Raw genomic sequence first — 60,948 nt, 5'->3', positions numbered from 1 at the left:
GGATCTTTATTTTAAAACATCCATAATCATAATATTTTGCAGTCTTCTGATGTAGAAATCTTTTGGATTTGAGATCATTAGCAGCTCAGCAATTGCAGCACTTGAGTTGAAATGTAACATCTACCTGGCATTACAGGTGCAAATGGCATGCACAATGCAGATTTAAGGATAGAAAACGATTATTCTGTTGAAGACAACCAACAGATTACTTACAATCAAGAGGAAAACTAGATCATTTCCTACAGTACCAAAGCACTCTGGATCACAGCATCAAAATGTCTGAAATTTCAAACAAACAGTGTGTTTCAGATCTGTTTTGTAGGTAGTGAGATACTCAAAGTGCTTCCACACTCACAGGCTGAATAGAGGAGATGAGTGTCAAGAAAATTAAAAAAATGAATAAATAAATACAAATTTTAAAAAAATAAAAAGAAGAGGGAGGGAAAAAAATGAGGAAAAGGGAGCAAAATTGGCTAAGTTTCAATAGAAATAACATTTTTATATAATTCAGAACTATATGGTTATAAGTTAGGGTCTGTGTAAAAATATGGTCATTTGCCTAGAGTAAAGAACCAGCTTTCTGTTTCATTCATGGTACAGAATATATCCATTTTGGCAGGAAATGGTTCAAAATACTTAATTTCTATGAACGTTCATCATAATTTGTCTAATTTGGCTTTATAATGTTAGCCACTGCAAAATAGCACTCAAAACACAAATTAAAATGTTTAATTGAAGCTGCAATAGTCATTTTGGAAAGTGCAACATTAAAGTGTTCAAAATGTCAAGGAAATCCAAGACACTTAAATGAGAATGAGAAGCTGGTTGAGGGAAGGAATGTCCTGTTCTACTCTTGAGGTGCAAGCCTCACCTCAAGTACTGTGTGTGGTTTTGGGCACCACAGTATAAGAAGGACATAAAACTATTACAGAGCATCCGAAGGAGGGCTAGGAAGGTGGTGAAGAGTCTAGAGGACAAGACATATGAGTGGCTGAGGTGACTGGGTTTGATCAGCCCAGAGCAGAGCAGGCTGAGGGGAGGCCTCATGGCGGCCTGCAGCTCCCTCACGAGGGGAGCGGAGGGGCAGGCGCTGAGCTCTGCTCACTGGGGACAGCGACAGGAGCCGAGGGAATGGCATGGAGCTGGGACAGGGGAGGGTCAGGCTGGGGGTTAGGGAAATGTTCTGCACACAGAGGGTGGTCGGGTAGTGGGACAGGCTCCCCAGGACAGCGGTCATGGCCCCGAGCCTGCTGGAGTTCAAGAAGCATTTGGACAATGCTCTCAGGTATAGGGTCTGTTTTTTGGGTGGTCCTGTGTGGACCCAGGAGTTGGACTTCATGAGCCTTGTGGGTCCCTTCAAACTCAGGATATTCTATGATTCTTCTATAAGTTTTCAGAGCAAGTATTAAATTATCATTGTCCTTGTAGGCGACTTGTCTGATGTCATGGTCATGACCTACTGACCAGGCAAGGCTCACTGAAGGCACAGGTGAGAGAAGTGCCCAGTCTTCAGCATTTTGCACTCTGCCACAACCAGTCCCAGTAAATACTAAAATCTGTTCTGAAATGATGCAATCTGTCACTTTTTCATCACCGTTATCTTTGGTCAATGAAATACACTCATAGTGTGTTTTGATTTTTAACTCAATTTCATAATCTTTATTGTAGTCTCAGGTGTCAATTTAACGTCATAAAAAATATATATATCAAAGCTTATCCTGAAAGTGTTGGGTATTACCTTTTTTTTTTTTTTTTTTTTGAGGTACCAGGTAATAAATACTGTTTTATTTAACAGGTTTATGGTAATATATAATAAATTGACAAGTGAATCGGAGTCCTGCTTCTGGCCTGCTACTAAACACAGGCACATCACTTTGTACACCTGACATTTTAAGTAGACACAGTTTTCTCTCCAGCAAGCCAGTGCCATTAGCTGCCAAGGGTATGATCTACTATTGCTACTTTTGGTTTTATCTGTACATTAGAGTTGTCTTCTGTCTGAGTTGTCAGACAGGATAAATCATCCTCCAATTCGCAGACGCCACCCGCTCTGCTGCAAAAGAGTGTCATTTGATGATTCTTTAATTTTCCGGCAGAAGGTGAGGTGTTTGTTGTGGCCCCACTTCCCGCTGTCTGTTCTCCTGAGGCCTTTCCTCCAGGACTGACGGCTGCTTCTTTCCCACTGCTGAAGCGGTGATCTGCAAACTGATCCGCAAACTGGGATTAACCCATCTTCCTTAAAAATTGATTTGAATTTTTTGTTTGTTTCCAACTTAAACAAGTCCTTGTGATCATGTCCTATATGTTCTTCTGTGAGTCTCCCATAACTGTATGTTTTGCTAAAAGCCACTACTTCTGTTTGTATATTATCTTGCAAAGTTTTATCTGGAAAACATGACCCACACGTGTCCATTATGTTCCAGTGCCAGGAGGTAGGAAAAAGAACTGTGAAGGTCATATTTTTTTCTTCATTTAATTATTTTAAATTGAAATTAATAATTCATGGAAGAGGAGATCTGACTGAAGACTTCTGAAAGTTTGGGGTTGGCAGAATCGGGCCTGGAACAAGGTGTGCTTGGGTTGGCACGTGAGTAGTGTTACCTGCTAAAGGAGGGGCAGAAAGCCTCTAGGCCAGCAGAATGCTGCCATGCCAAGGTTTTCCTGCCTTCAGAAAGGGTTGGTGGAGGACTTCTTGATGTTATCCTCATTCTGTAAGCTGATTTAATAATGAAAATATTGAATCCCATTCCCTAGAGCCTTAGTCAGTATTTCATGCAAATTTATCTTAAAGATGTAATTATTAGTGTGGACCAGTCATGGTTGGACATTGTGATTTTTTATGGATTCCTGTACTGTCTTGGATGAATACTGTTACAAGGCCCTACCTGCATAGTTTTGTATTCGTTGACGAGTTCCACATCCTGCTCCTTGTGCTCTTCCAGTCTGAATGTTGCCCAACTGCCCCAGCTCTGTATCCTTGACATTCTTTTTCCCCACTTAGGTCAGAGTAATTACTATTGATAGTCTGAGCAGCTCACAGGCTAAAATTTATGGACATTTTGCAATTAAGCATTTCTTAATGTTATCTTTAGTAAGTGTGTAAGAAATAATATGAAGTGTAATGCTTCCATTGTGCTTACTCCTATCTGTCTTGCCTTTTGTGTCTTTTTTTTTTTTTTTTTTGGGGGGGGGGAGGGGTGGTTTGGTTTGGTTGGTTGATTTTGGTTATTTTTCTGCAACGATGCTCTCTGAAAACCTTACTATGTCAGTTACAAACAATGAAGTACTTCAGAGACGCAGATTTTAGGTAAGGTACAAAAATGTTTGCAACTTACTTCACTAGTATAGCTATAGACTCAATATCAGCTGACTTAATATATGGTTTTAATTGTAGCAGTTGAGAGACACTGTGGACTGCAGAGCACAGATATTTTTATTTTTAAATACAACTTCACAAACCAAGGAAAAGCATGGAGAAGCTGTCCTGAAGTGGATCTCACGCTCTTGTGTTTCTCCATTACACCCGTTAACAACTATGCTAGAAACAAGCAGCAGATTTTTTTTCCACTTGGTGAGTAATTGTCTGCACAGCAGTGACAGATGTGCAATATAGCAGCTTCTTCAGGAAAAAATTAACAGTTTGTCCAGCATGTCAGCTCGCTCTTTTTAGTGCTTCGGAGGTCTTGGCCCCATTATGGATGATTTAGAAATTGAGGCAAGCTAAGACCAGCTGCCTGGGTTGAAAGCCTTAGTTAGTAGCCCTCATCTGCATTCCAGTATTCACTTACATCTAGAAATTGGTAGGGCCCCTCTGGCCACAAGATGAGTATGGGCTGACAATGCCTTGATTTGTTGAGAGAGAGAATAAATGGGTTTTTCAGAAGATGAGGAAATATCACCATTACTGGCCAATTTACAGCATTTTATCTGTTCTTCAAACATGTCACTTTTGTTATTGTTGCATGGTAATTACATAGTGAAACGGAAAGAAAACAAATTCTGGTTACATATTCAGATGGATTGCAAAATCATATAATCCTGATAAATGCCCATTTATGATACACACGGATGAAAGGTTCATTTTAATTTTGAATAGCTAGCACAGCCATAAATAGGATATAGGATTAGATCCCACAGAATCCGATTACCTAAAAGCAAATAGTATTTTTCTTCACTTTTTTCATAACCAGGAAATTCGGTGTGTGCAGGGTATTTAAATAAGTAGGTTTTCCATAAAAATATATGAAGTAAATATAGTTCAATAGTTTTTATGTTTTAAATATAATCATTTAGGACTATTCAGCTAGGTCTTTTCTAAAACATTTATAAAAAGACATCAACCCATCAATATTGCTGAAAAAGATATCTCACAGATATAGCCTATGCAAGGTATACATATAGAAGAATTGGAAATCTAGTATAGCAACAACAACAAAAGATAGTATTGCTTATATATTATGAACTGCAACTCTTAAACCTTCTTAACAGCTTTCAAGAAAGTTTTAGGGTAAACGTTGCATTTAGAAGCAAATTTTGACACCACCCTAAGTAGCTGCAATTCTGACAACAGTTTTCATGCCAGAATCACTCTATAACATACGGGAAGCTCCATTTTCTTCAATGGGAGCACATGAGGAAAGGAGCTGTGTGACAATACATGCATGTGTTAGCAGAAATGCGTACAAGTGATTCCTGATTTTTCACGAAGATGGGAAAAAAAATGCTTTGTGTGTAAAGCCATCTGCTTCATAATCCTTGGTTTCCAAATTATCTTTATAAGACCTTTAAGGAGAGTTTGACATTCAATCAAGAAAAGCAGGGAAAATAGACCCACTCAGTCTTCATTGAGTCCCCTCCACTCTCTCTCCATGAGCCAACATCTCTGTCCCTGGAGGGAAGCCAAATGCCCACAGTCCTGTGTGACATGGCAAAAGCTGCCTCAGCTGCAGTAAAAAGCTTGGTGGCAGAGCTGGCCACCTACAGCATGTGCTTCCAAGGGAAGAAAAAGTTGAAAGCTTTAGTGGCAAAAGCTTTGCATATGTCCAAGCATGGTGCCATGCTGTGCTTGGTCAGGCTTCATGTTAGATGTTGTATTTTGGAACGGAGAGCTAATGAAGATGGCTAATTAAAATTCTCTCAGAAAGGAATACAGTTAGGTTCTTACTAAATGTTTACAAGCAGCAAAGTCTAGCCTGACTTTTTTCAGCTGTTTTTATTCAAATGCATTATAAACATGAGTAGGTACCAGCAATCTGAGCAACCAGCCTTTGGTTAAATCTGGCCTCAGATGATTAAATTGTATCTGCCTGAATTTGTCCACCTTGTAATCTTTTAAAGATTTGCAGGTTTAGGTCAGTTATTACAGTTCAGTTTATGGGTACATAAACCTGATGGTATTGCAGGTAAATATTACATAAATTACTGGTATCATTCTCTTCCTTAACCCTACACTGTATTTTTAATAATTTAATATTTCTCCTCCTCTTTTGGCAAGTTCTGAATCTATATACAGCTATTGGTAAGATCAATGAAAGATTTCAAAACAGCTTTTCAGTGGGTCAGGCTTCCTGGTCGCAGGGAGATGGGATATATTAAAAAAGGTAATCTGTGGGAGGCAGTGACAGAAGCTCTCCTGCTTAGGACTTCTGAATATGGGCTGTCAGTTGGTTAGAGATCCCTGGACAGGGGTGGCCAGTGCACTCCAGGCAGGGCTATGGGTGGAGGAGTCATTGTTTGAGGTTTCAGAGGAAAGGAAATGATGTGATCTGAATTATATTATTTTGTGTTTCTACAGCAGGTATACTGGTAAAGAGTCTAAAATGCCCTTTCCATGTTATTGTCATTTCCACAGTTCTCTGCTCTTAACTGAGTTTTATTATCATCTTAGCATTGACTAACATTAAAAAAAAAAAAAAAAAAAAAAAAAAAAAAAGTATTTCATATGCTTCAGGGTAAAGTAGGGGCAAGTGTGCAGAATGGCTACACAAAGTATATCTTGGGAGATTATCTGTAAGATAAATTTATGCAGCCAGCTGAAGACATTCAGATACAGTAAGTGCATTTGCTACAGTTCTGAATGCTCAGTTTTATCTCAGAGTATTAAGTATGTTCTATTTTTGTTAATTTACCTTCTAAATCCCTTTTGTGGATTGTGATGCACTGTCCCTCCTTAACAGACTTCGCTATGTGACTCAGCAACAAAACAGTTGTCCCAGTTGTTGTCTTGAAATGATTTGGGGGATGTTCCAAAAATAGACATGCTATATTTTCTGAGTGTGCATGTGTGTGTGCTGAAAAAGCAGAATTTTAACTTGAATAACATTTAGAAGAGTTTTTCAGTTTCACAGTATGACAATACATACACACTCAGAAGAAAACTAGTGTGTAACAAAGAGAAGATTTCAGCTTCAGTGAATCAGGGCTGTGTCTTTTCCCCTCCCATTCAGACTGAAGCTTTCCTGCTGCTTTACATAAAGCGGAGTATTAGATGTAGCTATATGCTGCTCTAGCCTGACTTTAAACAAGCATCCCAAGTGGCTGTTGGAATATGAATAATACTTGGTCATCACCTTTAGAAAGGCCATAGTTTTGCCATGAGAGAAATTATGAAGTCCTCCTTTAATTATTATTATCATCCTGAATTTTTTAGTGGCACTGAACCTTCCATTATATGTTGCCACCTGGTACAGTTGCATCCAAATACAGCCTCGTGTTTGATTGCAGGGTCTGCAACATCAGGCTGTAGGATTGTGCTGCTGAAACATCTTCCCGTAGTCTCTGGTGCTGCACATATGTAGGATGTTGCAGTTGACTCAAAAGCCCCAATTTCTTCTGGTAGATATATCGATCACAGGTGGTACTGTGCAGGCGATACCCCAAGAAGGCAAGGAGGAAGCTGTAGCAAATTCCAATACAGCTGAAATCATAGCAAGGTTGTGGATGTACTTCATACTTCCTTGTATAATTAGGATGAAATGCAGTTATCTCAAGGGTCCTTAAAATCACTTGTTGGTTAACAAAATATACTCCCACACAGGGTACTTCTATAAGGTCACTTAAACAGAGCTTAGGAACAAAAATTAAAACTACGCAATTTCCATGCTAGTAACAGAATAGGCAGGCAGTAGCTTCCCCACTGTTGCCAGTCCCAGCAGAACAGAGTGGAGGCCGTCAGCAAACAGCACAAGGCTGCTCCTCAGCCTCTGCTGCAGGACAGGGCTGCCGCTGTGCTCCCCAGCCCTCTTCTTGCAGCAGCGTGTTCGGATCAGGGATACTGGGAGCTGTTGATATCTATGAGTAGATGGCACTTACCTGCAGAATAGTTTCTCACTCTGTAATACAAGGAGTAGTGAAGTTCAGAGCACATGAAGGTCTTGGTCCATATTCTCAAGATCACCGTATTTTTGCACAGGTAGCATTGCGTTTAAGTGGCAATTTTGGAGATTTATTTAGAGGTGACACCAGGCATTCATGAGGACCTTAGTAAACTCCTTCACCCTCTGTGACTCAGTTCTCTCAGACATTGTTGCTATGCCCTAGTTGTGCGCACATCCCTTTGTGTCTTGTTTTCTCTGACAGCTTCAAGATGTAACATCAATCCAGCCCAAATATAAGACCAGTCAAAGGCTTTACATCAGTCCCAGTTACCGTTCTCCTTTTACTACTTTCTTTACATTCGCCTGCATCCAGATGCTTAAGAGAAGCTGTAACAGGTATCTTTGTGAAAATCAAGGCATATGGGAGCATGGTGGTCTAAAGTAATCGGACACATTGATCCAGCTCAAACAATTAAAATGCTAATCTAGAAGCTGCTGCTCATTTTGTTTGGAATCTGTGACTTCAATCTGAAAACTCACTCATTATTTCCTCTGGTATTTTATTTTTGCAGCGAGTGAATATGGCAGACTCAAGGCAAAGCCATGTCCATAAATTGGTTTTAATCCAGAATGTAACATATAAAATATGCATCTAAAGTACAAAACAGACCAAAGAAATAGCAGTCTTATTACAATACACTTGGATCAAAGTGCTGCCTAATTTCAAAGTCCTGTTTACCTTGTACCAAGTTGCAGCCACCTGACAAGTACCGCCTTCGTCTTTGAGTAGAGAGGAGACAGCTGTATTTTCTCCCCAGGTGTGGACTTCACATCCATAACCTGGATTAGTTTAACCTGCATCCTACTCTTGTTTCTCATGTGGCACCTTTTGGTTAACGTGACAACCTGGTTCATATGAAACCTGAGATTATTCAGAACCAGCAGGCAACGATAAAATAAACCCGCAGGTGTCCCATACTTGCCAGGTGGTCTCATCAGCATGCATTGGTGACAAGAAGCACACAACAGGCCTGGGGCTCTGTATTCACCCATGGGCTAGGACAGGCTGTGGATTTCTCTTTCCCATGCTGTGAGGGACATCCTCATGGGACATGCCAGCAGAGCTCATGGTGAAAGACCCCCCAGTGAAGCGGGTGCTTCTGGTGGGGGCATTAGGCCATCCAGCCTGAGCACTCACTGATGGAGGAAAGATGGGGGAAACATCCTGGTCTGGCACATGATTTGGCGACATCACTTCATCATCACAGAACAGATTCTGCAGGCTCAAGTGAAAAGGTATGTGGCGGCTGGAAGGACCTGCTTCTCTTCCCACAGCGGGCATCACTGCTGGTGATAGATCACAACAAAACTGAATAAAAGCAGTAGCTATTTTTCACACTGTCCTCTGCCATTTCCTCCCGTAAAGAGCAGATTTTTGTATGTTAATGTTTTTATTGTTTTAATATTCTTGTTTTCCTCATTCATATTCTAAGGTATTATTGGTAGTGCCAACTCATTTGATTTATTATTTAGAGAAAGCACTTGTTCAAAAAGTCTGCACTGGATATTAAATGATGATTGCTTGCAATGAATTTCTTCTTAACATCTGCAAAGACAATTTTGTCTTTTCTTCTTCCACTTAACTCTAAATGAGAGATCTTAAGCATAGTTAAATAGGATTCATAATATCGTGCTGACTGAAAATCATCTTGAAATGGGGAATATGAAGGCAAAAATAGTTATCACATACAAAGCCCTCTTCCCTCTGAATTTCAAAAAGAGGGAAGGGGAGGATGTTGTCTCTGGGTGCACATTAGTATTCGTGATTGTGTGTGTGGTGGAAAGAAAGAAAATGCCAGGGTCAGAGCCACAGGTTTAGTGGAGGTGTGGATCCCACACACTCACTTCCTCTCCCTTCTCCTGGCTTTTAAGCTGTTAAAACTAATACTTTAGTGTGTGATTAGCATTCTAAAAAAAAAAATAAAGTATATAAACTGGTCTGTTGGTTTTTTTTTCCTGTTGTTTTGTTCTGGTTTGTTTGTTTTCATATATTTTACTGTGCTACCCTAAAATGCACTCCAAAGCCAATTCCAAAAAAATTTTCCCTGACTTGAGTAAGCGCCGTGTCAGGTACATCTTCACTCACAAATATCTTGCCATTGTTTTTGTGGGTTTTTTTTGTTTGTTTGTTTGTTTTTTGGCCAAGCAAGTAGCTTCTCAGTAACTGTTTCATTAGCATCCCAGTAGAAAGATAATGCCTCCATGTTAATTACCAGTTTTACACAGCTGCTTTAAGAACACTTGTGCAAGTGGGGCTGCTGAAGGCACTTCACCTCGCCATCCTTGAGAAACAAACATGAAAGTGGCTGTAAATTAAGGTGCAATTTAGGTGTTCATTGCCACTAGCCAGGTTACAAAGGTGGACAAAATGAGCAAAAAGATAATTAAATTGCAGATTTAATTAAAGATAATTATCAAGAAGGCTGGTAAAACAAACGCGTATATTATTTCATGAATTTCATAACATGAAGTCTATGACGAGGCTGAGCTTTTTAGCATTGCTTTGGTGATTCTTGTTTGTAATACAACTTTATTTTCTATGAATAGGAAAAAGCCATGGGTAGCAACTGAGTACGTTAATGTTTAAAATAGTTGGCTTCTTTAAAAAGTACAGCTGTACTGAAACACTGAAGCATAAAACAGTTTCTGGCATAGTATGCGATGTTGTATTTCTGAATATATTATTATGAGGCTAATTGTCACAGAATTATGTTTGAATTCTATGACACATCCTAACAACAGTGACATGAGCTGCAGAGCAGGGATTGCTCACATAATTATTTGCCCTCTTTCCCCTATAGATTGTGGCAAACAGTAGGAGTGACTCCAGCTGCCCTACACTTGGAAACCACAAATTGATTGCTCTTGCTTTAAGCCTCACAGCCTGCACACCTCTCTGCTAGATCTTATGCATCTGCTAGAGAAAAGGGAAACATCATAACCCAAATTATGGGACATTTGGTGATTACAATGGAATTGGAGAAGGCCATGATAATAGATCTTTAGCTTTTTTTTTTTTTTTTTTCTCCTTTTTTCATAGAATGTAGCTGTTTTATTATCTGTAAGTATACATGGTGGCGTGATGTGACCTGAAGTTTTCTTCAGCTTTTGTTAGAAATGGTTTTCTTACTAAGAAGAGAATTCAGACTTAAACCTGCCAAATATGTCTTCTATTTTGTATCATTATATATTCCATGTATGCCAAACAGGTTGCAAAATATTATTTTGTGAGCAAATTATTCTATTGCAGTGGCTTTTTTCTTTCTGTCCTTTCTTTTTTTTGCCCACGTCTCTTCATCCTCCAGCTTGCCTTATTTCCTAAAGACCATATTGTGCTTTTCAAAGGAGATGAAATTGGTAAATAAGGATATTTCAGACATCTGTGTAATTACTTTGGAATGGGTAATTTCTAAGAACATATTTAAACATGTACACAGACATAATTCTTTTTATTCTTGTTTTAGATAAATTTTTAAATGGAGAGAAAGACGGTAGCAAGCACTTGTTTAAATCTCAGTGACTTCAGATGAAATGTATACTCAATTTACGCAAGAATCCTTACCTGAGCTAGGACCTGAAGGGGGAAATGAAGCTTAAGAAGACACAGGCAGGTAAAGACCCTCACGTGTTTATGTGGCTGCATGCTTGTGACTCGTTTGAGCATTATTTATTGGCCCAAGGTGGGCAGCAGCTGAGCAGTGGTGCAAAGATGCAGACAGCTCCCTGTGCTGCCTCAGGCTCTGCCTGAGGAATGACCAGCAGCTGGAAAGTCTGGGTGAGGTTTCCAGCCATGCACAGGAGCAAAATGTGAGGCTCCAGAGCACCTCCAGGACTACACGTTGATGTGGGACAAGGGTGCCTAGTGGCACCCAGGGGATGTCTCACTTATGTAGGGGGCAGGTTATGCTGGGATGATTATTGATTCAATAGACTGTATTAGCTCTCTTTGAGCCCGTAGAGGTCTGTTGTGTAGCTTTGTGTTTAGGGACTCTTAAATATACCTTGTGAATGACCTGACAGACCGTAACTGCTTCAAAAGTGATGTTACCGGGGGTGCTGTAAATCCTTCGTAGTTCTTGAGTAGCTGAGCATCACCTCAGAGGCAGCCTGATGTGCACACCCTGCCCAGGAGCTGAAAATGTTGGTAGTAATGCTGGGATTTGTGATTTCCTTAGCTCATTGCATTGTTGTCTGCAGGTTTTAAAGCTCTTTCATATGGTCATCTGATAGTAACCAAATCAAACCGGATAGAGATGAGGGAAAAAATGGTCCTGAAACCACTAAGCTGTTTTATTGTGTCCTCTAACTTAGCGCTTCTGTATAAATTAGTGGTGGTATTTTTTTTCCTTTCCTGTTTTTCTCATTTTTTTCCCTGAAGTGCTCCTGGGTTTTGTCTTTGCATGCAAAATTTCAGCCTAGAGCTAGTTGTTACTGTTGATGAATCACAAACTGCTTAAAGATAGGGTTATAAAGGAAATTCTGACACACGCTTAAGTACAGTAGCATGAGCTTGCTTCCCAGGCACCAAAATAAACCAGATTTTCCCTCTGCAATGAGTTCTATTAAGTCATCCACAGCTTTCAAAATCTCATGTATTTCTTTCCTGATTCCCTGTTTGGATTTATCTGTGTTGTTTTGAAAAGGATAGGCTCAAGCCTGAGCCTGTACTCCCAAGTCCTGCTGTTTGTTGCCTAAGGAGCATACAAAGGTTTAGATTGCATCTTTTCAATGCATTATGGCACCGCAGCCTAAAGCCAATACTTGTTTTTTAACTGGCAACCTGCCTGTACGAATGGAGGAAGCAGATTGCCTCTTTGCTGAACACTTAGACAAGGTACTGATTTAACAACAGTGGACAAGCAGCTGGGAGCTGGGCTGTCAGCCTGTCACACACTGACAAATCTGTTGTTCATATTCAGGCAGGATGTTCCAGTTAGATTGCCATCAGTATCATCCATCTACCACAGGCATGCGAGGCGTACCCATGTTGCCTGCATACCCATAGACAAAATGCTGTTGATACAGCTTTCTGAAGGAATCTTAAGAAAACAGCTAATTTGCCTTTTTTTTTTTTTTTCTTTTGGTGGTCTTCTGCAATGAGATCACTACAGCAGCACATTCAATTTTTGTCTCTCTCTTTGTTTCCCATTCGGTATGCTGGAATTATGTGTGCAAATTGGTGGTTACTCTAATTTCATGTCTTAAGCATGAAAGGAAACCTCTGAATGGAGCCTTACCACTTTTTATCAAGCCATAAAGGCTTTTTCAAAATCCAATTCAACAAAATATAGTCTGACTAAAACAGAAGTAATAAAAGCAAAAATGGTGATGAATAAATACACACAGAAATTACATTGTTCTCGCCTCCAGACTCATTTCAAACATATTTTCATATACCCACAAGATTTGTAACGCTGAAATAATGCACTCCAGAATTATTTCATCCACATGGCAAAGCTCAGTCTGTGAGGGACCGCTCAGCTAAAACCTGTCTGTCTGTGTTCATGGTAATCAGCTGGAGTCGATCTATACTGGGTTTGTGTATAGGAGTGGGTGTGGGGAGGTGGCATTTGTCAAAGCTGTAGAACATGTGCTGTAATTATTTTATTCCAGTTGTACTCTTGCCTATTTCTTTTTCTTTTTCTTTTTTTTTAATTTGGAAAAGCTGCTTTTGAATACTCTGATTATATATTCAACAGATTATAGTTTTATATGATCCATCCTTATGTCATAGTTATCCAATTTGCAGCCCCGTGTGCCCTTTATCATCTTCTGTTCCAGCTGCAAATCTGTAATACCAAAGCCCACAAAATGAACTCCTGAATTTAGCTCAGAAAAAATGAAAAAGGTGCATCTGTAGTTTCACCTGAATTTTCCATCTGATTTTGCTGCTGCCTGTTCATCACCTCTGTGTAATAGGAATAACCCACAGCTTTCTCAAGGAGGAATGAGTCTAGTCAACTTACTACTAATTCTCCTAGTGGTATACACTTTTTTTACATTTATAGACAGGCATAGGCGTAATTTAGAACAGTAATGACTCTGAAAAGTGGTCAGCTAGTCAAATTCTTACTATTAATCTATATCCTTTCACATTTTAACCTAATACTGCAAAAATCATAATGTGACATACATTTCCATAGTGTGTAATTTAATCAGCTAATATCTTCAAATGCTCTCCCCAGCCTCTTCAATGTAATACCTTTTCTGGTCAAGAAAGCCATTTACCTTTGCTATATTTTTCACAGTAAGTTCAAGATCTTCTGGAAAACACCAAGATTCATGCAGGTTAGTTAAGTTACACATCTAAAAGGAAAAGAAGAACCTTGTAATTTTAAAGTTTTGGTTTTTGTACATCCGTTGATAAGAAAGCTCATAAGTAGAAAATAGGGCGGTACAGGTTGCAGCAAATTCCCACACAGTGCTGGGAGCCATATAAAAGGTCAGGAAAAACATGCATAAAGAAGGTGGGCAGATATCTACAGGGGTGCTTTTTGGTAAAGTCTGCAGCCACAGCCTAGTGCTTGGTCTGTTAAAATAGCCCTACAAATGCATCAGATGTCAAATGCAGGCTGTAGACTTAGAAGGTGGGGGAATTCCTACGTTCTTGTTAAAAATATAAACGAGGTCTGAGGGAATCAGGCTGCTTTTGTGGTTGATTATGAATAAAAATAAACATGCTTTAAAGTCTTTTATACCTGGTCACATGTCAAGGCTTAGCTCTAACTTTTGTACACAGCAATATCAGTTCCTTATCTTTATAAAATCTCTGGGTGTTCTTTGCTCTGCTCTGAAACCTCAGTGATTTTTGATTGACAGAAAGATTACCTAATAAACCTTCACCACAAACTAATTAATCACTGTGAATACAACGCTAAATTGGCAGGCATAAAAAAGCAAATGAGATGGGTGTCGAAGACCGTTTTCAAATGACCTTAGTTAAAAGCCAAGTACAGAGTGTTGAGAGCATCAATAATATTGCACTGCTAGTAAACTTACTCCTTTACTAGAGCTGGTGGCTTCAGCATCGTGTGAGGGCAAGACACGAAGTCCTGTCCTCCCCTCCTGCACAGCCACTAGCCCCCTTTAGCAGGTGGGAATGCACAGTGGGAGTGGGGCAGTGTTCAGCTCTGGGGTCACCAGGACAGCGGAGCAGAGCTGAAGGAGCTCGGGACATGGGCAGAACTGGGATCTGCTTTATAGTTCCTCTGTCCTCTTTTTGCAGTTAATAATTGCTAATACTTTTCTCAAACAAAATGCACTTTTACAGTTGTTATCTTGATGCCGAAATTCCATTGCAGCAGTGAGGCACGGTTTTATTTTATTTTCCTACAGGAGGGCTGCTTTGCTGCAAAGCAGCCAGAGTGCTCCTGCCGGTCACACAGCCCCTGCGAGCTGTGAGATTGCTTCTTCCCCACGCACAAGTTTAGCAAAGATAAAGTCACCACAAAGTGATATTCCTCACAAGTTTATCTAAGTCTGAGGCTTAGGTCAATATAAGATCTTAGTTCTCCATTTTCTTTCTTCTTTTCCGATGACTGAATACCATGCACAGCCTTATTTATGGCTCAGGTATAGGGTACTCCAGCATCACCGCAGGAAATACAGTTGTCAATTCCTTAAGCCTTGAAATTAAAGACAGGAGAAAGCTCTGATGGTTTTTATCCTACTTGGATTGTTCCCCCATTCAGGGAGGCTAATATCAGGGATTTTGCTCAGGCAGCCCTGGGGGAATGCATTGCTGTCAGCAGGGCAGCTGCCTCCTCCTGGGCAGAGCCACCCCGGACCTCGCTGGGCTCCCTGCTCTGCTGGTGGGGCTGGGATGAAGGCAGCAACTGGGAGCAATGGAGCAGGTCACGCAGCCTCCTGCCACGTGGAGGTGTGGGGAACAGAGCGCATAAATTAAAAAAATAGATAAATATATATATACCACAGCAGTAAACCAAACCAATGCGAATACAGCATTTTTTTTTTTCAGCAGATGTAGAAATTGAGAGAGTCGTGTTTCTGTCTGTAATTACAGCCTGGTAAAGCCTGCTTCTGTGTCCTTTCAGCTGTGTTCTGTGGTGAATCCTGGCTTAATATCAGCACTGTGTTTCATTAACATGCTGTTTTACCCATTCATCTTAGGAGTGGAAAAACATAGGCTTTCTTCCCTGCAGTTTTCAAACAGGTACCTACTTTCCATCTCAGTGCCTTGCTAACTATTTGTTTCTGATCTTTTGCTTTTTTTCCCCTGGAAAGAAGTACTCCTGTGTAAACCAGCAGATACTGCTACCCTGCCCCACGTGTCTGTGAGCAGATAGGTGCAGTGATTAACCTGATTCCAGCTGGTGCCTCTGCTTTCCTATCCATCCACTTAACATTTGGATAGTACTTAAAATAATAATATAAATTATGTGGGCTTTGACATATATATTTTTTCTTGCTGAGGCTCTGGTTCATGATCTGATTATTTATAAAAAAATTTATTTTGTTAATTATGCTCAAATCCTGGAGGGCTGGGACAGGGAGCAGACACCCATGGTCCCTTCCAGCTGATGACAGCTGAACATGCCTCGACCCCTCCGACCTGCAGTCTTCCAGCACCTTGTTTGTCAGCAAGGCAGTTTGTGTGGCCAGCCCCAAGCACCGCTTCACCTCCATAGCTACAGAGCAAAGCAGAGCTACAGGTGTCCTCTCCAGCTCTCTTTTCACCTTTTGTGCTCTCTCAGCTGTTCCCATTGCCTATGTTTGAGCCCACAGATCACTTCTGTCCCCTGGTCCTGGCGGCTGCTTCCAGCCTCTCTCCCAACAGCATGGCCTGGCCAGCACGAGCTGTCTGCTCGGCTCCGAACACGGACGTCGCCTCTCACAACAAGCGGCCGCTGCTTCCAGAGAATTTAATGAATTGGCTGCTATTCTCCCAACCACTTATTTGCCTCCTGCAGCCCCCCCCCCCTTCCCTGCCGGTCCCTTCCCCTCCCCGCTCCCATCCTGGCTGCTCAGAGGCAGCCGAGAGAGGGAGAGAGGAATTATTTATTGTGTGCCTGTTGAAAATGAAAGGCTTTTACATTTTAATGAGCACTAAATAGGAGCGAGGAAATATTGTTCATTAGCTGTAATCTGTGGAATTGCTTGAGTGAACTTCCTTTGGAGGCCGCTTTAAACGGTTCACTCAAGTAAAGCAGTTTGTATGGTAATTAAGGGAGCATTTTTCTGTCAACATCTGTGCTGCTATTTATAACGCTGAAGGTATCTTATTACTCCACCAGAGAAACATTAAAAGAGGGTGGGCAGAGGGGAGGTTGTATTTTATATATATATGTAAAAATATATGCATATATATATAAGAAATTACTATTTTTTCTTCAAAACATTTCCTTTTTCTGTGTCCCTTTTTGCTTTATTATTCTCTTCCTACCACCCCCCCACCCCCCTCCCCAATTTGCAAAGAATAAAAAAAAATCCCCATCCAGTGTTTCCTGATAGTAAGGATTATCATCCTGACATCTTTTCATTAATCATACCCTTTGCTCAGCAGCCAGGCAGGGAGACTCAAGCTGCCTGGCAAAAAATGAGAGGCCCATATCTTTGGAAACTGTTCCTTGTCCCTCTCCTGTCCATGGTAATACAGATGCCTTCTTTCAGCCGCATTGTCATAGTGTCCCCAGTGGGGTCACACCACACCGCCTAGTTCTCAGCACATGGCGGTGGTAGTGCTGCTGCTCAAAACCCAGCCATGCTTCTGGTGGTTTGTGGTGAGGGGGCAAGGAGTGGTAGGGGGGGAAAACCTTCAGTGCATTCAGTCTCGTTATGTTATTTAAAAATCAAGGTTGGTATTTCAACGTTGGTGCTCTAAGGCTTCTTGGGAAAAGTTTGGATGTTATGAATGAACCTGTTTTGTTTTTTTTTACATACAAAAAAAAAATTGTTTGCCTTAATTTGGTAACACCCATCATTTTAACCCTGACCAGCTGTACCACACCACCCTGATAAGGATCCATTATCAGATATAGCTTTACTCTTATGTATTCCCTCTTTGCTTTTCCTTGGACTCATAACTTTGAAGTTTGTGTCTTGAATGCAGGTCATCACTTAGGGATATGGGAAATCTTGTCCTGAAAAGCCATTTCCTTTTCTGGACGTATGCAAGTCCCACTTTCCCAACTCTAAGCATCTTCCTTCTTCCCTTTCTCATGTTCTGCATGCTTCATTTATGCCTCTGCTGCTTTACTTCTCCTTTTGAACCCTCTGACATCAACTTCTTCCTTCCCCCAAATCCGTGCATTTTAGATGGTTATTTCCTCGGTGTTCTGCATACTTTTTGAGAAGGCTGCAGAGAAGAGTGGGGAACATTCATCCAGTGCTGAGAAGGTTTTACCTGGGGCAATAAAGAAGCTCCCAATGTATGTGGAAAAATGCAAGAAGTAGAGCTAAAGATTGCAGGAGTGCACCAAAAACATAGCTCTATAGAAATTAAATATGCTGTGCCAGAGCCAATAACTTTTATAGATTTTTCTCTACCTGTAATGAAGGAAAAACATAAATGACTATCATAAAAAGTAAACATTAGAGATAGAAAATCCCTTTTACAGCATTCAGTCCATCTTTCTGCCAATAACAAGTTGTTCCCTGTAGTATATTTTTTTAGTGATTCCTCCAGCCTAGTGTTAAACATTTCAGGTGATGGGCCTTGCTGTTCCCTTGAGAGATGGTCTGTAATCTTAGTGCATTTCAATGTCAGGAAGTTTTTCTTGGCAACTTTCATTTTTCTCTGTCTGTATTTCGTCCTATTGGTCTTGGGATATTACTCATGTTCATTTGAATTTTCTTCTGGTGCTCTTACAGAGGTAGGTGCAGCATAATTCTGTATCACCATTTCACTGCTCTGCAGCAAAAATTCCCAATACACATTTCTTTCCATTCTTGGCTTCATTTAATTCCCAGGCACAGGTAGCATTTCCTTAATGTCTGCATCCTATTTATAGCAGAAAAACTTATCATATCACCAGACTCAATACCACCGCTCTTTTATTTTCATGATGTGAACCAAATCACAAGACCTTGACATCTGCTATTTTTGGTAAGGGGCCAGCACTGGTTTCAGAAACGGGAAAAGTGCTTCCAAAGAGAAAAAATACAAGCAGACAGAGAACAAATACTGGAGAGCAAAACTGGCCAACAAGTAAGAGAGGCCCGAAAACAAAGGGGGAACATTTTTCAGAAGAAAGCAAACAAGTGAAGGTGTCTGGTACAGAAATGGGATTTTTTTTCTGAAGCTAGAGAGCACTTCTGGTCAAGGATAAATAGGAAGTGGCCTGAATCAGCAGTACAAATATGTGGACCCCTTCTGGAAGAGCTGTCTCACACTTAGCATACACCAAAGGAGATGAGCGATGTTGCCAGCACGTAGGCTCTTCTGCATTAGCTGAAGAGGACAGAGGAACCCTTAGGATACCCAGGTGTACACCCACTTACAAACTGGGCAACCACAAAGGACCGAGGGCCATCTCATGGGTCTGAGGAATTTGCTCATGGAAATTCATTTTGCTCATGCTTTCTGTGAAATTTCTGGCAGTTACGGAGGAGAGGATCCTTTAGATCTGCATCTCCTGGTTATGGAGGAAAGGGGAAATGCAGTCCTGCTTGTGACATATCGGTGTGTCTGAAAAATTAAAACTTGGTCTGGGTTTCAGTATGTCTATCTAACTGTAGGATAAATGCCAGAAGATGGACCTGGAAACTTTGTCTGTGTACTCTTATTTAATATTTAGAGTCTAATTGTGATAGATATTTTGCAAGCTATTAATTGTGATTGGAAAATCATCTCTCTCATAGCATCTGAAAACACAACAGATGGTGATATTCCAAGTAGCACTGAGAAAGGGCTAAGTTTACTAAAACACCTTTCAAGGCCCAGAGTACTAAATATCTGAAAACAGACTGAACTCCTCCTCACTTGTATGATTCAGACACTAGAGCAGAAGGCAGAAGGACATCTGTCTAATATTGTTAGCATTGTTAGTAGCAAAGCAACACAGGTCATGTCTTTGCTGTACTGGAAGAAAAAGAAATTACTTATTAATCAGGAAGTTAGTCCTTTGCCAGAAGACAACATTAGATTATTATGTCCAACCTTCTGTGTATCACAGAACTTCAAATTTCCCCTGGATTTCTTGTGATGAACTTAGCTTGACTAAAGAAAAGCTTCCAAAAGTTACCCACTCTTGATTTGTTTAATTTCCTTTACTATTTAAACCTTTTGGGTACTTTTCAGCTAAGTTTACAGCCCTGGAGGACAATTTCAGAAGAAATATTAGGACCTCCATTTTGGTGGAATGTTGTAATTGTATAAACTGATGGTAAAGGACTAAAACACTCAAACAGAAGCCTGTCTAATAAATAGTAATTTGTATCTTTCATATTAACTCCTGTAAGGCACCGTTTTTAAGTAGGTATTGACTTGAATTCAGTTAATACTATATATATTTTTTTTTGAAGTGGTTTACCAGTGAAATGAAGAGCCACAAAAGGCAGGAGAGGAGGAAGAACATAAATCTTTACATTAATTGTTGTTTTTCTCTTCCATTATATTATTGTCAAAACTTGAGATGCAGAATGTAGAAACAACTTTTAAGCATATCAAATACTCCTCTGTTAAGGTCAGTAAACTATATTTTAAAAATATCTACCTTTTTTTCTTTCCTTCCTTCCTTTCTAAATTGTGACAAAATTATTTTTCCTATCACTTTAATGGCATCATGTAAAAGGCAGCTTTACAGACTGCTCTGGTTCTGCATCATTGGTGCATCTCCTTTCAGCAAAGAGCTTACACGTGAGCTTATCTTTAGGTATTTGTAATTTCCACTTGAGCTCAATGGAATTTAAGATCATGAAGAAACTTTAATGCTTTGCTGAGTGGGAATACATTTTAGTATATGCTTAAGTATTTTTCTCAAGAGGCTTACCCATGCATAAGACTTCTTAAAAGGCCCTTCTGAGTTAAAAATACCTGAAGTTCTTTCTAATGAGGAAGTATAGAATTCTGTTCAAGGTAATCAAGACTCATGCCATCACTTATTTTAAAATTCTTATTAGGAAAGAATAAAAAAGGGTTATAGTTGATCAAATAAGCACAGGTTAAAGATAAAAACAGAGAAGGATTATAGTAGAGTGTAAATGCATAAGCATCCCTTACTGAACTTCTTTTATAACCTTTCCTTAACTATACCACATTTATCTATAAGCTCTTTAAGGCAGGAATTCATCATTCTGCATATATATGAGAAGCCTAACATGGTTCAGGGTGTATTTTAATATTTAATAACAAATCATTTTCTTTGGGTATTATAGAGTTTATTGCTGTAATACTGTTTTGCTATTTATTAAATACCTGAACAATACAATAGACAGAGAGACATGGGCAATTATTCATAATATTTTCCAAAGATCTAAAACATACTTCTGTGGTTTTTGGAAAGTATTTCTGAGGCTTCCCAGATAGTACATGATTGTAACAGAATATTAACACATGATGGGGCATGTTTCAGAGGTTCATTAATACATGCTGTAGATGTGCAGCTTCATGCATTCAGCCACCTGAGGCGTGTATTAATGGACCATTAAAACATGCCCAGGAGTGTCTTAATGCTATTATAGTATGGCTCTGCAATTTTTAATTCAACTTTTTATAAAACAATTATTTTCAAAAATGCAATTTTTAATGTACTCTGAAACCTCTCTTCAATTCAGAAAAGACAGGGGAAGGGGTGCGGGATGTGACATTAGACTAAGAAAGCAACAGGACATGGATATAAATACTTTTTTTTTTTTTTTTCTTTTTTTACCATTTTAATATATTTGCTTTTGATTTTATATTGTATTGTATAAATAGCATAGTCCTAAGGCCTGATTCACGTTTTTGCTGACCTACCTTTCCACTGCTCAGGAAGTGTAAGAGAGTCTTAAAGTGCCATAAATGTAAATCACACTCCCAGACTACTTAGCTCAATTGCTAATTTCAATAGACATTTCTAGGTTTCTAGGTGAGTAAGACTTTTCAACAGCTTTGGACTTCTGTTGAGGAAAAAGCAAAACTAGAAATCCAAGCAGTTTGCCAAATAACTTTTGCTGTAGAAAGTTAAGACTAGGAAAGGGAAAAGTCGTTCTACCACGGGTGGTCAATCTGCTCATAACTTCAGTTAAATGTTATTGCTGACCACATCAGTTTCACAAACCAAATCTCAACTGAATTAATTCTAAAATAATCAGTTATCCTTTGGAACTGTTGTTATACACCAATAATACAAATACTATTATATTTATTATGATAGTATCAAATCATGGATTGTTCATTGTACTAAACATTGTGTAAGAACATAGAGCAAGCTGTGGAGCAAAGCATATTCTCCCATGTCACCCTCCACATCCTTTCTAAGTTTGGAGCAACATTAAGATCTTAGATGTACTTGAACCTAACTAGAGAATATTCCATTAATTATGTGCTTTAAAAGACCGTAGGTCACCCTTCAAAAAATTCACCATCTGCCCCCCCAAAAAATATTATTTCAGGTCAATTTTAAATGAAGGCAAAATCCAAATGCAATATCATGTATTTATTACTGCATGCCATCTCATTAACAAAAGCAAGCATCATGTTGAAATGGAGTACTGCAAAAAATTGTTCAGAAAAGATTGTAGCTATGTAACAAAGCATTTTTTTATACTTCTTGCTAAAAACTATCTAAGGAAATTTTTTTTTCTCTTTCTGAATTAGTTTTCTGACAGAAAAAGTTGCAGTGAAGCTCTCCATATTTAGATTAGTGTAGCTTAGGGCTGTGTATTAATCATCATTATCATAATAATAGCATTACACCATTATTACATATTACTCCTCCTCTGAAGTATATAAGTACAGTGCACTATAATTTGCAAATAGTAGCACTGCTGGAGCTGCACTTTTCATTCGCAGTGCTGGAGGAGGAACATCAGAACAATGCCAGATTTAACTGGAGCATCACCACCTCAGACTACGAACTCAACAGCCTTAAATCCTCCACGCTCATCAGGCAGAAGGTCCAAAACGATACATGGCTGAATCCTTCACTGGATATTGATTGCATGGATCTGGGACTGCTTTTTGTTTTTTCCCGTTTCTGTGAGAGCTATGGTGCTTGTCAGTCTTGGAACAGGAAGATCTGTGCGAGAGACATAGTATGATAACCTAAAGCTTTATAACAACTGGTGGGATATGAGAGCCTCTCTTCTCCTTTCCTTCACCATTCCAATTTCAAGTGTGGGGAGTTTTTTAATAATTTTTTTTTTGAAAGGAAAAAGAATGGATGGGTGTTGGGGTGCTTGGCTTTTCAGAGGGAGCATGGTAGAGGGATTTGACTGGATGCACTAAGTTCTTATGCTTGGAAAAAAAAAAAAAAAAAAGGCTGATAATGTTAGTGCTGTGTTGCAGTGTTGCTGAGTGGATATGGCAGCACTGTTGACTGTCACCTTCCAGGATGAGTCTTCCTTATAATTACATTATCCAGTTTAATAGAAATCCCTCAAAATTAGACATGCAGAAAAATCTAGACAAGTTGGAGAGTTGGGCAGTCACCAACAATATGAGGTTAAACAAGAACAAGTGCTTGACCTGGGAAAGGGCAACCCTGGACATATGCCCAGACTAGGGGACGAGATGCTGGAGATCAGCCCCACAGAAAGGGATCCGGGAGCTTTGGTAGACAGCAAGCTGAACATGAGCCAGCAGTGTACCCTGGCAGCCAAGAGGGCCAACCATATGCTGGGGTGCCTCAGGTATGGCATGGCTAGCTGGTTTAGGGTAGGCATTGTCCTGCTCTGCTCTGCGCTGGTGCAGCCTCACCTCAAGTACTGTGTAGAGTTTAGGGTACCACAGTGTAAGATATAAAACTGTTAGAGAGCGTCTAAAGGAGGGCAACAGAGATGATGAAGAGAGGGTGAGACGTATGAGGAGCAGCTGAGGTCCCTGGGTTTGCTCAGCCCCGAGCAGAGCAGGCTGAGGGGAGGCCTCATGGCGGCCTGCAGCTCCCTCACAGGGAGCGGAGGGGCAGGCGCTGAGCTCTGCTCTCTGGGGACAGCGACAGGAGCCGAGGGAACGGCATGGAGCTGGGACAGGGGAGGGTCAGGCTGGGGGTTAGGGAAAGGGTCTGCACCCAGAGGGTGGTCGGGCATGGGGACAGGCTCCCCAGGGCAGTGGTCACAGCAACAAGCCTGATGGGAGTTCAGAAAGCCTTTGGACAGTGCTGTCAGACACATGGTCTGATTTTTTGTGTCATCCTTTGGGGACCCAGGAGTTGGACTCAGTGATCCTTGAGTCCCTTCCAACTCAGGATGTTCTATGATTCTATGAAAATTATTACGTCACATATTTCCTCAAAAGGCTGAAATTCTATCTAGATCTATATATGTGTATATAAATATGTAGTGAGTAGCCGAGGCCGGCCGCCTCGGAGCCACCGCAGCGCCCGCCCATGCGTTACTGGGCACCTGGGGCCCTCGCTCGGCCAGGGCAGGCCCGGGGCAGCGGCACGGCCAGGCCACCCCCGCCGGGTCCCAGAGGCTGGCAGGGAGCGGGCGGTGCCAGGGCCGCGGCGGCTGCACCCACGGCCTCTGCCCAGAAACAGCCCCGGAGAGGCGGCGCCTCGCGGGGCCCGCCGGGCACGGGGAGGGGCGCCCAGCGCCTTGTGACTGCCCGCAGCGCTGCTGGGGGGACTGGGGAGGCTCTTGTGGTAGGACATGGGAGGTCTGTCGCTTCCTTCCGAGTCTATGCTATGGACTAGTGCAGGAGCTGGCAGGACTCGTCAAGGAAGGGGATAAAATGGCTCGCCAGAGAAGTGCCCAGGGGAGCACTGCTGAAGGTGGCGGTGAGGCAGATGTCTCATCTGAAGTGCACCTACACCAATGTGCGCAGCATGGGCAGCAAACAGGAGGAGCTGGAAGTGATTGTGTGACAGGCTAACTACGACCTAGTTGCTATAACAAACATGGTGGGAGCACTCCCACAGCTGGAGTACTGTGATGGATGGCTGCAAGCTATTTAGAAGGGATAGACAAGGAAGAAAGTGTGGTGGTGTGGTTCTTTATATTAAAGAGTGTTTTGATGTTGAAGAGCTTGCGGTTTGGAATGATGAAGTTGAGTGTCTATGGATAAGGATCGGGGGAAAGCCTGTAGGGTTGACATCTTGGTGGGGGTCTATTACAGACCGCCTAATCAGGATGAAGAGATGGATGAGGCAGTCTGTGAGCAGCCCACAAAAGTTACATGATCGCCAGCACTTGTTCTCATGGGAGACTTCAACTTCCCTGATGTATGCTGGAAGTATAATACTGTGCAGAGGAAGCAGTCCAGAAGGTTTCTAGAGCGTGTGGAAGATAGCTTCCTGACACAGCTGGTTCAAGAACCTACCTGGGGAGGTGCCTCGCTAGACCTGCTCATCACTAACAGAGAAGGACTGGTGGGAGATGTGAAAGTTGGGGACTGTCTTGGACATAGTGGCCATGAAATTGCAGAGTTTTCTATCCTTGGTGATGCCAGAAGGGTAACTAGTGAAACTGCTGTCCTGAACTTCTGGAGGGCAGACTTTGACCTATTCAGGTCACTTGTTGCAGGAGTCCCTTGGGAGTCACTCCTGAAGGGCAAAGGGGTCCATGAAGCCTCGATGCTCCTCAAGATGGAAATCTTATAGGCACAGGAGCAGCCTGTTCCTGAGTCCTGTAAGGAGAACCGGAGGGGAAGAAGACTGGCATGGATGAAACAGGAACTTTTGTTGAGACTCTGAGAGAAAAAGAGTCTACGTCTGCTAGAAGAAGGGACTGACTACTTGGGGTGACTACAAGGAAGTTGCTCAGATATGCAGAGAGGAAGTTAGAAAGCCAAAAGCCCAGCTTGAACTCGGATTGGCCACTGCAGTAAAAGAGAACAAGAAATCCTTTTATAAATATATTAACAGAAAGAGAAGAACCAAGGAAAATTTCCATCCTTTACTTGAATCAGCAGGGAATTTGATCACTGAGGATAAGGCTGAGGTTCTCAGCACCTTCTCTAGATCTGTCTTTAATAGTTAGATCAGTTACCCTCAGGGTACTTTACGCCCTGACCTGGATGTCCCCTGTGATTCAGGTAGAGAATCACCCCCTGTGATCCTGGAAGAGACAGCTAGAGACCTGCTCCTCCATCTGGAATGTCACAAGTCCATGGGGCCAGATGAGCTGCACCCTAGGGTGCTTAGGGAGCTGATGGAGGTGATTGCCAAGCTGCTTTCTGCCATCTGTCAGTATTCCTGGTTATCTGGAGAGGTCCCAGAGCACTGGAGGCTTGCAGACATGACTCCCATGTACAAGAAGGGCTGTAAGGAGGACCTGGGGAACTACAGACCTCTCAGCCTGATCTCGGTTCCAGGGAAAGGTATGGAGCAATTCCTCTTGGGTCAGATCACACGGCATGTACATGGCATCCAGGGGATCAGGCCCAGCCAGCATGGGTTCATGAAAGGCAGGTCATGCTTGTCCAACCTCATTTCCTTCCATGACCATGTGACCAGACTGGTAGATGAGGGAAAGGCTGTTGATGTAGTCTACTTAGACTTCAGCAAAGCCTTTGAGATGGTCTCCCGTGGTATTCTCCTGGGGAAACTGGCTGCTTGTGGCCTGGACAGGTATATTCTTCTCTGGGTCAAGAACTGGCTGGAGGGCCGTGCCCAGCGGGTTGTGGTTAATGGAGTTAAGTTCAGCTGGTTCCCCGTTACAAGTGGTGTCCCCCAGGGGTCGGTACTGGGGCCTATCTTGTTTGATATCTTCATTAATGACCTGGATGAGGGGATTGAGTGTACCCTCAGTAAGTTTGCAGATGGCACCAAGTTGGGAGGTAGTGTTGATCGTGAGAGCAGGGTGGCCCTTCAGAGGGATCTGGATAGGCTGGACTGCTGGGCTGAGGTGAATGGGATGAGGTTTAACAAGGCCAAGTGCTGGGTCCTGCACAATAACCTCATGCAACGCTATAGGTTTGAGGCAGAGTGGCTAGAAGACTGTGAAAAGAAAAGGGACCTGGGAGTGTTGATCAATGCTCAGCTGACCATGAGCCATCAGTGTGCTCAGGTGGCCAAGAAGGCCAATGGCATCCTGGCCTGTATTTGAAATACTGTAGCCAGCAGGAGCAGGGAGGTGATAATCCCTCTGTAAGCAGCTTTGGTGAGGCTGCACCTCGAGTACTCTGTTCAGTTTCGGGCCCCTCACTACAAGAAGGACATTGAGGCCCTGGAGCGTGCCCAGAGAAGGGCTACAAAGCTGGTGAAGGGCCTGGAGCAGAAGTCCTATGAGGAGCAGCTGAGGGAACTGGGGTGATTTAGTCTGGAGAAGAGGAGGCTCAGGGGAAACCTCATTACTCTCTACAACTACCTGAAGAGAGTCTGTGATGGGGAGGAGGTCGGCCTCTTCTCCCAGAAAACTGATGATTGGACTTGAGGAAATAGCCACAAGTGACGCTGGAGAGATTTGAATTAGATATCAGGAAAAACTTTTTCTTTCTAAGAGTGGTCAGGCACTGGAGCAGCCTGTCAGGCAGCTGGTGGAGTCACCGTCCCTCGCGGTGTTTAAGAAGTGCCTGGACAAGGTGCTACGAGATACGATTTAGTAGCTTAGTGGGCAGTATTGGTGACAGGAGGACGGTTTGACTAGATGATCTTGTAGGCCCTTTCCAACCTTGTGTTTCTATGATTTCTATGATATCTGCAAATGATTTAAAATAATCTAATCCAATCTGAAGAAAATATTGTTTGCACCAGGATCTAGAGACCATGCCATTTAAGCACATACAGTTAGGAACTGCACTATCTAGCTTTTAAGCACGTGGCTGCCAGAATTAAAGCTACTTCAGCATTTAACACCTCTTTCTCTACAGTTTAGGTAAAAGGTCATATGCTCCAAAAGCATTATCCAAAACATGACAGCATGGAGAGGGAAATCCAGTAAAACTAACCAGTAAGGAAAGAGCTAGCTCTGAATTTTTTATACATTTCCCTCAGAGTTCTTCAGGGTTGTGAAGGAAGGACTAGGATGTAATACTGGATCCGATTACGTGAGGAGAAAGGGACCAAGAGAAGGAATCAAAAGCAGAGAAGAGCAGGACAGGGGAAAGAACAGTAGAGGAAGAGGCTGAGATGGTCAAGCCTGGGGCAAACATGCAGAAGTATGGTTCCATTACTGTGTGCTCTGCCCATGAGGTCCTGGATTTTCATCTTTCTGTTTCATGCTTTGTGTGTATTACATAATATAATTATATGTTACATTTTTTGTATATTTTTAATGTATGATTTTTATTTTTGTCTAATGAATTACTTGAAAGAGGAAGGTGGTCAAAAGCTCAGTGACTTTTAGTAGCTAAGAAGACTGCTGTTCCCTTTCTGAGAGGTAGCTTATGGGAGTATTGGCTTCTAAGAAATTGGCAGCTATGGATAAAATAAATGAAAAGAATATTGTGTGTGTGTTGACCATTAAAGTCATGTCATAATTACCATAATCAGTAACTAACAGAATTAACAAATATTCATACAGCATTTAGGAAAAAAAGCAAGAAGCGCTAAAGTGGTCTGTAAGCTAAGCATGGTTTTTAGTGTCGTGATAAACGATGAAGGTATGACATCCCTCAGCAAGTGCCAGCTGTCTTCAGAGCTGTTTCAGAATTATTTTTGTAAGACTTTTTAAGACCTTCATGAAAAAGAGAGACTTATCAATAAGGGTGCTGTACTATAATAATAAAATGCCATCAGTTTAACTGGTGACCAATGAGCTGTATGGCATCCTCTGAGAAGGTCCCAGACATGTTACACTTCAGTTTTGAGAGTGAAGCAGATATTCCAATAACAAATGACAAAAGAAGTAAATTTTAAAATATGGTATTGATCAAAACGGTACTTTGTATGTGAGTGCAATTCCTAAATAGCAGAATTCAGATGCCTCCTCAGAAAGACCAATAATGAAAAACTATAAATGAAAATTATTTCTACTACTTTATTGTAGAAATATGTAGAAAATTATTTCTACATACTACTATAATGAAAAGAACTATAAATTTTAGTTTTCCAGAGGCAACTTTACAGCCAAAATATTTTGGTCCCAGGTTCTGTTTTATTAAAGGAAGATTGTTAGGAGTTAATTAGCCAGTGCTGGTCTTAAAAAATATATATAATAATAATAATAAAAATATATACATTTCCAGGTGAAAATGGTAGGAATTTCTAAATAGTTGTATTGAAACAACTTTTTCAACCATTTTTCTGTCAGCTTCTGTAACAGTAGGAGAAGATGGAATGGGGGTGGTGGGGGAATGCATTCCAATTCTGATTCTAAGAAACTATGTTGAAAAGTTTGTAAAATGCTGCCTCATTATGTACTTTGAGATTGATGTATTATGATAATGATGCATAAAAACACTTAATATTTTCTTTCAAATGCTTTGAAATTCCCACTTACTGGGAAAACTATGTCACTGACATAATTTGGAGCCTCTTCTGGCTTTGCTGATATATCTAGTGAGTTTTACTATTAACAGTTATCTCTGTTGCTATTTCTAATCTTCTTGTCTTCTTGTTTACCCTTTTGTACAAAAATCAGATATGTGTATGACAGAATGGAAAGAAAGCCATCCACACCTAAAACAAAAGTAGCCAGGACATCAATTCCTTGCAGAGTTTCAAAAGAAATTATTTAATGTTGCTTCAAATAGCACCATGTATTTGCTATAGTAGTTATGAAGAATTTATTAGCTTACACATTTGATGGAAAGACTATCCGGCTTTTTTTGTGCTTAAAAAAAAAAATCTATCTTTATATATATATATCTTTATATATATATATATTAGCATACTTTAGACAACAAAGTAACAAAAATAATCTCTCTTGAAAATGTCTTTCTAGAAGAGATGTGTGGGAGAAATATAAAACCTGACTGGAGGATGTTTAACATATTGTCATGAGCAAACAAACAGATTTTGTTACTCTAACCACATTAAAAACCTGCAAAGTATTCCTGGGAAATTATTTCGCTGGCATGGCTTTAACCTAGATTAAATGATGCCACTATGGACACCACCACTTAAGTAGCAATTACTAACTTAGACGAGATGGGACACGAGAAGATCGCAGTATAGACACACAAATGCTGACTGCCATCTGACACATCATTTTCTGCTGTTCATGAATCAGGAACCAGTTAAGATATTTAGCAGTCTACCCTTGTGCAAGGCTAGGTAATACAAAAATTATTCTTCAAAGTTCAAAAATACACAGTTTGTTATTTTTTTAACAGAAAGTCTTGATATTTTTTTCTATTAGTGTAGCTTTTAGATTTATGCTAGTATTCTAAATACAAACCTTAGAGAATCTAGTAGTGATGTAAATATTTAACACATAATTTTTAATTTTATAAGATTGTGTTTCTGGACAGGTTTTTTTGAAAGAAAGCTAGCAGATTAGCTACTCAAATGTATTTGGTTTTCTTTCATTGGGGTAGAAGTGGAAGTTTTCAATTTAGGGTTTTGTTTTGGTTTTAAGAAAAATACATATAAATTCCTTTTTTTTTTTTCTAAGCATTTTTGTTATTTTTCAGTAGTATCTATGAATAAAACTTTATATAGCATTACATATCCATATGTGTATTATAAAATATTTTATACTATATAGCATTTAAAAATCCATAGAAGAATTGCATACGCTTTTCTGTGTTTGCGTTTTAATTTCTGGAATAATATCTGCATGACTACAGCATTCAGCGATTAAGTTAAATGTCCTCTGTCCAACATATCCTTGTAAAAGCAAAGCTCTGCACTCTTTATGAGCTGCAAATGAATATGTTGACGTATCATCATTATAGTAGCTGTATGCAATGCATTTCTTTTGCTTCTATGTTAGGTCATTTGAATTTAGACCAAGAAAAGCATCCTAAATGAGTGATAAAATATATTAATTTTATTGCACCTTGATTAATTTCCAACTTCAGCTCTTTGGATTCTTAACATTTTATGTTATAACTGGATTATTTTTTAGGAAAAAAAAAAAAAAGGTGTCTTCAGAAGTTTGTTTTGGCAGCCTAAACTGAGAAACAAAATACACTGTTTTATCCTAAAAAGAAAATGAAATGCTCTTTAAACATGCATTCTTGCCTGCAGGTGAGATGGCAAAAAAAAAAAAAAAAAAAAAAAAAAAAAAAAGCAAAGTGGGGAGGGGATAAAAGTGAAAGGAAACACAGCCACCGTGTCAGTTATAAAGGCTTTTTAAAACATGGTTGCTTCTAGAATTATACTGTTAGCATTAACTACTCTGCTAAATGTAATTTCAGAGCAGCTTGGCTATGCTGGGACCAATAATGTTTCAGCAGATGTTAACAGTGAGGGAATTTAAAGATTACGGAGTTTCATGGGTGTAGTAAAGCTGCAGTGGGAACAGAAATATTACCGTAGCTGTTATGTTCTGAGTGCACCACATTTACTGACAAGTAATACATGAGTGATAGTGAGGACCAAGGGAACAGAACTTTATACTTACTGGTCAGCAGCCTATAAATTCCATAAATTAAACAAAGTTTTATGTATTTTTCATTTCTTTTCAGAATGATCATCTCTAAGGGCCCCCATTTTGCGTTAATTCCACCAGCAAAGCATAGCTCTGTCTTTCAGCATTTTTTCATGAGGGTATTTCCCCCCATAAGTGTTTATTTTCCTTCCTCCTACCACCCTCCACCTTGTAAGGCTTTCAATGAGCAATGCTTTCTCCCCAGTGATCCCTTTGGATCAAGCAAAGGCCATTAGCAGGGCAGAAGTGGGTCTCATTTTCTGTAGCAGCAAGGCCCTTTGCAGAAAGCCCTTTTCCCCATAGTGGTGCCAGCCATTTTGTGCACCACTTCTGCCCTCAGCAAGGAAGTAATCATCATGACTTACCGAGCCCACTAGAGATTTAGGAATTCATGGAGAAATGAAACACAAAAAGCTGCAAGCCTGAGATGGACAAAGCAAGATAGACAGATAGGGCTGCTGACCCCATGTGAAAACTGCCAATGCAGTTTTGGAAGAGTGTGAGGGATAATAAACTGGCCAAACACTCTGTACAGTAGTGTGGTTTGTGTCCACTCATGGATCTAGCTACAGAGACAGGGTGTCTATTGCAGACACCAAATCTAGCTTGTGTAAATCATGACCTTCTGTCTGGGCTTGATTAATTAAGTTTGGATAACTTGTTAAGTTGAATTAATTTAAAATGTGTTTAGTTTACGTTTATCTGGTATTCAGCTTTTCATGATCATCCCAGTCAGCAATTATATAATTTAACCATTAAAGAAAAAGGAACTAGGCTTTTCAGAGTAATGAAGAAGAGAAACAAAATGTCTATCAAGGATGAAATAGATTAGAGTTGCAAGCAAATGCATCCTGCACAGACACAGAGAGGAGAGCAGTATAAGGTCATTAATGCATTCAGGTTTAAAGGCATGCTCTCATAGACCATGTAGGGCCTACTGACTCTCTCCTACTTTCAGGCTGGGCATTAGGAGGGAAAAAGATCAACCTCTGTCAACTTCTATCGCAAAGTTCAGTAAAAGGGGTCACCAATGTAAAAGCTCCCTTCCTGTGATGCTGATTGTGCAAAGACCCCTACCAGTGCTGGTCCTACCCCAGAGCTTCCCCTTATCAAGTCAAATATGTTTATGGAAGAAAACAACACAGTACCAGTATAATGCTTGTTAGGAACAAAGACCTCCATGTAGCAGACTACATAGTGAAAGCTTTTTTATTTTGATGGCACTCTTTCACTGTCTATCATAAACTTAGTGAAGCAAGCTTTCTCTATCCAGCTCTCCTTTTATTGGGCACAAATCACTCCTGACAGGAAGTTTTATGCCTAAATCCGTTTACTGTCCTTGTTGGTAGTCTTTAAATTAATATTTATAAGCTGAGAGAGGACTAAGAGGATGCAGCAGTAAAATATCTAAATGCTTCAGTTTGGCTTGAACTGAATTTTCTCCTTCTCGACCACTGACATTCCTTAATTACTAGTGACCCAGGCGTGTATTGTCGTTGCTGCTCCAAGCCTACAAATCACTGCCCTTGATAGTATTGTGGCTGACAACAGAGGAGGTTCAAAGCAGACCAGTTTGTATGATATATTGGATGAACAGGTGTGGGTACAGGGAGAAGAGAGAGAAAAAGAAACACCTTTGGAGAAACACCTTAAGAGAGGTAACTTAAAGCTGAAACATATTCCTTGGTTATGAGAGAAAAAAAAAAAAAAAGAAAAAGAAAAAAAAAACGTGAATTGGCAAAATTACCAAATGTAGTTGCTATAATTTTTAAAACATTGGGAAACTAACCAGAGGGCATACTAAGCTCAAAAAAAAACCTCAGATAAGCATATTCAAATCTTGAATGGATGATATGTACACACACCCTCAGCAAAATGACCATTTTCATTAAATCAACATGAAGGACACTTCTTTTGCATATCAAATCTGTTGGGCAAGCTGAAATTAGAACAAAGCTGATTAAAAGTAAAGCCTTGTTGCATTCAATCTTTTCCTCCTTTTTATTACTATTTTAGTATTTTTTCCTTGATGTCTCACTTCTGTCAAAGTAGGTGAAGGGTGTGCAACGGAAGAAAAGCAAATATAATAAAAACCTAATCAGCTGTCACCACCTTAGCACACAAGCACATAAAAATAACGAGGCTGACTAGACTGAAAAAAAAAAAAAGTAGAGATAACAAATGGTGGAGTCCTCTTAAAATGTCATTATAGGAAAAAAAAAATAATGTAAAAGAGAAGAGAGACAGAGGATTCTTACCTGAAAGTTGTGTAACTGTACCCTGGTCCTGAAGCAGGTTGAATTTTAGCACGTGGATCATTTTATAGTTATGTGGGAGGATCCCTTAAGAAAGGGTAGCATATAGCCAGCCATACAAGATGCAATAGGCCTAAATAACAATTGTCTGCATGCAATGGGAAATGTGGAATGAAAGAGACTTTAATGTTCTCCAGGTAACACAATAAATAAATAAATAAATAATTGTAATGGAAGCACTGAAAGAGCAATTAAAGATCATTCTAGTCTACAACTCATGTCTTAGCATCCACTAAATCTCAGACTATAAGGGGTGTCTAAAAGGTGAGCTATTTACATTCATTTGGCATTGGGAATGAAGCCCTGTACAACCCTATATTGTTTACTTTGCAAACACTAATTTAGAGACATAAATGACATTTTTGTTTCATATATTTTCAGATTTGACTTATTATTCTCAACCAACCTTTTTTTTTAATGTCCCTGGCTGCTGTACATTTGTACCAGTGTTCTGTGTACCAGTGTTCATTGCTTCTCTTACTGGGAGAGCCGTACTTCGTCCATATTACAATCACACAGTACAACAGAACACATTTTATATGCAGAAAGAAGGCTGTGAAATAAACCATTAATTCTTCAGTACCTGAAAACTGCCGTTCTTTTGTGCTCAAAAGACTAAGCTGTCTCAGGTAGTCCTCAAAGTTCTTTTTAAAGTGTTCCTGCCAACTGATACAGCTAATGACTATAACAAGCCTACTCTCACAATTATAAAACAGGCACGATTATGTGTTCTATTAGAATGACTCAGACTTCTCCTAAATCCTATTCTTCCCGAGCAAGATAAAATTATAAGACTTGTAGAATAAGCTGATCATCTGCTGAGGGCAACTAATTCCCATATAAGTCTTTCTGCTCTTGGGTAATCAAGCATCCAAAGTGATTCTTTCTACAGCTTAAAAGGACATGGTATTTTGACACCTGGGCCAAGTATCCCAAATCTCCAGGCACAAAGACGTGTGAAATCTGAGGCAGGACATGATGCAGCAGGATGTGCGTGATATTCAAAAGCAAGAATTAAAATGCAGGATGATGCAGGATGACAGATGTAGGAATGAGTACTAAATCAGTCAATTAACTATTAGCTAACTATGTTTAAACCTCACTCTTTGTCCTTTTTATAAGGGCACAAATAAGCAGTGGTAGATCAGGATGACAGAAAAAAAAAAAAAGAAAAAAAAAAAACCTACATTTATCATCACCTGTTTTTCTTGAGTTTTACTTTTGGTTCTTTCAAATACGTTAAACATGTCACAAGTAGGGGATACCTTTTCCCTGAGTCAGTGGCTCTGTATACCTGCAATGAGCCATTCAGCCTTCCTTGAAATGATGCCTCCGTTCAAGTGAAACATAGCAAACAGTAATCAGGGCTGCATTTTTTCTTGGGCCTTAAAAAAATTATAGCTTTTAGCTTCATTCTGCTTAGATTTTGTTGCCCAAGGCAGACTAGGGGACTGCCCAAGCTAGAACAAGACATTGACTTATTCTGTGTATTTTCAACTTCTTTATGGTTATTTAATTGGCTGTTTTTTGTTGTTGTTTTCTTAAAGAGAAATGCATGAATGGAGGACTAAAGCAGTTTATAAAGATTTGGAGGAAAAAGGTCTAATGCCTTTATTTTACTCTAGCTGTTCAGCAATTAACATAATGCTTCTACTGTATTTTTTCAATTTTTCCATCGTGAAGACTGAAGGCACTACAGTTCGGTATAGTCTGCTCAGAAGTGCTGACCTGCCAGCCACAAAATAGCACAGTCGTTGCAAATAACTCCTCCTTGTTCTGAACCTTTTTTCCTATCACCAGATGCCTGTGTGGAGCTTTTCCATGCAAACAGCACTGAAACACTCCTCACCTTTTAGTAGCGTTTTTCCTACAAGTTGGATGGAGATTACACGCACACACAACCAAACATTTGTTGAAGGAATCCGTGCTCGTGGCTGAGGGATGCTTGCTAAATGGACTGTCATGTTTTCTAAACGCTCTTTCCCCAGTGCCCTGACCTGAAACAAAGCCCCATGGCAATAATTTTCCATAGCTGAGAGACCTTTAAATTGAAATGTTGGGAAGTTGCCTTTCCATTGGCTCCAACCCATTGTTCTCAATAGCCCACTTACTTTAACTTCCAGCTGTCCTAATAGAGACAGAATAGTCAGCTCCCTGGCTCGTGCTGTGCTATCAAATGCCTTCATGTCTCCTGGTGGGCGAGCTTTGCTCCTTTTTTGGAAAATCCTTTAGAAACCAGGTATTTCTGACACTCATTTGCACACCAGTATGCTGAATGTCTTAGCCAGGATGTAAATTTTCTTTTAAGCTGTTTAGGCTGGGAGGGTAACAGCTGTGACTTGGTCTCGCATTGGGATTCCTGGATGCTGACCCTAGCATTGTGTGGGCTCGTGAAAGGCTTTTTCTTATCATTTGCTGTTCTTCTCTGCCTCTGTAGGTGGCTTGTTGTTATCTTGCCACGGTGCTGTTCATTTCCCATTGCTCTTCCTCTGTTTTTCTACCCACTGTCAAGAACTGAGTAAAAACAGCTTTTGGACTGAATAAAGCCCAGCTCTCTTCTCCACATCTACCTTTCCTCATTGTTTTTCTTTAAAGCCTTAATGCCCCCTCCTCTCCAACCACCCTCCACCTCCCTAGTGATTTTTTTGTCGTGGGGAGAAGGCAGGGGAACAGGACAGGACCCACTTATTCTCAGGACCTGAACTAAGACAAGGTAGTATTTGTTACCAGTGCTTCATGTGTCTTGGCTGAAGTACATGGGATTTCCTCCAGGGCAGGGAGTTCTTCAGAGAGGAGATAGGATTTCGGTCATATGGGATTTAGGTCATCTGATGCCTGTAAGTCTGATCCTCCCTCTTCTCCCCATGGGTGAGAAAGATGAAATCTTGTGGCACTTCACACAGCAAGTTCTCCATACCAAGACTGATGCTGTCTTCAGAGTCGGAGGGAATTACAGCCATCTGTGTTTGGCCAGAGTTATGAAGGACTGGAGAGAAAAAAAAGAAAAAAAAAAAAGAAAAAAGAAAGTTAGAAATAAAAGGAGAAGGAAGGATTCCTTGGGCCATAAGAAGAGTTTGCATGTCCACAGCCAATCCGTTCTCTAACCAAACTCCTCTGAGGGCTAAAACCATAAATAAGGAGCTCCGAGCTGCAGCATGAGACTTCTGTGCTGCCACATCAACAGCTGTAAATCTGCTCTCGAGCTCTTCTTTCTTACCCTGTAGGGGAAGCAAAATCCTGCCTGGATGATGCAGTAGCATTTGGCGGCAGCACTCTGGCAAACAGACTTCCAGATGTTTGAGGAGAGTGACAGCCTCGGAGTGGGAGAGCTCGAGTGTGTGCATGCATGCCACTCTTTAAAATTCAAGGCTAGCTCGCAGCATTATCAGGGAGTGAAAATGTCAAAAGAAGACACTGTTCATAGCAGGCATCGTGTTTCAGGCCTTGGGAGAAAAAGTCGAGGGAAGACAACACTGAAACAATTTTAAAAATACAGAAAGGGGAGGGGGGGGGGGCAGTAGCTTGAACAAGTCTGCGAAATGTAGAACTGACTGCTACCCCCAGCCCAACCCCATACAACAGTGCTCGTCTAGCTTCATTGGGGGGTATTTCATACCTCTGTGCCCCATTGCATGTATTTTCTTCTGCACAGCCCCCACTTCCAGCCGCCCTACATTCAGGAAAACAGGCTCTGTGTTGCCTGGTTCTTGCTGCTGACCTTATCCTGACTTTTTCTGCAGATGTCCTTCACTGCCATGCCATTTCTGCACTCCTTCCTCATGCTTCTACATTTTTTTGCTGTCCACATATCCAAGTTTTCCTTTGCTCCTGAGGTTGTGTGTCTTCCTTCTATCCAACATCTGCAAAGTCAGTGCTGTTTGCCTGCCACTGCACAGCACATGGCTTGTGCTGTATCCTTTCCTCTTTGTCTCTACGGCCTACAGAGACTGCATGTATTGTATGTTAACCCGACCTTTTTTCTTTTCCCTGTTATCTGAAATGTTACATTTTAAAAGCTTTTTCTGTGTGTTTGTGTAGTTACAGCTCTTATTGGTACAAGCGTGAAAATATTTGTGTTCTCCTTTGGAAATCGCTCCTTTCCATGTGGAATTCCTGCTTTCCAAAATATCTCATGCATGTTTCTCATTGAACTGGCGATCTTTGGTTTCCTCCATGTGCTGGTGATCTTTACAAATGTAGATAGTTTCAGTTTAAGCTTCTCTATCCCCACAGAAAGGCAAACCTTTCAATTCACACACAAATATATTAGCTTTTTTTTTTTTTCCTTCCACTTGAATGGCAGTCTCCTGTGTCCCTTTTACCAAGAGAAGAATCTTGGTTGGATTTTGTTTGGAGAGGTTTGTTTTAGTTTTCGGCACATTTGTTTTGTTTGGTTGATGCCAGTGTTGGACAAGCAATCAAAGGATCCTGGTGGCTGAGCACACTAATAGCACCTTCCTGCCTCTGTGAGCCATGCTGAAACCTAAGTTTTGACAAAGTATTTGTATATTGTCCACTGTCCTTCTTATAAAGTATCCGTACCACTCTGCTGAGGGTAAGGAAGTTATTGCTCAGTGAACTACTTTTATTCCAAAGCTACTGTAGCGTTCCCTAAATAAACAGAAGGGACCAATATTTCCCCTGGTGTAACACCACTGACCTCTCTGAAATTACACCAGGGATGAATTTGATCAGATTTGTCGTCAAATCCATTTCATACCAGCAGGAACACAGACAAACGAGGCGAGCCATCCCGCAAGTCCGATCCAGGGCTTTTCAGTTGCCCCTGCTATTACCCCAGGCTCCTTCCTCACCTTAGGCAGAAGGGAATGATAAGGTCCAACTTGTCAGGACTTATTACTTATTCACAAAGCTATCACACCTTTGACACATCTGTCAGTTTTTATACAAAAGCGACTGAGCAAGGATGCTGAAGTTTCCTTTCAGCACACTGGAGGGCAGTCCTTTTTACCACACCCTTAAGGCTTTCATGTCAGGGCTTAGTTGCAATGACAGAGCAGTGTGAGAGAGCTATCATTTTGTCTGGCCATACTCTGCTTTCCTCTGGATAGCTTATACTCGCCCCGTGGTATTTAAAAGTATTAAGCCTTCATCCTTTGCATAAATAAATAAATAACAAGCAGGATGTAATTCTTATAAACATATAACAACAAACACCAATTTATGGTAGATTTATGGATTAGATGAAGCTATCTCCTTTTTTTTTTTCAACACTTCCGAAAATAAATTCAGCACACTGCCACATCAGAGAGATCAGACTTCTGCAAGTTCAAACAGCAAAATATTTGCAAAAGCACAAAACCAAGAAAGGCGAAGCACAGAATAGAGCAGGATATTTTCTAATGAGTTTGTGGTCGGATCTGTAATTTAAACTTGACAGTAGTATCGCAAAATTCAGATTAATACTGAAGCCACTGGGGATCTTAGGAAACATTATGTTCAATAGAGTGGATGGCGAACGGTTACAAAGTACAAAGGATACAGATAATCACGGCTGATTTATGAAAATTCCGTCTGTATACACAATGTATTTATTCCAGTACTTGGACTTTGGTTGCATTTAAAATTAAAAGAAAGGCTGCTTATTAATTTTGCATGAGCTTTTCTGGCTATCTTATTCGAGGTCAAGTTCCAAGCAATTTGCTGAATCTTTTTTTAAACACAGTCATTATACAGACTGCACTCAAAACTGGTTCTAAGTTTCCTGTGCTTCAGTAATCCAGTTTTCACAGTTCTGTTTTCTAAAAATCACTGTAACTAGGAACAATGCTTTATAACACTTTAAATCATTAATATCCCCGAGGATGAAAAAGAAAAGAACACGTGTAAGATGAAGTTCTTCAGTGCCACCTTGTATACCGCTGTGGTCTGAGCTTTTCTTCAGAATCTATAATGCATTCAAAACCTGAACTTAATAGTCTGAGCTTCCATGATATATTCCCATACTGGCAGTGAGCTTGTCAGCCCTTTGTGAACACACTTGGCTTATCTATATTGCAGTTCTCAAGAGTTTTGGAGACTTCATTCTTATAGCAGTAGATGCCTAAAGAGGGCAAGATATTAAGTGATAGTATTTTTGCTTTGCTTTTAAATGTTACAAAAAGAAAAGCCTACAGATATTTTACACAGTTTGGAGTCACCTTTCATAAAGATATAGGCTTATTCAATCACACAGTTTGCAAGTTTGTGTATATGCACGTGGGTATTTAAAAGCTAATCAGGTTTTAATCTATTTGATGATTTCAGACAAATTTGACAGTACAAACGGTTAAGATTTAAAAAAAAAAGAAAAAAAAAAAAAAACTTTTTGTGGAAGAATGGATGGATGGATGGATGGATGGATGGATGGATGGATGGATGGATGGATGGATGGATGGATGGTAGGTAAAGAAGAGACACCCAATAGGAACCCTGCCTAATGACAAGAGCGCGAAGTGAGTTCATGCATTATTAACCATAAAGAATCCACACAGTATATATATCTATATATTTCTGAGAGTGTGAGAAATGGACCATATGTGTCCCACCCATGGGAAAAGCTTCAACTGTAGTTCAGGATTAATTATGAGACACAAAGCAGTAGGAAATGGAGCATCATTAGTTCTGTTCTTGCAGAACTACTTATTTATGTTTTCACTTTCCTCCCACAGCACTGCAGAACATAGATAATGTGGCACTTGAATGTGCCTCAGGACTTCTTTACAGAGTTATTTTGCAACCACTTTTCAATCTGTGGTGAAAAAGAATGAGCACATATGGTAAATAAAATAAATCAAGTAGTTATTCTTTCTGGTACACCTATTACTCTCCTAGTCCAAATCATCTCTTTAGCAGTAGTAGTAGTACTAGTAATAATAATAATTTTAAACCCGATTGACTCTCCCCAGTGATGTAAGAGGATGTCAAATTGTTCTGAATCTTAGAGCGAGCAAAAGTTGGTTCAGAAAAGACAAAGTGTATTTTAGCCCTCAAACAACATTTCTCAGTGGTTTTGTGTTTCTATGTATTATTTCTTAAATATGATTCTCATCCTTAGTATCAGTGAAACTGAATTGCTTTTCTGACTCTCACTGGGGTTTGTACAGATATGGAGGGGGGATTTGCAATAGAAACATCAAATCAACATCAAATGATCCTGAAATGTCATATGAAACTTCCTCTTTTCTCTGCTTTGCATTCTACCTTCATTCCCATCTCATTGGAAAGAAGAATGAAGGCAGTACACAGAATAACAAAATGATCATAAAACAATTAGATCATCAAAACTAACGTCATGTTCTGTGTCCTAATTACTTAAAATTTGGTAATCCAGAAATGACACTTCAGTTCCTTCCTCCAAGTATCCCGACTGCAGATAAAGTCAGATCAGTTTTGAAACAGCTCAAGTTTTTTTCCTGTGTTTTTGTTGCAGAAACACTCCCTGCTACATTGGCTCTCCCATTCTTGCACAACTCAGTTCACCTATTACTGCAATGGGTTCGGAGCTTGGTATCGACTGAGAGTCTGATCTGGCTGCTGGTGATGACAATGACAGAACTCCCATTGTCTTTGTTGGCAGATGGATCTGAAATGGAATGTGAATGAGCAGATATGTTCTGGATGGTTAAGACATATATTGACTCTCAGGCACCAGTTTTGCCCAAAGCAGATTGAAGTTAAACAATCACGGATTAATTATCTTTATTTCGAAACAAAGACAGTGATGGGGTAGGTAAAGGAGGAGCACTCCTAATTATATTACCAACATAACAGGATACAGAACTGTGTGATGAAGCCTTGCTATAGCAAAGCAGCTAAGCACAGGCTTAAAATTAAGCATTTATTTAAGGGTTTTGCTGAATAAGGATGAGATCATTCACATACTTAAAGTTAAATGCATGCTTAAGTGCTTTGCTGAACCTGGGCCCAGATACATAAACCATTAAACAGTCACTTTAAGAAAATGGTGGAAAGCTGTTATACAATTTCTGGACCTTTTAAGTCATATCTCCTACATTTCCCACTATCTCTCTTTCTTATTAGCTCAAGGAGGAGGTTTTTAAAGCTCCAGTTCACCAAAAATTATAATGTTCATTGCAACTCAATTGTAATTCAAATTGCTCCATGCAGCCCCAAGCATGTGTTCAAACATATAATCAAGCAAACAGGAGACTTGAATCTTGCCAGTTGGAATACTGTCGGTCACAGATGCTACACATTTTTTTATTTTTTTTATTTTTTTTTAGCATCAATAAAGAAGGGTAGAACGGTTGATAAAAACTGGCCTTTCCTGTCCATTTTCGGTGCTCTGTTCCCGTGGCTTGGGTTATTTGGGTACATGTTGCTTTGTGGCTGTGAGTGCTCTATTTTTTTTTTTCTCTCTCTCTCTCTACTGTGGTCAGAGGAGCAGTTCTCATCACCTGGAGTGAAGGCTGACAGGAATGAACATAGGCAGGAAGCAGCGTGACACACACATTGTCATGCATGACTGACCAGCAGCCATCAACAGCAATTAAACATCGAGAGCACTGGATCTTTTTGGACAGGTTCAAGTTTCCTGGCACTGCTGTGATTAGATGTTTTGCACTGTTTCCCTGTAGTCAGTATGTGACACATTCCCTTTTGCTTGCTCTTTTCTGATATTTATTTTTGCACTGCCCTGGTGTTAGCATCTTCTCACAGCAAATGAATCACTTAAAAAAGGATCATTTTGAAGGAGATTCATGAGGAAGGTTCAAGAGTAAATGGACATAAAAACATAACTTTGTTTGTTTGTTGGTTTTAAAACAAGAAATGTCCCCTTTCAGTTGAACATTGTAGTGTTTCAGTATTTTTGAATACGCATGGGTGTCCATAACATTCGAAGGAAGAAAAATCTGTGAATGGCAGAAGCCAGTGAAGAACTCAGGCCTTTGGATTTACTCAAATGACTATAATTTTATTGTAATTTAAGACGATAAAACAAAATGCCCTTAAAGGCAACACTGAAGTGAAGAGTGGCTGCTGTTGTTATGCTGGGCTGTGTCTTGCTTGCCCTCATTTCAGGGCTGAGCTCCAGAGCATCCCTACTGCCCGGCATTTAACTAAGTCCCAGACTTCCCAGGGAAGGTCTGTGGCTTGGCACCGAGTCCTGCACAGAGCCGTTCTCTGCTACGGCACCGGAGGTTGCAGCGAATGGCCTCTTGGCACAAAAGATCTCATGCCTAATTGAATAGTCACAGGGTTTAAGGCCAGCAAGGCTCATTAGAGCCTCGATTCTGACCTCATGGATTGTCATCCTCTCCTTTTCATCAGGCTGAGTCCACAATCTTGTTTGTGATTAATTAATTGCTTCTGTTAATTTGTTGTCTCCTAGTCTCTGCAAGGACCTGGGAGGTCCACTAATAAACTGCTGGATTTCTGTGCAGGAAACCTTCATGCCTCCATGCTTTCCATCTTTCACCTTCCATGCACATGACATGGCCCCAAACATGGTTTCAACCAAGGGAAGCAATGAAGAAATCAAAACTAACAGGAGGTCAGCATTCTGCAAGGAGTAGTGTGAGAGGGCAGAGCGATTTTAAATGGACTGTGTCCTGCTGTGCAACAACCAGTCCAGCCACAGGTGCCAGTGAATGCATTAGACTTTCTCCAGAACTGTTAATTCCCTCTTGCACAGTTAATGAGGGTTGCTCGTCTTGCATCTGTTTCACCTTTATGTTCTTGCAATAGCATTTAGAGGCCAGAGCAACCATGGGGCTTTGCTAGTGCTGTCTTGTACTGATAATATAACTCTTAAAGAGCTTTTTCAATCAGATAGATGGCTGGGATCATGGGGGCAGAAATAAGAACTGCTGTAAGAACTGGTTCTGAATTTGTTATTCTTAATGCTCATTCTAGATTGCCATATTTGTTATAATAATTCCACTATTTTGCGAAGCATAGTATTGACAACACTAAAAAAGCCTCAGCAGAACCACGTGAAGTAGAAAATGTAGTTATTATATCTGTAATGCAGATACAGAAACAGGCACAAAAAGGATGAGTGACTTGCCCAAGGTCATCCAGTAAATCAGAAATGTAAATATATCAGAACCTCAGCCATATCTCTTTTCTGTATGGTAAGGGTGTATTCAGGAAAAAATAGCTTCCTTGATTCTATCTTTTTGCAATTTTTGAAATACTTTCTATCTTTCTCCTTGTAGTCTTCCACTCTATCCTGATATATCATCATAAGTACCTCTACAGATATTAAAGAGAGAACATCAGATGGTAACAAAGTGATGCTTGAATTTCTGTTACCAAAGTAGATGACAATCAAACATACAGGGCATCAAAGCCTGGAATGTCATCTTTATCTGTGAATCAGATTTTGAACTTCCTGCTGCTGACTTGGGAGAGTAACTGTGACATGAACAACAAGGCTTTTGGTTATCAGACTAAGGGAGCTACTGGGCAGCTTCATAGACAGGATTCCCAATGTAAACGAAGATGAGGAAGTACAGGAAAAAATGATCATGCATTAGAGGCGACACTTACTTCATTAACTATCTTCAACACCAACTTCTTTAACACTGTTAGTAAACCTATTATGTCACAGCTGAGACGCATCATGCATCAGAAGATTTTGTTCTAAAAAAAAAAAAAAAAAAAGGAAGCAAAGCTATATAAGAACACAGCAAACCAGAAGATTAAAAAGTTGTACTATATAAGTCAACTGCTGGTTGCTGACATCAATAAAATATTGTCTTTTATTATACTCATTAGTGAACCTTTTAACAATGATTAAAATTTCCTAATACTACACTAAAATTTTTAGCTGTTGCCTGGAAAAAAAAAAGAGGGTGTGACTATATGGCATACAAATATTTCAAACAAATGTTGTCATATGATGGGGGTGTTAACAAGTACTTCTTAGTCAAAGCTGATGATCTGGTTTTGGAACCCACTCAAGAAAGTAATGTAATATACATATATGTATACTATATTTAATACAGAAGCATTGAGATTTTCTGGAGATCAGCTGGAGATAAGTGATTTAAACTCTTTACATGTGGAGCTGAAACCTTATTAGCTCTAAAGTGCTGATAAGTTTTGGTGTTTTCCTCACCTCCTAGATAGCCCTTTCCTTTCTTCTGCATGCTGTTGTAAGGGGATAGCTCTAAACAGGGCAATAGGGACCAGCCCTGTATAACATCTTTGCTAGTGATATGGACAGTGGAACTGCAGACAAAACACTGGAGGGAAGGGTTGCTATCTAGAGGGAACTTGAGAGGTGGGCCTATGTGAAATTCAACATGGCCAAGTACAAGGTCCTGCATCTGGGTTGGGGAAATCCCAAGCATGAATACAGTCTGGGAGATGAGTGGATCAAAAGCAACCCTGTGGAGAAGGACTTGGGTGTACTGATGGATGAAAAGCTCAACATGAGCCAGCAATCTGCACTTGTATCTGAAAAAGCCAACCATATCCTGGGCTGCATCAAATGCAGTGTGACAGATAAGAAGACAGATAAGGTCGAAGGAGGTGATTGTCCCCCTCTCCTCTACTCTTGTGAGACCCCACCTGGAGTACTGAATTTAGCTTTGGGCCCTAGCATGTCCCAAATAGTCCAGAGGAGGGCCACATGAATTATCAGAGGGCTGGAGCACCTGTCTTATCTTCACAGGCTGAGAGAGTTGGGGTTGTTCAGCCTCGAGAAGAGGAGGCTCTGGGGAGACCTTATTGTGGCTTTCCAGTACCTAAAGGGGACCTATGGGAAAGCTGAGGAGGGACTCTGTCAGGGAGCATAGTAATAGGACAAGTTTTAAGCCAAAGAAGGTAGATCTAGATTAGGTATTAGAAAAAAAAAAAAAAAAAAAAAAAAAAAAAAAAAACTTCTTCAGTCAGAGGGTGGTGAGGCCCTGGCACAGGCTGCCCAGAGAAGCTGTGGATGCCCCATCCCTGGAAGTGCTCGAGGCCAGGCTGGATGGGGCTTTGGGCAGCCTGGGCTTGTGGGAGGTGTCCCTGCCCATGGAAGGGGATTGGAACTGGGTGGTCTTTAAGGTCCCTTCCAACCCAAACCATTCTGTGATCCTATGACTAGTATAGAAGCATGATTATTGATCAGAAATGTCTTGGCAAAGCAAAAATAGAAAGATTTTTGCTACTTAATTTTTGGAAATAGAAGAATCCTATATCCAGTTTTATCTGTATAATGTTTGCTCTCCAAGAGCAGGATCTCCAATAGTAGACAAACACAGTGATTTTACTTTAAAAGCTGTAATGGAAGTGCTATTTTTCTACTCTGACAAAAGTGCAAGTTTGGCACAGAACGTGTAAGACTAACCATATGATTCCTATCATGCAAAAAGATAGGAAGCTTTGAGGAGTATTCCATCAAATGGCACACCACGACTATAACTCTGGATCATATTCCAATGTGCTTGAAATTACAACTGGTAGGATAAGGAAAGAGAAATCATGAGAGGAAAAAAAAAAAAAAAAAAAAGAGGATCTGGACAAACAGAGCATAAAGTTCTTAAGCAGCATGCCAGCTGGGGAGAGAAGTAATTATTTGAGTCTGGTAACAAATCCTCTGAGACCTTTAACAGCCTTCAGTATTCAGGTTTTACATCATGGAAAAGGCAGTACCTTTGGTGCGAGAGTGCCCCACAGAACTGTGTGAGAGAAAGGCTGAATAGCTGCTGCAGGGTTGCCACCAGGTGATCTCTGACCTGTGAGTACTGAGAAGCCTTGTTCATTGCTCCCAAAGCAGTACGCAGCTCTGCCACTTGCAGGTGGGTCTGAACCAGCTTCCTGGTCCAGACACTCTCAGCTTTGAATGTGTTTAAACACCAACAGTAGGCTGGTTTCTGATTTTACTGTTTGAACGCAGTTGGTGTTGTAGTAGAATGAAAATGGTATTTTCAGGGGAAACTTCCAGGTGTCTCCTTCTCACAGTCATGACCACTATACAGGTGTGATTTTTTTTTAATAACAAGGAAATTCACTGTCAAAAGTTCTAGGAAAGAAGTACTGTAAATAGAGCTGAAACAAGCAATAACCCCTTTCTTTGTAGTTTTAATTCTGTCTTTATCCTCATATTGTATTTCACTCTGAAAATACTGAACAAGCTTGATAACAATGTGGGTCTGCTAGAGCAGGTCCAGAGTAGGGCCACGAAGATGATCAAAGGGCTGGAGCACCTCTCCTGTGAAGAAAGGCTGAGAGAGTTGGGGATGTTCAGCCTACAGAAGAGAAGGCTTCGGGGTAACATTATTGCAGCTTTTCAATACTTAAAGGGGGTTTATTAAAAAGATGAAGAACAACTTTTTGCTCAGTCAGATAACGACAGAACAAGGGGGAAGAGTTTCAAACTAAAATAGGGGAGATTTAGATGAGACGTTAGAAGGAAATTCTTTCTGAGAAGGTGGTGAGGCACTGGAACGGGTTGCCCAGAGAAGCTGTGGATGCCCCATTTCTGGAGGTGTTCAAGGCCAGGCTGGGCAAAGCCCTGAGCAACCCAATCTAGTGGGTGGTATCCCTGCCTACAGCAGGGGGCTTGGAACTAGGTGGTCTTTAAGGTCCCTTCCAACCTGAGCCTTTCTGTGATTCCATGATGAAAAGAACACTGCTGACCAAGGGCAGATAAAAACAGAAGTAAACTTACGTGAGGGTTAGTGCCCACCCAATTAACAATGTTTCATCCACATCTCCCAGTCTCCAGTACCCTCCATTTACTCTGCCACCACCAGTTATGTTAGAGACTGCTACAATCCTCAAGAACATGGATAAGATGATTTTGCTTCTCTCCTTGCACAACACACATAACCAAGCACAGCAGTGGGTGGCTGTGGGCAAGTAAGGTCTCTTTTAGCTCCGAGGCCCTTCTTTTCAGCGTGTGTACTGTTACTACCTCGTGTAATTAACATCTGTGCCAATCAGAGCAGCTGCCTATAACATAAAGAATGCTAGCTGAGCATTCAAGATAAATGAGGCAAGGGGTTGCCAGGGGGGTGATGGTACGTCAGATGTGCAGTGGCTGAAGCATACATATGTATTCCCATTAACTGTACTGCTCCACAGTCTGAGGGCAGAGTTAAGGCTTTAAGGCAGGGACGATGCATCCTTTAACTTTACATGTTTTGATTTTTTTAAAGTGTGAACACAGATGTACTGGATATTCTAAAAGCATATGCAAGCCCATCAGTCAATTTTAACTCTATATGAATATAGCAGCAAAGCAGCAAATAGAAATGATTAAAATGATGGAGAATATGTAAGGTATTTCTTCTGGGATCTCTAGAAAAAGTAGTGCTATGTAAGTTCAAATGCCAAAATATCTTAAAAATGGAAGATTTAGAATATCTCACAAATTAGGATTCTTCACTCCAACCATAGGTATCACATCCCACATTCTCAGGAGCCATTTGGTGCTATAATAATATGGAAGACTCTGACCTATTTACCTTACTCCATTTTAGTTCTCTTCTCAAACTTCTACAACTTTCAATCTTGGTTTTGGATTTTCAATTTTTTTAATTTATTTTTTTTTTAATTTATTGGGAAAACAAGCTACACTGACGTCATCCTATTTGGACATATTAGCTTCAGCATGATTATAGTAAAATCTTTATGTCCCCAGCATCCTAACAGCATTGTAATGCAATAGTCATAGGGTCTAGACATACAGTGGAATAGTTTTGTCATCACAATCTTGCATCCAAATGGCCTCATAAGACAATCCCTGTAGACGTGCAATGAAATCCTTTCCTCCTAGTGACAGCATCACAAACTAATTGTTAGGCATTATTCTTGCTTTGACATTGACATGAATCTGTACTACAAAATGCAGATTTCATGCAAGTTTACATCACACTAGCACACTCTTTAGAATTAGTATTTACCTACATGCTAATAATTGTGCAGTTATACTGGAGCTGTACAAATGTCTTAGCTTTTCAATATTTTCTTTGCCGAAGTACATAACAATGGTTTTCTAGGGAAGTAAGCTTCTTTACCCAGATTTGAATGGGGGAAAGTTAGCAAGCCTTTAAGCATTCAAGCAAATAGTTTACAGTTCTACAATAGAAAATAGTTTCCTCTCTTTTTTTTCATTTATTTTTTTTTCCCAGAAACCTGAAGTGCTCAGAAAGCAAGTAATCTCAGGTTTACACACAGAAGTATTTGCATTCTATTTTACTTCATACCCTTTCAAAAATAATTCATTCACAATGTGCTGGTCAACACTATGATAAGAGTTACCATAAGATTCTCTAAAATTTATTCTGAAGTGATGAAGGAAATTAGCTTCCATTTTCACTTATGCATCTAGAGCAAAGTTCCATTGGCAATAACTTATACGGTATTTTTTTAACAAATATGTTTCTAATTTCCACTCAGCTTTTATTGGAGAGCAGAAGTTGGTTAGTCTTGGAAAACAAAGCACAGAGTAGGAGTCATGGTGTTGCAATGTTTATCTCTACTATTGATTTTCAGTACAGTCACTTTGCTTCAGCAAAGGCTGGGCACCTCTGTAATTGATTGAGCAACCCAGGCCTCTGAGGAGAGGGAGGATGTACACTGAGGTACACAGAGATGGGCACAGAAAGACATTTGTTCTTTTACAGCAAACATGCAGTCTGAGGAAATGCTGTTTCTAAGAATGAAAGCTGGGGAGAGTGAGCCTTCATGGCCCTGAACAAGAGATAGGAGCCTGCCTTCTTCAGTTCTCTTATCCCCTTCCTTGTGTTCTCTCATCCAAAAAGGGAGCAAAGTCAGGAATCACCCTAGCTACACAAAGTGATTCTCACACACGGTCTACGTCCCGGTAAGCTGTAGGTGCTGGCGATGGTCCAAAAGAAGTTTTGTTAGCATCTGGACTCCTGGGCCGTGTCATCAAAACTTGTGTTGTCAGCTAATGTGTTTTAAACACCTACTTTCCTCTTGTAGTGAGAGGGCTGATGAAAAAATCAGGCCAAAATGCAGCCCTGCTTTTAATTTCCAGAACAGAGTGTGAGTATTCCACCAAGTCCTCTACATACTCAATAACTGATGTTGATTTCACTTGCAAGGTACTAATCCTGCAATGTTGAGTAAAGAATAAAATAATTATAAATACTATAATTTATCTAAAATTAAATTAAAAAAAAAAAAAAAAAAAAAAAACTAAATCTCCCTCTAATAAAATGTTCTAGTAAAGAAAAGTCCCAGTGAGTGGCAGGCACTTATGTTGAAATGGCAGCATTGGTCACACAGGAGTATACTGTTGAAAGAGGGGTGCTGACAGATGAGGATAAAAAAGACTCTGCCACCATTTTCATGGTAAAAATAGCATATTTTTTTTTCTTAGAATAAATCTAATCCAAAGGTTTTGCATTTGAATATTTTTACTGACATATGGAATTATAAAAGGCTTTTCACTAAAGAGTTCCAATGTATTTTCCAAAATGCTTTGGTGCCTTACTTTAAATTTAATGATGCGAGTACATTTGCAGTGGACTCATTTGGGGTGTATGCATGCATACTTTGTGGATAATTAAGTCATCAGCAGTTGCTTGGCATTACTGGATAACTAAATAGCTACTACAGAACTGTTGTGAAGAAGTTAAAACAGCCTGGGGCAGTCTTATTTTATGCATCCGAGTTATCCCAAACTAATTCTGCATTCATGAACTGTTGCTATTTGTATCTGGAAGATGAAGCTTCCAAATTTTTGCTCTTTTCTCACCCTCTTTGGGAAATTTTCCCTTTTCTCTGTTCAAATAAATAAAATGGGAGTTGCTCTATATGCAGAGGCAGAGAGGGGACTATGTATACATGAACACAAAAAGTATCTCAAAGGGCAGGTCGCTTTTCACTCTGTCTTATGCCATAAGAACTTTTCAAGTGAATCATTATTAAAATACAGTATCTCCTCTGTCAGAGTAACTCAGTTGTTTAATTCACTAATGTATCCACTTGATGTCACTGTCACTGCCCAGTAGAAATGTAAATGTCAAAGGGCTTTCTGGTCATAAAGACTTTGCACCAAAAAGTGACTGAGCAGCACAGCCAGTTGTCTTTTGGACCCTGCAAGGTAGCTTTATCCCTGTGATAGTCCATTTTGTTGATGTGGACACCTCTGCTTCCTGATGCTCTTTATTTTTGTTTTGCATCTTCCCAAGGGGAAGTCATTTTTCAAGGCTGTGTTTTCCTGCATAGAAACATTCTAACATTCTAGCTTTCTCATAAGTAGAGAAAACCCTTGTAGCATTACCTTACGGATCTGTTATTACTCATTTATTGTTAAGGATAATGACAATTTTTGAGAAGTCAGTGAATGACATGTATTTATTGAAATTGTGCATGATCTCTTGGTATTCCTCTCATCATTAGAGGAAAAATCTATGTTTTGCAGTTTCCTTTTCTTCCTCATTTCTGCATTCCTCCCATCATCTGTCAGTGTCTTGTTCAAACCTTAAGGAAACAAAGACATGATATTCATCCATTCCCCTCCATATTTCGGTTCAGAAGGAAAAGGTGGCTTTGTTGTTGTTGTTGTTGTTTGTTGTTTTAATAAATAAGTAAATGAATAATTAAAAATTTTGCATCCCTCTCTCCTGGAGTTATAAGGCTGAGGAATCATGTGACTGAGAGTGGAGCACTTAACTATTTTAAGCTGGGGTTTAGACAATTGTCCACACTGAAACATGGTTATTCTATGTAAGCTGCTCCTTGCAGAGCCCATTGACCAGGACCTAGTGCTCTTGGGACAGCTTTATATGCTTTAAGAGGCCTTGATCCTTTCACTGCTGTCTTCTTGCTGTCCAGGTAATAAACATTTTCTGTCAGCCTACAGCTCTCTCTTCCATGTCAGAGTAACAATCTGATCAGACAGAGCAGTGCAATATGCTCTTCTGTGCTCCTTGCTCTGGGTGTCACTGTCTTAGCAGCTCTCCTGCCTCCTTTCATGCTGCTCTGCTGGAGCCTGTCGAAGGGCTGGAAAGCTGAAGAACTGGCATGTGGAACTGCATATTTGTACACTGGACTTCATTATTTGTGTGCACATAGGTATTATTGTGGGGACTGGAAAAGAAGATTGCAAGGGTTTCATGGAAACATACACTAAGAGCCAAATCCTCATTAAAAATTGCCTTAGAGTCCACGCCAGGAGAGAATTGCAGGCACAGAGATTATTTGTGTACACTGCACTTTCAGAGGGTTACTGAGATTCATGTTCCTTTCTACAACATCTCAGACAGTCAAGCTTTGCTATAAGAAGAATAGCCAACATTTTCCCCTGTGGAGCTACAGCAGCTTTATACTGCCCCAGAAGACCAAAGTGGCCTTAAAACTGGTGCAGCAGGAAACAAGAGGATTATATTAGTTTGAAAGACAACTTAGAGATGGCATTCTCAAAATCATCATCTCTTGTTGCTGCTAAAATAGGATGTATGGCTGTGGTACCACTTGTCCCACTTCCCTCCTAGCTCTTGCACTCCTGCCCTTTGGGCTGTTGGTAGCCAGTGTTATTTAGAGCTGTCCTTATGCTTGGACTGCAGAGGTCTTGCCTGGCATACAGCCATTCCAGGCTCTGGAGAGGCCAATATTTCTGCCCTGAGCTGTGAGCTCAGGCCATAGCAAATGATCAAGATCAAAGGTTTTGTCTTTTTCCTTTTCCAAGCTTTGGGGTTATATTCTGTCCTGTGCCAGGGTTCCCTTCAATATAATCCTAGGAGCCATTTTAAAGGTATTTTACTCCCTTCTCTGCATGACAGTAATTATTGAGTTGTGTTAAACTATAATTTTGGCCTTTATTGGATGTTTGTAGCAGTGCACCACTATTTCTGATTTTTTTTTTTCTTCACCACTTATAATATGAATAAAAGAAGGTGCCACGTGAAGGGGGGTCAAGTCTGATATTATGCTTAGGTGAGTGTTGATTTTTTTTTTCCCTTCATAGCATTAATTCTTTTTGAGGTACTTGTGGGCATATTGGAATCTATTTGCACTACACAAGCAGAACAAGAAAGCTGGAACTATGGAGAATGTCTGACTCCTTGCCATAAAAAGGGAAGCAGATGTACCACTGTCCTTACAGCAATCTGCCTTACTACCATGTCAACTAGCAGCAGCTGCAATGATGGAAACTTTCCATGTTTCACCCTATTCCTCACTGAAGTGTGAACTTGCACACACAGCTATAAAGATATTAAAATATCACTAAGCATAAGCTTTGTTTGGTGTTGTATGGTTGTTGTTTTTTGGTTTTGTTTTTTTTCTGTACCACAAAAACCTTAATAGAAATAAATATTGCGAACAAGAGTAACAAAGTTTAAAACATTGAACATTTCAAATGCAGTAAGAAATTCAAATAATCAGGAGTTCAAGGTTAGCACTGATTTGTCCTCTGCATTTTTTTGTTTTTAGTGAAGATTTTGTGATGCTTACAACACGAGTACTGCCACAGATTGCACCTCCCAAAAGGTGTCTACATAATTGTTTGTGGGACTGAGGTTCAGATAGGAAGTTAAATCTGAAACTAGAAAAATGTGGTCATGAAAATAATGGGGAAGGTGAGCTGAATTATATTTTTTTTTCATTATTTTTTTCATGAAACTTCCTAACACAGAACAAATTAATAGCCAGTTGTACACAGAATTCTGTAAAACATACGTTACATCTAGTGCATAGGTTTCTACATGACCTGGTTCACAATGCTTGGTAGTGTAAAGAATTTGACTTAGAAGCTTAACAAATTTTCCTGCATAGAAAGTGAATTCTTCAGAGTTCAAACACTCTACAGGGCCTATCCCAAATACTAGGAAATAATAGGCAGGTTTTCAAAGGCCTAGCCAAACAAATGCATCTTACAGTTATTTCTGAATACACTCAACTAATTTTCAGTATATTTTCTTGTTGAATTTCAAAGTACACTGATTAGAATGCCTCAACCTACCCCACCACCTCTCTGTGGCAATATAACCCCCAGCCTAATCTTTAAGAGAAAAAGAAATTAAAATGATAAAAGAAATATGGTTTTATGCATATTTGGATAGGAGTGGTTAAACTGGATGTTAAAGTATTTCAAAAACATACCTTCCCTACAGAGAAAATGCAAAATGAATAACAGCTATTAAAAGTTAGTCACATAGATGGGATATGTTCTACTTTATCTATTTAACCAAATCTGAATAGCTACACCATGAATAGTACTTTGGTGTTTCCAGCTGATTTTGCCTCCTGGAAGTTTTACTTCAGACTTCCCTGAACCTTTGTAATTACCACAGTTTTTATATGGTCTCCACTACTCCCACAGCTGACTGCACTCCAGGTGTTTGCAATTAGAAAGGACATTCAAAAAATTACCTTTCAAAATCTGAAGGGACAATAGGTAGCAGAAATTTATTTTGTTTTGTTTACCCTTTCCCCCACTCTGTACCCCACCCCCATGGTTTTGTGTGAGTATTGCGCTGAAAGGGACAATTGGGAGTATGCATGAACATACAGGGAAGAGATCAGACCTCTCTTTCTGAATTGTGCCAAAGCAGTGCTCGACCTTAGTGACCAGTGCTTCACCAGTCCAGCTTTGATGCCAGCTTCCGCACTAGTCAGAGGATTTGTAACAACTGAGGCGCTGCCTGCTTTCAACTAGCAGCAGCCTCAGGAGTAGAAAGCCCTCATGCTCCACACCCATTTCCGTAACTCCCAGAAGAAAACCAAAGCTGAATATGATTCTTATTCTGTGGGACAGGGAAGACTTGCATTGCTTGCTTGTTGTTTCTGTCATGACTTCATCATTGGATTTAGCATGAGAAGAGGAATTTCTGCTCGAAGGAGCAGCAGGAAACAAATACCCATGAGTGCCAGAGGCTGAGGCAGGCCCGAGGGAGAAGCTGCTAGAATTTGGAGGCTATCCCAGTTCTCACACATCCTTCAGTCTCTGAAACCAATGAGCAAAGCAATGAGATGCACCCACATAGGGACTGCAATTTTCTGTAAGTGGCTCCCAGGCCTCCATCAGCCATGCTGCTCGAACCACAGCTCTACTTGCCTCTGCAAACAAGGCCAAACAAAGGCATGAGTGAAGCCAGCTCACACCTTGCCTCCTACCAGATGCAAATGATTAAATACTTAATAGGAGGTATAGCGCATCATATAGGACTGCAGTAATTTATTTTAACCCTGACCTGAAGCAAGAAGAGGAGGCACTTCCCAGAGGATAACTGTCTGGTAGGCTGCCTCCCTCTGAATTACAATACAGCCTCTCAGCTGCTCTAGGAGGAACGTAAGGACTTACCTAACCCAGGTGTGACCAATCAACATTTAAAAGCTCTCCCTCACGCTATGCTGCCCCTTGGAAGGGAGGTTTTTCCAGCCTGCCTTTCTGAGACCAACTCTTGGCGTTTGGCAGAGCCAGTCAGCTGCACATTCGGCACCCTGCTTCCTAACCACCTGTTGCGTTTTCTGGTGGTCCAGCTGGTGAGTGTTTGCCTGCTTTCACCCAGTTCTCCTCTCCTCATCCCTGAGGTGCTGATGTGTTCCCCCAGGGGACCTCAGATCCATGGCTAAAAAGGTAAATTGCTCTTGTAAGTGTTGCCTGAATATTAGCAGTCTTATTCCTTCTCATCTTTAAAACAAACCCTGTGTTTTGTTTTTTTTTTAACTTTGCCGAGCATGGAGTTTGTGAAGTAAGGACAATACTTACATGTCAAAGATCACGGCACTATTACTGTATGTCACTGTGAGCTTTTCCTAAATCCCCACAGTACCCTGGAGTCCCCTAGTTCATTTTAAAATCCCTTCTTTTATCTCAGTGCCCTTAACAGAGCACTCAAGCAGTGCTTAAGCCCTTTCCAAGCTAATTCCTTCCCTACCTAATTCTCAGCAAACAGGCGCAGAGGCCTCCCACCCGGCAGCCATTATCCCCGTAACAACCAGCGCAATTCTGCAGCAGGCCTCAGCGGGCACCATGCTCTGCCTGGAGCCTGGACCCTGTGTTATATTACTCTCTGCCCATATATAAGCTCTGGTCATCTATAGTTTTAGCATACAGTGGTTAGTGTAAAATGTGTGTACTAGCTGACTGGTCTCGCTTCAGATTGCTTCCAATTAGTGTTATGCTAGTGAAATTGCTTGAGATCCTTCAACACTGACTGAAATTTTCATTCACGTATAGCAAAATCTGATTTTCTGTATCCCGATAAGGTGATGTCCGTTGAATGTGTCTTTCTGACCAAGTAGAGACATCCAGTGTTTAGCTACGCCACTGTAGGAAGGCAAGTTTCTAATCAAAAATGTTCCTCCAACCTCTTTGGAGTGAGCCATCATACTGAAGGTAGCCTCTTATGTGTAGGCCCTCCAAATAGAGTTGTGACAAGTCTTTATTTTGACAAGGTTATGAAGGCAAGAAGAATGGCTGGAGATTTTTTCCTATTTATCTTGCAGTGAAATGTGAAGAAGCTTTTTTAAAAGGCCTGCTCTTCTTTTCTCTTGTAGTTGTGGGTGAAACATTAACCTCCTTTGGGACATGTTGTGAGGTGGTGGTTGTTTTGCTTTGTTTTTAATATGAAAAGCTAAGGCTAGAAAACCCTGTGCTCAATCTAGAAATCTTGTCTGGTGCATCGTTCTGAAAAAGCAATGTTGTGCTGAGCCTTCTGACAAAGTACCAATTCTGTAAATGTTTTTTCCTTGGTTGGTAAAGATGTTTGTATCTCTGCGTAGCAGGACTATAGATGAGATCCTGGAAGGTATTGCTAACAGTTAAAAACAAATTGATTTTGTGTAAGATAATCAAAAGCAAGGATTTATTTAAGCTTTAGCTCCCAGCTTTCTGGTTAATTCTGAGTTTTCTTACTGACTTTGACTGTTGGTTGCACTGTTCTGCTCAGAGTTTTCTATTACATTTTAGTTGCTGCTTTGGCATGTTCAACCTCTAACATAAATCACGTATTGTACTTTGAAAGTCGGATAATGTGTTTAATGCACCCAACATTAAAAATACACATCTGTTTTGATGTTAGGTGCATCATGCCAGTAAATAGCATCATTTATCTTAATATTTTTCACTTCACATATAGATGAGTAATGAGTTTATATTCATAGAGGCATTTCTAAGCAGTGTTGTTGGTTTTTTTGTTGTTTTCTCTAGTTTCTTATAGCACATTGTTAGCGTCTAGACAATTTTTGATTTTTAATTTTTTTTTTGGCTTTCCAAAATCTCTGAGGGGTTGGTTAACTCCTGCCTCCCTGCCCAACCCCCTGATACTATGTCACCACATAAACTGCCACCTAAACTACATTGAGGCTTTATTTTATAATTTGCTTCTAGCACAGAAGTTTCTGTGGTTTGTGGTAGTGCATTGTTATGCAGCATTCATCACCAATCAAAAGTAGTCTGTCCCTAGCCTGTCTGAGCCCAGAATTGCTGTGTGTGCCACTCTGTCTGGGGGGGGGGAGGGGAAACAGGGCAGGATGGGGGTAGCTATCTTGCTTTCCATTTCTTTGCTGATGCCAGTCCAGTGTTGGAAGAGAATGCAAGAATCTAGCTGTTGGGTTAAGTACCAAAGCTGCAATTTTTATTGAAATGCAATAATTCAGGCTTCAGTGGTGCCTGGCAGATAATAGACCCCGTGGTAGTAAGTGTTCATAAAGCTTGAGGCCATCGCATGCCCTGGACTGCAAAGCAATGTGACCCTCAACAACCCTTCCCCTTACTGCCCTCCTGTCTCCCAAACCACAATATTCTTGTCAAGACATTTAACAAGAATCATGTTTCCTTGTGGTAAGTCATACCCATGCACTATTTTACTCTTTATTCTTCTCCCTTCATGGGGATGTAGGCCTGGAAGAAATCTCTTGGCTTTTGAAGCAATGCCTGTGCTATTACAGACACTTATTTCATATTGCTATGTTAAAAAATACAATAACCCCCCACTCTGTGGTGGAAAGAAAATTGGGTCACTTACCCTGTTAGTGGAAGGCAGCTCAGAACTCTTAGATGTCCCAATCTCAGAAAACTAGATTCAGCTTCCAGAATAAACTTATTTTTGGCCCCAACAGCCTTTTCTTAATATATCAGCATTGTCCTCCAGCTTAAGTAATACTTTTGTCTCCCTGGTGTCTACTAACAATGATGCATTAGGAAACATCAGCCATTTACACCCTCATTTTCTCTCTACCAGACATACCAACACCTTCCATTCCCACAAAGTGAGTGCCTGCTGCATAAAACTGCATAAAAGGTTTGTGGAGTCACACCACATCTGGCCTACCATCATCACATCGTGTTCATTTCTGTCTCCTGTAATACTGAGGAAGGAATTACTTCAGGTCTTAATTTACTTCTAGCAGATAAATTCACTGATAGTGAGAATCTTCATCCTAGTTTCAAAGACCATGAATGCCTCTCCCAGCAGAGTTAGACCTCTCAGAACACAAATCAGATGTGGTGCTAAAGGCACCGTTTGATGTTGGTAACTACCCAACTATTACTGTTTACTTCCTAATTTTGATTTTTATAGACATATTTGCATCTGTAATTATCACTAAATTAAGAAAGTTAAATTAAGAGCACCAGACTGGGTGGGAAGGGAGAATAGGAAAAAGGTATGTTCTATGTCTCTTTTCAGTTGGCTTCTACTTTCTTGTGATTAGTCATTCAGAATGTGGTGACTCTACTGGAAAAAAGTCTCTTATATTATTATTATTATTATTTTATATATATATGCATGTGTGGGTATATGTATAAATAAAAAAGAAGTTTGTGTATGAAGAAAATTAGGTATTATTTTGTGATCTTTTGAGCATCAGTAAATTACTGCCAGTAGTTCATGACAATTAAGAAATGAGTGAGGGAAAAATATAATTCTGTGTCAGAGAAACAATACACGTATTGGTAAGAGACCATCCAATACATCAAACAGCACTAGCCAACCTCAGGTCTGTCCCTGCTTTCTGTATGTTTTGAGGAGGTACTATGTGGTAGTAATCATCACCCCCGAAAATTCAGGGGTGCTACACTTGAGCCAACAGTTGCTGCAGGTACATCATTACAGCCATATGCTTAATTTTTTTAATAGCTCAGCATCAGTATTTCAGGAAGGTTGTATTAATCAAGCAATGCGGAGTATCTTTAAATAGATACATGCCAAGCTTATTTTTCTTGCTAAGCTTTAATGGCCATTGTACTTCCATGAGTTGGTGTTCCTGGTTGCACAAGTACTTGCATCTCTGAATTTAGGGGAGTACGAACTAGCCTAACCCAACGTATCTGAAGGTTGGCAAATGAAATGAGTTCAGAGGATCCTTGTCCTCCAATGCACAAGAACATGTGCAATAAAACAACTGTTCGCTGGCACCGATTTCTCACTTACAGCTGTGAGCAGTCTACCAGGTTGAAGGAGAAGTGTCTGACTGGGGCTAGCAGCAGTGATGTGAGGTCAGGTGTGATCCTCAGTAATAGGTCAGAGGATGTTACGACAGTCTTGCTGTGCAGTTCTTCCTCCTTCTAAGCTGTCCTAGGAGAAGAGGGGGGAAGAAAAGTCTTGCAGGTTATATTTAATGGTACCTCTTCATAATGTCAGTGAACTTGAGCTATAATCTTGAGGTCAGCAGTATATGAGAAAACTGCTCATACGCTCTGACGAGAGTTGTGCTGAAGTTACAGGGCTCATTGTGGACTCAGCAGCCTGGCCATGTGGTATCAGTGTCAGAACCAGAGCCTGGTTATTTTACACCAAAGATATTTTTATATCTTTGATGCAATTTCAAACTTGAAAGTAAATAAATTAATAAACTAAAACTACACATAAATTTTAAAGTTGCTTTTATGACTTCCCCTATCCTTATTACAAACAAAGTATTTCTGCAGCCTTGAATCAAACTAGGCATGCCAAAAGTCTTTTTTTTGTCATCTGCGATGCAGTGTACCCTGCAACAGTGCTACTTCAAGAAGCATAGTGTTGTGCATCCTGCCACTGTACATATGCACACTAATACAGATTTGTTTGGCTCTTTCATTCTTTGTTAATGGATAGTGACTTCCTTCTCTATTGTATAAAAATGTCTCTTGACTAAATTCCTTGAGCTATGAAGCAGTTTAAATTTTTTTCACCTATATCCTGATGGACAGCAAAATCCAGGGTGTGACAAATGGCACCTGACATCCAGGAAGGAATATATCCTTAAGAATAAATCCATATCTCCAAAGTCTGTCTAATTTTATAGGACAGCCTTTCATTCTAGATCCATATCTACTGCAGTTTCACAAAGACCAGATCTTATTTTTCAGTTCCCATGAATTATAAGCATTACAAAAGTTCAGTTACAAAAATAAGTTTTTATTTACTTCAGAAACCTGGCTGAAGTTCCTCATCATTCCTCTGTATTTTGTCTCAAAATACAAAATGTAACTGGGAAACATACCCACAATTTGAACTAGAGAGCAAAAAGCAAAGAAATGGCTCATCCAGAAGGATACTTTATATTTAGCCCAAGATCAATCTTTTAGTCAAAATAAGACGTACTCTCTTGGGGTAGAAAAAAGGTATAAAGGAAAGGCTAGATTAGAGCATTATAGTCTTTGAGTGCAATGCTGTGTTATCATTAGGTTTGTTGGAGTATTGAGCCTTAAGCAGTTCTTACTGAAGTGATGGAGAGAGAGAGAAAATGATAGTTTCCTTTAAAAGTTTGAAATAGGTTGAAGTATATCTTTCCATCATTTATTATAAATGGACAAAACTTTTGTATAGGAACATCCACGTTCTGTGTTTCTAAAATCTCTCATTACAATATTGTATCAGCTCTGGTACCATGTCTTTTTCTTAGCTGCAAAGACAAGTCATTCTTCCTGTAACATTTGGGAAGCTTCATTCCCTGCTGCCTTCATATGGAGTTTCTAAGTTCCATGATCACAGGCAGTCTCTCTTTATAATCTGGGTGGTATCCACTATTTAGTTTTGTGGTTCATCATTATTTAATCAAAGCATTTTGAAGTCATTTACAGTATTGAAATAAAAGGATATAGCTAATGGGGAAAAACAATTCCCCTGTAATAGAGAGTGGATGAGATGGTATAGAGAAAATACAATGGCTCTTTCATAGATTAAATACAAAAACTATTGTTGCCTCTAGATTGCTCTGTGTCTTTTTCAGATGCAAATTTGTTTGCTTCAATTAGCAACAAGTTTCTGACTAGGGTTTTAGAAGAGTACCTTGGAGGGCAGGAAGTGTGGGTGTTGCACAAGCCATACTTGCTCTGCTTTGAAAAACCTGTCAGCAGTTTGCAAACATGAATACAACAGAATGGATGTCTGAGAGGTGGGTCAGAAGTTAACAGGATTTTGCCCTACTATGGAAACTTAAGCTGCAGATCGGAAAGTGTTTATGTGATATCACAGTTTGAGTGACAACTGTCAATAGGTGTTGGATGGAGGTGAGGTCAGTATAGATTTTTTTCAAAGACTGTCTGCTGGTATTGCCTGTCATGAGATAGCTGTCATTTTCAAATCACTCCATACATTCAGCAAATGCAATGCATCAGCATGCTGGCAGAAGCACTGAGGCAGCAACTGTTATGATTTTTTTTTTTTTGAGATGATGGTATTCTTCCAGCTGTGGTGGCTGTAACTTTTCTATACTTGTAAAATATTTGGAGGCCTTATGGATTTGGGAAAAAGTATCAATTAAGGTATTTTGCTAAAATTTGAGCGTGTGTGTTGGAAATTTATGATGTG

The 60,948-nt window shown here is 40.2% G+C and overlaps 2 long non-coding RNA genes across 2 annotated transcripts; one reads left to right on the top strand and one right to left on the bottom strand.

The window, feature by feature from the left end:
- Positions 1–1,817: 1,817 nt before the first annotated feature.
- Positions 1,818–36,254, bottom strand: LOC137853544 (uncharacterized). The gene is made up of 4 exons (XR_011094564.1): positions 35,999–36,254; positions 13,605–13,682; positions 7,312–8,660; positions 1,818–6,916 (listed from the first exon to the last, which is right to left on the bottom strand). It is a non-coding gene; the product is annotated as an uncharacterized lncRNA (long non-coding RNA).
- On the top strand, positions 8,481–21,646 carry LOC137853543 (uncharacterized). The gene is made up of 3 exons (XR_011094563.1): positions 8,481–8,612; positions 10,841–10,987; positions 18,638–21,646. It is a non-coding gene; the product is annotated as an uncharacterized lncRNA (long non-coding RNA).
- Positions 36,255–60,948: the final 24,694 nt, after the last annotated feature.

Source organism: Anas acuta, chromosome 3 (assembly GCF_963932015.1).
Source record: "Anas acuta chromosome 3, bAnaAcu1.1, whole genome shotgun sequence".
In the NCBI taxonomy this organism is placed as follows: domain Eukaryota; kingdom Metazoa; phylum Chordata; class Aves; order Anseriformes; family Anatidae; genus Anas; species Anas acuta.
This window is presented reverse-complemented; position numbering and strand designations above follow the sequence as displayed.